The 72,089-nt window shown below is 34.4% G+C and overlaps 1 long non-coding RNA gene and 1 other non-coding gene across 2 annotated transcripts; both read left to right on the forward strand.

The window, feature by feature from the left end:
* The first annotated feature begins 18,749 nt into the window (after positions 1–18,749).
* LOC131833110 (uncharacterized) lies at positions 18,750–49,828 on the forward strand. The gene is made up of 4 exons (XR_009354323.1): positions 18,750–18,871; positions 41,133–41,273; positions 46,923–47,058; positions 49,726–49,828. It is a non-coding gene; the product is annotated as an uncharacterized LOC131833110 (long non-coding RNA).
* A 15,132-nt stretch (positions 49,829–64,960) lies between these two features.
* On the forward strand, positions 64,961–65,067 carry LOC131834898 (U6 spliceosomal RNA). The gene has a single exon (XR_009354992.1). It is a non-coding gene; the product is annotated as a U6 spliceosomal RNA (small nuclear RNA).
* The last annotated feature ends 7,022 nt before the right edge of the window (positions 65,068–72,089 follow it).

Genomic DNA, 72,089 nt, shown 5'->3' on the forward strand with positions numbered 1-72,089 from the left:
GTCTGTGTTATACTGTGTTTGTGAGTGTGTGTGTGTGTGTACATATACACACACTAAAATATGACATTGCACATACTATATATAATATATAAATATATATTTATATATATAATTTCTTAATTTTGATAAATGAGGTGTTTATGTAAGATGTTAATATTTGGAGAAGCTGATTGAGGAGTGTATAGATCAGTCCTTACTATCTTTGCAATTCTTCTGCATATCTAAAATTATTTCAAAATGTTCAAACACAAGAACAATATCAAAAATAACTAGAAATGCAATAAAGCAAAACTATCTGACAAAAGAATATGAAAAACAACAGTCAATAAGAACAGATTTATAAGTAATCCAGATAATGTAATCATCATGTGCAGACTTTAGAGTAAGTATGGTTAAGATAACCAAGGAAATAAAGGACAATATAAAAATGTCACCAAAAGCTGGAACTAATATCTTAAAAAAAAAAAAAAAAAAAAATGTCACCAAAGGAGGGGCGCCTGGCTGGCTCAGTTGGTTAAGTGTCTGCTTTCAGCTCAGGTCATGATCCTAGTATCCTGGGATGGAGCCCCACATCTATCTCCCTGTTCGGCGGGGAGTCTGCTTCTCCCTCTGCCCCTCCTCCCATTCTCTCTCTCTCTCTCTCTCTCTCTCTCTCTCTGTCAAATAAAAAAATTAAAAAAAATTAAAAATCTTTTAAAAAAATATTTCACCAAAGGACTGGAAAGTATAAAAGAAGAACCAAATGTATATTTTGGAACTTGAAGCTACACTAACTGAAATTAAAATCATCAAAGACCACAATATCACTTTGTTGAAAAGACACTTCTCCGTTTCTATTTTATTTGAGTTTCCTGAGTATTTAAAAGTGTTGGCTAAATGTCTCTTTTAGTTCTTACTGCTTCTTGCTAATTTTTCTCTAAGCGTTCTTTGATCAGTCTCTAGTCTTTCTTCCTAAGATTTCCAGATTTGTGTTTTATGTCATCCTATACAATTTCTTATCAATTGTCTTTGAAAGTGACAAATACTTACTTATTAGCATTTTTCTTTACTTTCTAAAAAATTATTTGTTTTCTCGAAAAGAAATTAAGCTCTTTGTATCTGTTTCTTTGAAACCCTAAAGTGTTTAATGTTGTGATTTGCACATAGTAGACACTAAAAATATATTAACAAATACAACTTTTACGAGGATCCTTATTATAGTTTAGTGTCACATTATTACAGTTCCAGAACAAATGCAAATATTCTTAGTATTTATGGCAGTATCAGGCTTTCAAAATTAATCTTTAATAATCTTTTTCTTTATGATGACATCATTTAACTTGTTAATGTTTTAGAAATGACTTACTTGGAAAACCAAAATGTCAGTTTTAAAAATCCTCTATGCAAAGCAGAATTTCTTTATTTATGGTTCTTAATTTTGAAGCTAAATAGATTATTTTTCTCATGTTATTACACTTCACCATTTTAATTATTAAATGTGCTCAAAGATGAAAATGACTATGAAATGAAATGCCTTTTTTTTCCACAAGCAGCATTTACTGATTATTTTGCTCTAACAGGTACTTTGGGAATGAAACACCATTATTCTGTGCTTACAGCCTATTTGTCTTCTGAATTACCATAGTCACTAGGCATCCACTTACGCAGCAGAGTAACTAATATTCCTGATGAGGGCAATATATAGACAATCTGTGTTTCTAGTACAGAATGTGTATAAGCAAAATGCAAAAACTAATCAAGCTAACTAGACTGTGCATTGATGAAATGAGTGAGGTGTATGAGTTCACTTTTTAACTGGGAAAGGAAGACACAAATGTAAAATAATAGAAGCATAATTATTCTCATAACTTCTGTTTAATGGCTTGTTGAATTTAAAAATATATACAAATTTCTGATTAGATGTTATACATTGATAATAACTTTAAAAATATTTCACATGAGAAGAATTGAAGAAAAATATGGCAGTTTAGAACATTTAGTGTCTCAAAGCCAAAAAAAAAAAAAAAAAAAAGTGGAGGAAGAGAGAATAAAGAAGGAGGGAAGGGGTAATTCTGAAGATGGAGAGGTAGGATAGTATAGCTGAAGATGGAGAGCAAACTAGCAAAAAAAATATTTCATTTATTATTATTTTTATTTTTAGATACAGCAGTCAGTTGAGCTCTGATGAGCTTAATATGAATACATGTATTCTGTACAAGTCCAGTGTACCACCGCACTCTAATCAACCACATCACATTTCTTCACTGAAGGATGAACAGCATTTTCAGAGCTGTTTAAATTCTGGAAAAGAGGATGCAATGTTATAGATTGGTAATTCTTTATTCAGGATCATTAATTCAGAAGAAATCTTTTGGATATACCTTGAGATCTGTGTTTGAGATTAGGTTTTGATGTGGTTGAGGGTCAACTAGTATGTTTTGGAGAAATTGATCCAAAATGCAGGTGCTTTACTGTTATTTTCTCCATGTAAATTTCCCTGCATTAACTTCCATCAGATTGTTGATCTCTGTGTAGGCAGCTACTCATCAATAGTTCTTTAAACGATATGATTATAGGAAGTATATCAGTTTAAAACATGTCAATACAACTTTAATTTCCTCCACACTTTACTCCTCCATTCATGTTGTTACACAGTATTTAAGAATCCCAAAACCTTGTTTTATAATATGACCCAACTCAAAAGTACACAATGGATAAATGCATTCCCTACTCTTACATCAAGATTTTGCATGTTAGTCCTGATACTTGTTCATTACTTTATAATAGAGATCATGACAACAACAATTTTACTTTTATTTCCTGGTGGTCTTCAAAGTTTGAAGCATTACAAAAGCATATGAAACATTACTATTTCAACAGTCTATTTTCTCCCTTCACCCAGATATTCTAAGATTTGTACATCCAAACTATTTTTTATGTTAATGTAGTGAATATATTTCAGCCATTTTAATAATATTTATTTGGGACTGGTCTCTAAAGTAAATACATCCAGCCGAAACAGCCCAAATATTGTGTGTTTACCATCGTCCTCAAACTTGTTCTTTTTTCATGTTTTAATTTTGAAGAATCATTTCTCTTTGCACTTACTGGAACTTTAGCTTTTTTAATTTTTAAGCTTTTATTTATTTATTTGACAGGAAAGAAAGAGAATACAAACAAGGGGAGCTGCTGGGCAGAACGAGAGGGAGAAGCGGGCTGACCACTGAGCAGGGAGCCCTCCTCAGAAACCAATCTCAGGACCCTGGGATCATGACCTGAGCCCAAGGCAGATGCATAGGCAACTGAGCCATTGAGATGCCCCTAGCTTTTTTTTTTTTTTTTTTTTTTAAATATTATTGATCTGTATGAGTGCTAAGGGGTGGAACAGAGACACAATGCCATATAGGAAAAGAGCCATACACTTGGAGTGAAACATGTTTGCCTTTTAACTGTGAAATTTAACCACATTAACTTATTTAATATACTTAAATTCTAAAAAAATCAACTTCCTTAGATAAGATATAATATAGTTTACATGTAAAAAATGTAATTATGACTTCCGTATAATCACTACTGTAATAAGCACATAAGGTTTACACATGAAGGCATTTTCAATTATAAAAGCCTAAAAGTACATAAAGTAATATTTTAATTGACTAGGTTGTGGGGAATACATTTATATGTCCACAGTTTGTGCGTTAAAATTAAAGTGGATAAAATTGGGCATTAAATGTTGAAATGATAAAATAGTTAAGACTCATATAACTGAATTCACTGATAGACAATAAGCATATTAACCAAATTCCGTTGTTTTAACAGTACTAACCACCTTGCCAAGAGCTTTATTTTTAATTTGTAGTTAAAATAATGCAACTTTGCAGAATTTTATTTGAAATGTGAAGCAAGATACAATTAACAAGGGAAATGCAAATGCAAATTAATGGTTGTTTTCATAAGGGATTTAATCTTCTTGCTCATTTAACAGTAGGTGATTATTGTGGGTTTAAAATTTTACTGTGATAAAATATTCATCCTAGGTGTAAAATAAAGAATTCATACTGTTTAAACTAAAATATTATGATTTGTTTTTACATTGACACTCTTCCATATTATATTCTCTGACTTTTGTGTGAAAAAGTGAAAATTCATTTCAGGCTTAAAAAAATTCATGTGGCATTAAATAGAATTTTAATATGTTCTAATATATGTTCTAGGTAGATTTGATTTAAAAAGAAACAAATATTTAGAGGATTAAGGAAATACATTGAGTTGATACACAGACACTGCATCAAAATTAATTTCATATAGTTACTGAATATTAAATATACATATTTACTGAACATAATATACTGAATATTAAAAATACATAGAGAAAAAGAGGAATAAATTGAGATATGTGTAAATATCCCAGGTTAACTTACATTAGATGTTGACTCTAATAATGTCTCTAAATAACTTTCTCTGGCTGTACCATTTGCTTTCAGTCTACAAAAATTAAAGACAATAACATGATTAATTTAGAGGAGATAGCGTAGTCTATCAAAATACATTAGAAGATAAAAGCACCTACAATTGTGAAGCAAACTTCTTTCTCAACAACAACAAACAAGTTAGTAACATCAATATTTTAAATGGTAGTTTTTAAATATTTGCTTTCGCTAAAACAGTACAAAGATACACATATGATGTTGCTTCACTTGGAATGATTCCAATAAATTAAATTAGTCTCTGACCTCTTTCTCATAACATTTCTAAGGTTATTAATAACTCTTGTTAATACGGTAAAAGTTTAGAAACTATTACGTATTGATAAATTCATCACTTAAACGTAATGGATGACATTTAAAATTATATGACATAATAAATTACCTGAATATTCTTTTTCACTGTAAACTAACTTTAAGCACACATTTTAAAGCATAAATATTTTATCACATTGCCATCAATGGAAGAGCCTCTTGGTGTTGAAACAACTATTCGATGGCTATGGAAGATAGGAATACCACAGCATTCCCCACGGAGTAGGACATCAACTTTTTTTTTTTTTTTTAAGAATCAAATTATTTTCAATTTCTTGTATTCATATACATAGAATAATGATGACTGCTAAGTCAGGAGAGCAAAATCAGTTTTCCTAATTCAGAGCACATTCTATAGATGCATACAACATCTCTATTTAGAAGGAGAAGGTACTTAAACAGTAAGACAAAAATATTCCCGTGTAACCTCCTGTTACAGTATCATAAGTAAAACCTTGATGAGAAAGTTTGGTAGAGTAAATGATAAGTGGATTGATAGGTAGATGCCATAGAGATTTATCTTCCATATTTTAGGTTACTTAAGGAGTATTTTCTATGTATAGAAATACTGGATAAATATATATGAATTATCTTAAATCTCTTCATAAAAATAATTTTAGAAGAGACGTTTGAAGATTATCTCATGAAGAACACAACTAAAAAATAAAAACACTCAGACAATCAGAGAGAAATAATGAAATCCAGGGTGACACAGTGTACATATTCCTAAAACAATAAAGAATTTCCATAGGGCATGAGATAAGAAAACAAGTCAGCTTAGGATACCATTTTTAAAGAACACAGAATTGGAATATAATAAGTAAGAACAACCCTCATACATTTCAAGGATGAACATCCTTCAGCATTGAGGTAGAGAGTCAATACTTGGAATATAAATTTATCTTCAAATGTCTTCTTGGAAGATCTGGTGGCCGGTCAGGTAGACAGAGTCGACAGGGAAGTCGGTCAGGAAGTCGACAAGATGGTAGACGACGAAGTGGGAATAGAAATCGATCAAGAAGCGGGGGCCACAAACGCAGTTTTGACTGAGTATTTGATAGTTAATCTACCAGTGTGAGCTTGCCTATTTCTGCCTAATCATGTACATTATTCACCAAAATTAGGTCATCATAGTTGAGGTATGTGTCTGCTCTTTGCAAAGAAGCTGGTCATATTTTTTTTAAAAGTATTTCACAAGAATGGTTGTAAACAAATCTACTTATCCAGTTATACCTTTGAATAAAAAAACTCCTTTTATTGTCTCTTTTCAAAAAAAAAAAAATGCTCTTCAGCATTGCATCTTGTCCTATTTCTTCTCATTTTGATGTAGTCCACTGTTGACGTTGTTGCTGATCACTGCCTAGAATGACAGACTTCACCCCTCATAGGATTTTACTCCTCTCCACAAGTGTCTGAAAGACTACTGTGAAAGGTAGTTTTCTATTTTTTGTTCTTTTCCAAACTTTCTCAACCTTCTGTTTACTTTTCCAGATAATTTTATTTTTTATTCAAGATTCCATATGCATATTCATCATTTTTCCCCTGACATTCCTTGTTTTCTCCCACAGAAGTATTACTAATCTATAAACAAAAAAATAATTATTATCCAAAACTTTATTTCCTCTCACCAGTGTAGGTAATGGCACCAAATTTATCTGTGTATACTGACTTGCTAAGATTTCCTTCTAATTTTATTTTTGTTGTTGTTGTTGTTGTTGTTGTTTATAAAGATTTTATTTATTTCTTTGACAGAGAGAGATATAGCTGGAGAGGGAAAACAAGCAGAGGGAGTGAGAAAAGGAGAAGCAGGCTTCCTGCAGAGCAGGGACCCCAATGCCGGGCTCCATCCCTGGACCCTGGGATCATGTCCTGAACCAAAAGCAGATGCGTAAGGACTGAGCCACTTAGGTGTCCTCTAATTTTAAAATAATAACAAAACATTATCTCACTTTAACTAGGAAAGTGAACTTGACTTATAATCACAAATTTAAATATGAGATCCTTATTTCTGATGAAAGCAATATTGAAAGATTCAAAAAATTTTCTAAGAAAACTAGTAAGTTTATATGCAGTTCCACATAAAGAGAACATGTTCTCTAAAAAGAAAAGAAATGTTTAAGTACAATCAGTAAGAACCACTAATTTCTCAGGAAAAACGAAGCATTTAATTTTTTTTCCTCTACACACTTATGAAAGAAGAAGAATTTGGAATCTGGATGTTGTCCATTAATAAAATAAAAATGTAGAACACTGATATACAATTTTGGATATTTAAATAAAATAAAATTATAAAATTTCTAAATATTTCATAAAGCATTATATTATATAATTTTGAAAGTATAATGTATAAAAAACATATATATCTGTATGAGAAACTAAAGTGGTTGAAATTTCTGAAAAGCAAATTAACATGGAAATACCATCTGGCTGAGTGATGATGTACTTCCTGTAATATGAATTCTAGAAAAATTAGAAAAGCTGACACTAAAATATGCATAATGAAATATTGTTTTGAATAATGACATTAGAAATGATAGTTAACACATTTTGACTGCTTTTTATATAGTGGGAACTGGGTAAGTGTTTTTATATGTAAGTATTAGAAATCAGAAGATTTTAGATATCACTTTAATACTGCATCCAGACAAGAAAAATACAAGGAAGCAGTTCTAATGGCAGTAACAGATATTATTTATTTCAGTTTCTGGCTTTAAAATCACCCCAAAATTAGTGGCATAAAACAACCATCATTTTATTGTGTGGGGCAGGAATTGTGATAGTGCACATTTGGGAAGACATCTCTACTTCATACCTGGGACCTCAGGTGGAGAGACCCGAAAGGCTGTGGATGACTTCTACAACATAGGGCAAGAGTTACCGTAATGCTTCATTCACATTTCTGTCATTTAGGCTGAGATGATCTACAGATCACAGTCAACTATAAATGGTGACGCACATGTGGCCTCTCCATGTGACTTGAGTTTCTTCACAGCATGGTGACTGAGGCTCCAAGAGTGGATATTCATGCAAGCAAGGCAAAGACTAAAGTTTCAGGTAAAAGGGATATAGAACGTACCCCTTCTTAGAAGGAGAATAAAAGATGTAGTCATATGTTGGGCGCCTGGGTGGCTCAGTCGGTAAGGTATCTATCTTCGGCTCAGGTCATGATCCTGGGGTCCTGGGATAAAACCCCTTGCCAGGCTCCCTGCTCAGTGGGGAGCCTGATTCTCCTTCTCTTTCTGCCCCTATCCCCTGTTTGTGCTCTCTCTGTCTCTCTCACATAAATATGTTAAAAAGTAAAAAATAAAATATTGTTAAACATTTCAACATTTTATTTTTAAGCATTTTTTAATCAAACAAAAAATAATAACTTAATTAAAAGTCACTATTAGCTATTGGTCAAATATGAAACATAAGTTTCATAATATATATTGAAAATTTTAAAAATCCTAAGAGTGTAATATATTATTTTAAATATTAGAAAGATCTACATCAAAATTACTATCAACATGATACAGCCTAATATATACATTTTGACATAAGCTAAGGAAACTGACACTAAGAGAAGTTTAAGCTTTTTTATTTCCAAATGCCTTGGTAATAATATAGAAATTTTATGCTAAAACCATAAGTATTTTGAAAGACTTTCAGTCAGTGTTTTCCTCCCAAGTTGCTTTTTAAAATAATGTATAATAGAGGTGAGATAATATCCCTCAATAACAAAAGAAATTTTGGACACCTAAGCTACTCCAATATTATTTCTGCATCTGGATCATTGATTCCATTTCTGTTGGCTTCTTAGGTTGTTACTATTACTGACATTTTAATACCATCCTTTGTTGAGAGAAAATTTAGGTAATGAGAGTTTTGCATTTAATTAGCTCTCATGGATTTTATAGTCTGGATGACAAATCAATTCCCTTAATACACAAAACTAAATGAAAAACAAACACTACCTCATTTAGTCTATTGATTTCCCCCATGTTTTTGCTGTCTCGCTTTTATTTATCTATTTTTTATATTTTTCTTGTCATGCTTGAATTGAAACCTAAGCTTCCAGGCACAGCTGCTACCGTTCAAGCTCTTCCTAAAAGTGAAATGAAGTCCGCTCTTCTTGCTGACCTTCCTGGCCTTAGCTTAGAATGAGATCACATATTCCCTCTCTCAGTCCCTTCCTGAAAAGCTGCTCCGTCCTTAATCATTAGATAAGGCATAAAGTACTGGGTGCTAAGGAATGCTTTTTTAGCACAGAGAGCTTGCTCACTGCTTATGTCTCAGCTCAGGGGACAAAAAAAAGGCTTAAGAAGTCTTCTATTTGTTCTGAGGTCTTAGTTTATTCTGCCAAGAACTACAAACAGTTTTATACTCCTCTATAGTTTTTGATGGTGAGTCTACAAAGGAAATAATTGATATGGCTTCCTTCTTGATACAGTTCCTCTTACCAAAAAGAAATACACTTTAAAATAATTGACAAAATTAAAGTAAACACTCAAATGCACTCACAGATTCTAGCCTCTGCTTTGTAGATGGGCTCTATCAGGATTCTATGGTGGGACAAGAGAAATAAATATTATTTTCTAAATTGATACTGAAACAAATGAGACGGCCGTTGTCATTTTTCTTTTGTCATATTGTATTAGTCCACACTGAGGAATAGCGGCACAGCTATTCGAAAACATTCCCATGTTGTCAACCCACGTAATGATTGTAAAATGAAAACCTTTCCTGTAATCATGAACATTTACCGACATATGCTTTGGATTCTGTGATATGTATATGCATTTAATTTTACATTTATATTTGAAAGACCTTTTGGGTCAAGCATGTCTTCATTTATTTAGGTCTGAATTGACAGGCCACTCTTTTATATTCTGGATGCCATTTTCTAGAGGCAATGTATCCGAGTGTTAAGGATTTGGATGTTGTTGTGGCCATTTCTTTTGGAAAATACAATTTGTGACAACATAGAATATTCTCTTAATCTTGACACATTTTAGTAGTCTTAAATTCTGTTGTTTCCCAAAAAGATATTGTTAATTCTTCCTTAGTTATTAATACATTTAGAATGTATAAGACAAAGGTGATTTTTAACATAGATTGAACATTTTTTGATTATAAAAGGTAATTATGTTGACAAACGATTTGAAAATGAGAGAAACTCATGAACGTTCAATGTTATCAAGGAACATGATGACTCTTAAAAATGTGATAATAAAATAAATAAAATATAGAAGTCACTTTGCCATTAACTTCTTTGGCATAATTTGTTAAGCTTTATAATTTTTCTTATAACCAAATAATAAAGGAGTCTTTCTTGAAATCTTTAATCGTCCATATTGAAGTTAATTACTTCAAACTAAGGATTAGCCGTGAGCTGGGTAAATGGTTTCAGAAGATAATAATATTATGAAACCACACAGTCACGGCAAGAGATACTTAAGATATTAAAGAAATTAATATGGTCTGTTCTTAGTGAATTAATAGAGGTTCAAAGGATTTGAGTAATAAACACTTACATACTTGGAAACTTTACAACTTTACAAGATGGTAAAAGGAGCTGTGGCGTACAAAATTAGACTTCTGGGTCAAAATGTTACTACATGATGTAGTCCTTTTGAAATTGATAATTAAACAACCATATTTTCCCAGATGACGCAGGTACATTTTCTATATGATGGAAGTTTATCTAGCTGTGAATTTTAACTGGAAATAATGAAAAAATAATATGCTTTAATTGTTTAGAATGGTGTTTTATTTTAAATGGCTTAATGATTTGCCTCTCTAAACTAAAAACAGAAAGTTCTGGGTGTACAGGCTGGCACGCTGTGGAAAAGTTGTAACTTTGTCTTACATAGTATGGAAAAACACAACAGCAACAAAAAAGGAGATGTTTGCCTTTTATGATAGTTGAAACCCACAAGTGGGAAGAAACTGACTATAGATACCAAAGTTTAGAGCTGGGTAATGTGAGAAGCTGAGCAGATGCCAGAGGTTTAAAAAATAAATTAAAAAGGCTGGAGAGATCATTTATTCTGAGAAAATTTAATAGTCGTTTGAGAGCCTTTAAAGCTCAGAATCAGCAGCAAAGGTGTACTAATAAGTTACTTAATACCTTTATTCCAACTGTTAGCTGAGCATAAGCAAAAACAATGGCTAGAAAAGGAGAATGGGCTGACATTTATCACGGGTAATAGAAAAGATTTTTTAAAAACCCACAAAAATAAGCAATAAAAGAGATTAAACGGGAGTGAGAACTCTGGCTAATACAGTTCTTCAATTTCAAATTAGATTTGTGTTTCTTTTCATACTTAATTCTAACATCATTCATCAGTTGTTTAAAAACAGAATTAAACAAGTAAGGAGACATTACCTAAAGAAAGGTTGGTATTTTTATGTATTAAAAAGCACGATTAGGGGCACCTGGGTGGCTCAGTGGGTTAAGCCTCTGCCTTCAGCTCGGATCATGATCCCAGGGTCCTGGGATGGAGCCCCGCATCGGGCTTTCTGCTCTGCAGGTAGCCCGCTTCCTCCTCTCTCTTTGCCTGCCTCTTTGCCTACTTGTGATCTCTGTCAGATAAATAAAGAAAAAATCTTTAAAAAAAAAAAAAAAAAGCACGATTAAATAAGCAAACTCATATTTAATTAAGTTAGGTATCTCTCATTTCCACTTCTACCCGAGTTGGTATACCTTCTTCTACTCGTCCCAATTATTTACCTCTGACAGGACTGTTCAACTACTGGCAAATTACAGAACCAAGCAGAGAAATTAAAAGAATTTGTCATTTGTGCCAGTAGCCAATGTTAGGTGTTTGGGAAACCTTCCTTATCCTACTTCCACATGCATAGCTGGTTCTGTGAATTTGATAATTCCTTGATAGGAATTTATCACACAATAACATATAAATAAATATGTAAGTGTTTGTAACTTTCATATCACAGATTATTTTTAAATATAGCAACCTCAAGAGCTAGAAAGGAAACCAGCACAAGGCAACAGTTTCAGGAACTAGGTTCAAAAAATCCATAATCTCTTACATTATTACGGGCTTGTAACAACACACAGGTAAGGTTCTTAGGCTCTGCTGAATGCCATTACAAGTTTTTTGAGTAGGTATATCATATGTCCCCTATAGCTGATCAGTTTGTGGTTCCAGTAAGAGTCGCCTTAATTGTCCATCCCTAAACCTCCCAGCTATCTTAAGGCCTTTGGCCTCTCCTTTCCTCACACTGTGGCTTGTTAGAAATGAGGATGAGGATGAGGTCGAAAACCGGATCACAGTAATTGCATATGCCTCGAGCAGTTCCGTAGACCTTCTCACACACCTCGGTGCTGCTCGCTCTAATTTCCCCACAGATTTTCCTGTCTAGTAAAGAAGTGGAATGTCCCACTCCTGAGTTTTTAGACCTGTGATTTAACAATGCTGTCCTCTGTAGACAACTGAAAAAGCAAACAATCCAAAAAACACCCTACCTTTGTAAAATCCACTAATTTTAGGTGGTTACCTCTGCAGATAACTCAAAAAATTAGCAATCCTTTGCTTCCTCCTTTCCTTCCTCTTTCTTTCTACCTTTCTTTCTCTCTCTCTCTCTCTCTCTTTCTTTCTTTCTTTCTCTCTTTTACTACCACACTCCTCTTTCTTAGGACATATAAGTTAGTAGAACTCCATTTTTTTCCCTACAACTTTGCATCTGACGAACATGGCATATTCCTCTTTTTATCGATGACTCGCCATTTAATAATTTAATGACAAGTGTCTGAGGTTCCGTGTGTGTGGAGTGGGCTGGTGAGAGTCTGAGAAATAGATGTGTAGAAGGAAAACAACTTTCCAAAGACCGTTTTCATATCTCCAGGGAATGTGGAATGGTTGAAAAATTCACCTCATCACCACCACCACCATCACGATGATTCTGATAAAGGTCCTTGGCTTACACTCACGGATGAAAGGCAATGGCAGAAGCATGAGGAGGGAGTTTTGAACCATCAGGAGGCTTCATGCTCACCTTATGCAATATCTACAGCTGCATCTGGCCTGATTCCTGCATGACACACAAATCATCTTCTGTCCTGTGTCCTGCTGCCTTTCACTGAAATTTGACTTCTATTGCCCTTCTCCAGTCTGTCTGTTTGTATGTCAAACCGACTGTTCAATGAGAACATTTGACCAGATGCCCATTGAAATGTTTCAAGTACCCTGACAGTTAAGAAGGCTTTGTCTGTTCAGAACAGATGGAAACTCTGGGCAGGGCGAGATGGGATGTTACCTGATCCACATATTGGCACAGCTTTGAAGTCTAAACTTCAGCCAAAAAACCCTAAGAAACATTGTTACAAATATACCAGACGCTTCAAACCTTTTTAACCCCCCTTCAAAAAAAAAAAAAAAAAAAAATCAGGTAAGTCCTGGCTGAAGATCTAAAAAAGTTCTTGTATAGATGAAATCTATTTATAATTGCTGCACAGAGACTAATAAGTTGAAAAGCAACTGAAGCATCTGCTTACACTAGCTGGCCAGCTCTTTAGGGACAAGAAACAAGGTTCTATCCATTTTTATACATCCAAAATTTATCTATCCAAAAGTTTATGTCAAATATTTAAAGAGTATTGCATTAGGCACCTTCCTGGGAGCTATTCCCTTCCATCTGGATGTAACGGTCTCCCTTCTCAAAGAAAGACAATTAAGCAACCAGTTTAATATCTTTTCATAACTACAGAGCTGGAGGTACAGACAATGTTCTGTGGCAGCACAAGAAATGTTGGGTGGCAAAGTCAACGTTTCCTGGAGAAAGCCACACTTGAGGTGAGCTGTGAAGGATGCCAGAACACAGACAAAGTTTACAGAAAGGAGAGATGAAGTGCCACCAGAGAAACATAACAACAGTGTGACAAACTGGTATGTTTGGGGAAGTAAAGGTAGAAGCCAGGTTGAGCTTGAGAGAGAACACAGAAGGAAGGATTGTGTTCTTCATTCTGAAACATATGGGACCGCAGAAGGATTTTATTACAGGGACTGGTATGATCATATTTGGATTTTATAAATATCCCTTTTGCAGCAGCAAAATTTATAGGAGTGGAACAGGACTGAAAGCAGAGGTACAAGTTATATTTTACTAAATATAGGATTCTTATATGGTTCAGATATTGCATCCAATACAGTTTTAAATTGGCTAAGTTTTTAAAATTTTCTTATCAAAGCCATATGATGAGTAGCTTTATTAAACTAAGCCTAGGATGGGTTTGGTACAGTTCCAGCTCTAACAGGGTATTGTCCAGTAATATATGGGACTCATATGCAATGAAGAGGCCTTGCATTTACACATGGTAAAATCAGAAAAACAGCCCTTCTCTCTTACCCCTACACTTGTGACTCAGCATAAATCTACCTTTTTCAAGAGCAGCTAGCAGGGCACACACTAATAAGCACAAAAGGAATTCAAATCTGAGCAGGTAGCAACGACTTAGTGGTTGAATGAGATGGTAGTGGGAGATGGTGGTAGGAGAGGCACCTTCACCCTTTGGTGGGACAGTAAGTTGTATGAGAGTGTCCAGTGACTTAAACTGCATGTGGTTCGCCACTCGCCAGGCCTGGCTTCGAGGGAGTCACTAGGGAATGTGGAAAGTTATCCTAGAAGTACATGAAATACGTGCAGGAAATATAGACTGATGTTCCCTATCTGTACTACCAAGTATTTAAGCATATGGGGAGAACTACAGTATGGCATTCTTATATTTAATTGGGTAAGTAAGGTACATTAGACTATGAGTTTTCAACACTTGAATTTGGCAAACTCTTTAAGAGAAGCATATAGTTAACAATTTGATTGTTTTGTTTCACAAAAAATATTTGTTGAAGAAAGCACTCTGGTTCTATCTATTTGTGTCTTTTATGACAAAAATATCCTGGTTGTGCAAACATAGGATCTGAAATATTTATACACGTTAAAGAAACATCTTAAACTGAGACTATCTTCCATTCTGCAGCACTGGCTCTGAGCTTATCAGGTGAACTTCCAACAAAAAAAAAAAACAAAAGGAAGAAGCATGCCAATGCCTTAAATCCACTTTCCTAAAAACAGGGGCTGTTCTTGAGAAAGGGATTGATTGAGGGAGGGCTCTCAGGAGAGGAGAGTAGAAGGCAGGGAAAGATCACAGGAAAAAAGGGAAACAAAGACTTTGTCTTGGCAGGGGATTAACTTCGGTTTGGCCCTAGGGGAAACTCAAATCACAGGGAAGAATCTGTCCCATGTAATGCCCGGGAAGCTAGATATTTTGATTCCTTTGGTGGAGAGGATGATGTTCTCCAGCAAGACAGGCAGAGCTATTCTCTGCCTGTTGAGAGCTATTCTCTAGAAGGATGGAGCCGTTAACAGTCTGAGCAGCAAGAAGCACCAGAACCCCCAGGACCCCTTAGATAATCATCCCGCTGGGAGGATGGGGAGGAGGGCATAAAGAGATCCCTTAAACTGCAAGCAGATTTGTGCGTTTATAAGTTAATTTTCTGTTCATTACATATGAATCTTCCAGAATGTTACTTATACTGTACATGTGCTGCTGCATTTAAAAGTATATCAGATCTTCAAATGGTAGCTTAAAAATTACGAAAATACCTTCTTATTCCTAACTGGCTCATCGGTCTAAATTACTCCGTAATTTTTCTAATTTAATTGGAAAAAATACACAGCTACCCTTTAAACATTAAATGCCAATTTTCAAATTTTCATAGTACGATTTAAAATCCTTGAAAAATAGGGGTTACAGTGGAAGTGCCAAGACAGCCTTAATTACAGCACTGGGAAAAGTAATGCTCTAATAGCTAAATAGTGGATTGTATTTCAAGTGAAGAAACAATAAAATTGTAAACCGTGAAGCGCAAGTGGGAGGATGAGACATATGTCTCATGGATTCAGCCTCAACTAAAGTGACAATTTTGAGACCCAGTTGGATTCTTAATCAGATAACTTTATCAGGTGCAAAGAGCTGTCATTCTCACTGGTCATTAAAAAATAGCTTTTAAAATGGTGTTAAAAGTGGATCCCTGTTTCTTTCCTTCAGTCACAGGCACTAGGGTCTGCCAGCAGCATATACATGCTCACTTCTAAGAGCCTAACTCATCTCATTTAGGTCTTTTACATTTTTTTCTTGGAAATAATAAAATGCTAAACACTACAGAGTATCACCAGACAGCATCCACACCAAAAGAAATAACTAAAACATTTTCACATTAGCCGTGATTCTTCTTTGAGGACTAAGTCACAAGTTCTTCCTGAAAGGGATAATCTTGAAATTTCGATGAGGGTGGAAAGGCTTCTGAACAAAAGGTGAGGAAACCTATTTGTCCAGCATGGCCAAAACACTTAAGCTAAAACAACTATAGAAAACTATTTCAATCTAGTATATTCAGTGAAAAGTTTCCTCTAAAAATGAAATAAAATGCAAACATAAGAACAATAACAAAAAAATTACTCCTAAGTAGATTACCCTTCCCTTTGGAAATAACACTTTTAGGAGAACTATCATATTTATTATTCTTGTATTACATCCTGTGGGCTTGTGGGAAATATTGAATGATGAGTAAAGAGTGACATGTGTGAGATTTAGTCTCTTAACTCCCCTGCTTTTGTTCAAGTTGAGCTTTTAATTCCCATTACATGCTTTCCTATTTCCAAAATAAGATTGAAAGGAGGAAGCTTAAGAAAGAATGAATGACAGAATGAAGGAATATATATTTGTGTAGGTAACATCCATGTATATACATCCATATGTACATAGATACCACATATTCACACACACACCATTTTATACAAAACTTATTACCAACCACAGAAATCTGTTAACAGTGTGTCCTCACTCTTCACAAACAATGAAATCCAAATTTATTTTCATAATCACGTTCTATTCCCCCAATATTTACTAGTTTTTTTCAATGTAATAAAGTATGATAGGAAATAGTACATTAATTAAAGTTAGACAAAGAGTGTTTCATGTCTGAGGCTTCCAGGGGCGAGATGAATTGCTTACATCACATAGCTTGAAGTAGAAGAACTGGGTTTGCATTGCAGAGATCCTAACCTTTCTATCACACAGAACTATTACACACTCAAGGGCAGGAAAAGAACCTGAGACTTTTGGTAGGAGTTGAGATATGGTGCCTGGGTGTGGGGGGTTAGGGAACATCCCAAACCCTCCACTGCACTGATCAACTATGAGGAAGAAGGGGTGTAGCAAATAGAGGTGGGCAAAATAAGGCTCTGGAAAACAATGACAAAAGCGAATATAAATATGAAAGTGAATATAAACACAATAAAGATAAATATAACAAATTGCATTTATTAGAATTGTTTCACAATTTAATATACATGAAGGCCGATAAGGAGAATAAAAAATAAAGCCAAGCCTAATTGATATAGAGCATCTGTGTTTGGATTATTGGTCCTCAGTCACATCAATATGTGTATAGACTGACTATGCACATTCTTAGAAGCATGCTGATAAGAATTGCTATGGTCATTAAGAAGCTTGTAGTTCCTTTGACGCTTGAATTCATACTAAAAAAAATAATAATAATTCTTTCCAGGAAAAAGCAATTGGCTACTAAGAGACAGCCATACCTAGCTGCCAACTCCAAAGGACCAGTTCCTGTTTTTCTTGAAGAATGGGTTTCTGTTAATTCAACTGTTTCTGACTGCATATATGATTTTATATCCAAAATCTGTACAGATAAACATTTTCATTCTTAAAAAAGAATACCAGTGATTTTCTAATTTATGATGTGAAAAAATAAAATACATTTATGAAGATTACAGATTATCATAAAAATCTGCAATGCAAGGTCTTTCTTTTAGGTTTTTTTTTTTTAAAGATCAAAGGAGATTAAAGCTACAAAACAGGGAAAACAATGAGTTAGCAACCCACAGAATACTACCACAATTTGCATTATTCTTAAAACATTTAGAATTTAGTGAAGTAGAAAATGAGAAAAAAATAGTAAAGCAACCCACACAAAAACCAAATAACGTAGGAAATTAAACTATTCATAAATGTGGCAAAGCTTGATATAAGCCAAGTGGGAATTGACTTTTAAAGCTCAATCTTCTGAAAAATTAAATATGGCTTAAAAAATGGGTATCAATATGCACCATACACCAGTAGCTTTTCTTATTTACACTGTTGCATTTGTCAATAGTCCCTTCATATTCAATAAATATTAACATATAGGAAAGAACTCTAAACACCTTATTTTTCCTAAGTAATTGTATAGTAAACCTAAATGTGAATACTTACATGTGTAATTCTTTCAATAAAAGGACAAACTTTTTAAAATATTTTTTTAAAAGTTCACTCATAGGGATGCCTGGGTGGCTCAGCCGGTTAAAGCCTCTGCCTTTGGCTCAGGTCATGATCCCAGGGTCCTGCGATCGAGCCCCGCATCGGGCTCTCTGCTTTGCAGGGAGTCTGCCTCTTCTTCTCTCTCTCTCTCTGTCTGCTTCTCTGGCTACTTGTGATCTCTGTCTGTCAAATAAATAAATAAAATCTTAAAAAAAAAAATTCACTCATAGAAACAAGATGGGATCAGTAGGGAGACAAACCTAAGAGACCCTTAATCTCGCAAAACAGAGGGTTGCAGGGTGGGGAGGGTGGTGTTATGGACATTGGGGAGGGTGTGTGCTGTGGTTGGACTGTGAAGTGTGTGAACCTCGCGATTCACAGACTTGTACCCCTGCGGCTAATAATACATTGTATGTTTATAAAAAAAATAAAAAATATATTAATAAAAAGTTCACTCATAGAATCTGAGTGAAAAACTTTTTGAAAGAAAATAAGGGGATGAAGTTATGGTTCAGTTTTGTGATTCACGGATTATAAAAATTGCCTGTTAGGAAATATCCCACAGTATTATGCACAGGCACTTATTTGGAACTAATTACATTATGTTGTTATTAATTCTTTATGTTTGTTTTATATAGGAGTCTGCATTAATATGCGGAGGAACATTTGGTACAAGGAGATGGCCAATTTCTTAGACCAGATGAAGGAAGTACTTTCAGAAGAACCAAAATATATATAAAACATACAGAATTCTGAGAAGAGTAGATTGGTGAGTTTATAATTATAACAACGAAAATGCTATTTCTCTCTCCCTCTCCTTTTCTTTCCTCATTCTATTTATGGAAACTGAATAGCTTATTTAAGTAGTTATGTAGTACTACCAAAGTTACATAGTAGTTACATAGTCCTCTAAATACTTATACGTTAAATACTTACCTAAACATAAACATTTAATTTCAAAATGTAACTGGTTAATTTCAAATTTTTGCATGCTTCCAAAAGTTAATTATTTTGATGTTTAATACATTTTAAAGGAAAGTGCAAATCATAACCTATTTGAAAATATTATAGATATAATCTTATTTAGATCATTTGAAATTTAAGTCTATGTTAAATATCAAATGACAGCACAATAGAATTAATTTTAAAAAGAAAGAGTATTTCAATATTCCTTCCTTTGGCATTCTATTTTGCTCAGTTGAGGTCAAATTAAAAACATGAATACTAGCAAATCAGACTTTTATACTAAGCAATATAAATAGGTCAGTTCTTCTTTACAGTGTCTATATGGTGAATCTCTGGTTCTGCAATTTGTATTTTAATTATTTTTTTCTTTCTGAATATAATTTTTTCCACTTGACTTTATACTTAGTTATTGCATGATGACTGTAACTGAGAAAATAATCATATCAATATCTCTAGAAAATTCATTCATTTTCCCAAATTGAAACTCTGATTATAATTTAATCAGCCAATGACAATAATAAGTCTATTGAAAAGAATATATCATTTGCCATTGATTCTGAGACTATGCTTCTTATATGTTACAGTACTGTTAGAAATACTGGAATACTGAGCTAAAAGAATACTTCTTCAATTCAAGTAAAGTACTCAGAATACTAATCAGTATTATTAGATGATCAGTATTACAGTTTTGAACTTAGAACATCATTCATTAACTCATTTTGTTTTTAAGGCTTCTTTCAGGTTATTAAGCAGTGACTGAATTCCAGAAAGTCACTAATATTTTAGTTAAAAATTATTGAAAAAAAAAGGAAGATTCCACTTAATTTTAGCAAAAATAAAATCTTTCCAAGGATAAACAATTATATCAACATAAAAATATTAGAAAATTCTAATTCATAATTGAAGATAAAAAATAATACAATTAATTAAAATAGCTTAATGAATTAAAAAAAAATCCCTAACAATTTATTTTTAAATCAATTTGAGGATATCCATTGCCAGCAGGAAATGGTACTTCAACGACCACGTTCAGTAAAAGGTGCCACTAATTCTACAACCTTTTCAAGCTATAAGTCAGCCCCCAACTAGTGTTTCAGATTTGGACTGAATAATGCATGACTGCACATGTAGTACTGCTCCATTCAGTCTTAGTAGGAATATTTCTAATTAATTAGAAGAAATTTTTCCACTCCTAGCTGCCTTCATTTAGCCATATCAATTCCAGGTGAATTCTTAAGTTCAAGTTTGCTCAAGAATCGCACAGTGAAAAGGAAAAAGTATAATGCTAATTATCTCAGATCAACTTTTTTATATCTTATCATATATATAATGATATAATATGTAATATATAATACATGATTTATGATCTTACTATATGTAACTATATATATAATACATATTTATATATATAATATATATATCTATATGATCCAAAAATATACAACACAATCTTTCTTCTTGGTTTTCTGTTCTGTCTGTTCTGTCAAGAGAAAAAGCATTTTCCCTTACACATGCACACAAAATATATTAGAGTAGGTAGATAAAATACTCTTTTCAGAATAATAGGGAAGTGTTAAGGTGACATTTAATATCTTTGCTCCAATAATCACCTAACAATACTTACACATAACTCAAGATTTTAGAAGTCAAAGGTTTTAAAAATTAGACAGAAGCCTCAAGCAGATGTGTGAATAGCCTTTATTAAAGTCTCAGAGTTTGAAAAATCTTTCAAAGGTTTTTAGTAAAAGTACTTACATGGTGTTTGAATTTCTTCTAATAGATTCCCACCATGTGGTTGCACAGACAGTCTGAAAATCTGTGACAGAGAAGCCATCATCCCTGAGGCAGCCTAGTCCATCAAGACTACTATAAAGTTCATCTTTAGAAGCCAACATTTGTCTTCTTATAGTTTTCAGTAATTATACCTCATTGCACCATATAAACCAACATTTCACTTGAATATGTTATATAATTGTAAGCATTATAGGTCCACATGTTTCTTTACTTCTTTGCCTCACCATTATTTTATGAACTTCTTGAATTAGTTGATGCCTTAGTTGTAATTTGATAGTCTTTGTATTCCTAGCCATTAATATGGACTTATGCATGTAGAGAATATGTAGAATAAATGATTGTTAAATGAATGAATTATATCTGAAATATAAGCTCATCTCAAGAACAAGACACATGATTTTGTCATAAAACTGATGGGCATTCTGAGAAATATAAGGAAGAAGTGAATTAAAGGATAGCTACCAAGAATCACGGTCAATATTTCCAAACATTTCCCAGGTACTTGAATCCAAAGCAAAGTCTGGGATCCATACTATTTGATTTGGACACAAGAAGCACTGATGATATCCAAGCAGGAAAGAATGTTTTTAACATGTGTTAGCGTGTGTTTCAAGAAAAGTAATAATCAGAAATATGACATTTTAATATTATTTGTTTATATCACTGGAAAACTATAATCCTTTCAAAATCTAGTAATATTCAACACTATCTGTCTTTGGGAACACAGAATAAAATTTTAAATGTCAAAAATTTCTTAAAATACATTCAAAAATGTTTTTTTAAAAATGGTCTATAAAGAATACCAATGGAAAGATATCTTGTGTTCATGGACTGGAAGGATTAATAGTGTTAGAATATCTAAAGTGATCTACAGACTCAGTGCAATTCCTACCAAAATTCCAATGGCATTTTTCAAAGAAATAGAAAATAAAATCTTAAAATTTGAATGGAACCAAAAAAGACTTCAAATAGTCAATGCAATCATAATAAAGGAATTAAGTTCTTGATATTAAAATATGTTACAAATCTCTGGTCATCAAAAAAATATGTACTGGCATAAAAACAGACACACAAGGCAAAGAAACAGAAATAAACCCACCCACCCATATACAGATGTTTGACAAGGGAATCAAGAGCATACAATGGAGATGGCAAAGTCTTTTCAATAAGGGTATCTGGTAAACTGGATATCCACATGCAGAAAAATGAAACGGAACCCCTATCTTATACCAATTCCAAATATGAACTTGAAATGGATTAAAAACTTAAATGTAAGCCATGACACAATAAACCTCTTAAAAAAGAACGTAAGGAGATAATGATCTTGGCAACGATTTCTGGATATGACACTAAAAGTACAGGCAACAAAAAGCAAAAGTAAATAACTGGGATTGCATCAAACTAAAAAGCTCTGCATAGCAAAAGAATCCATCAACAAATTGGGAAAAAAAAAAAAAAAACAACACCTACGGATAAGGTGAAAATATTTGCAAACCCATGTATCTGATAAGGGGTTAATAGCTAAAATACTTAAGGAACACATATAAAAATTAGGTTAAAAATAGGTAGAAGAGGTTCCTGAGTGGCTCAGTTGGTTGATTGACTGCCTTCAGCTCAGGTCATGATCCTGGAGTCCCGGAATCAAGTCCTGCATCTGGCTTCCTGCTCAGCAGGGAGTCTGTTCCTCTCTCTGACCTTCCCCCTCTCATGCTCACTCTCTCTCATTCTCTCTCTCTCTTAAATAAAAAAAAATAAAATAAAATCTTAAAAAAAAGAAAAAATGGGCAAAGGACCTGAATAGACATTTTTCTAAAGGAAACACCTAAATGGCCAACAAGGTGCATGGAAAGATAATCAACATCACTAATTATCAGGGAAATGCAAATCAAAACCACAAATGAGATATCACCTTACATGTATTAGGATGATTGTTATCAAAAAGAAGTGTTGGTGAGGTTGTGGAGAAAAAGGAACCCTTGAACAAGGCCAATGGAAACACGAATTGGTATAGTCATCATGGAAAACAGCATGGAATTTTCTCAAGAAATTAAAAACAAAATTACCACATGATCCAGTAATCCCACTTCTGAGTATATACCTGAAGAAAACTCTATATCTAATGAAAACTCTGAGTGTATACCTAATGAAAACTCTAAATTGAAAAGCTACAGGCACCCATATGTTCCTTGCAGCATTATTTACAATAACCAAGATATGGAAACAACTTAAGTGTCCACCAATGGATGAATAGACACAGAAAATGCGCCTTTATTCAGCCATAAGAAAAAAAGAAAATCCTGTGACAATGTGGCTAAACCGGGTGTTATTCATTATACTAAATGAATAAGCCAGAAATAAAAAGACAAATACCGGGGGTGCCTGGGTGGCTCAGAGGGTTAAGCCTCTGCCTTCAGCGCAGGTCATGATCTCAGGGTCCTGGGATCGAGCCCCACATCGGGCTCTCTGCTCAGTGAGAGCCTGCTTCTTCCTCTCTCTCTCTACCTGCCTCTCTGCCTACTTGTGATCTCTGTCTAACAAACAAATAAATAAAATCTTAAAAAAAAAAGACAAATACTGTATAACCCTACTCATATGTGGAATCTTAAAAAAAATAGGATTAAAAGAAACAGAGTAGAATGGAAATTGCCATGGGCTGAAGGGTGGGGGAAATGGGAAGATGTTGGTTAAAGAGAAAAAACTTTCAATTATAGCATGAATATATTCTTGGGATCTAATGGATCTATTGTTAACTATTGATTATAGTTAACAATACTGCATTGTATACTTGAAATTGGCTATGAGAATGGATCTTAATTGTTCCCACCACACTTGCCAAAAAAACATGGTAACTCTTTGAGGAGATGAATGGGTAAAATAAATTTAATTATAATAATCATTTCACAATGTATACAAAAGCAAATACATTGTACACTTAAAATGTATACAACATTGTCAGTTATTACTCAATAAAGCTGGAAAAAAATATATGCAAAATATAAAAAAGACCCACAAAATAAAGTCACTACATGACATATAACTAAAATTAAAAAAATCTTTTTAGACACGATCCTTGAAAAATGGACCAGAATTCTTTATCACACATGCTTGCAAACACATTTTTAAATTTTTATTTAAAAAATATTTTACTGGGGCACTTGGGTGGCTTGGTGGGTTAAAGCCTCTGCCTTTGGCTCAGGTCATGATTCCAGGGTCCTCCAATGGAGTCCCCTATGGGGCTCTCTGCTCAGCAGGGAGCCTGCTTCCTCCCCTTTCTCTCTGCCTGTCTCTCTGCCTACTTGTGATCTCTCTCTGTCAAATAAATAAATAAAATCTTTAAAAAATTGTTTACTGTTTTAATTTTTAATTGAAATATAGTTAACATATAGTATTAGTATCACAGGTACACGATAGTGATTGATGATTCTATACATTACACTCGCTCACATTCGTTTTTCTTTTGATGCTGCCACAATTCTTTAAATACCTCCTGTCATACCCCTGGCAGAAAGGGACATGCCTCTGTGATAGCCAGTGCTCCAAACCAGTGGTTGTCAACTGCCATGACACCATGCACAGGTGTGCAGTGGAGGCTAAAAAGCAGAGGAGAGTGAGAACTGGCACAGCACTGCGTGTGTCCGTCCTGTTCTCCCTGCTCCATCTGCTATCTCAGCAGTGCGCAACAGCCTCTGAGAGTAAGCTGTGCGTTCCACACCACCCTGTAGGTATCAACATTCGCATGGCTGATTCAGACATACCTTCCCTTCACCGCCATGAAAATGGATTTAACAATTTGAGCAAAGGTGCTAATGTCTTTGTTACTTCTCAGTTCTCGTGCTCTCAGATACATTTGCCATTAAATAAAATTGTGTGGTCTTCTTACTCAGTGCTTGTTTTAAAAAGATTGAAGGAATTTTAATAAACTAAACTAAACTAAACTAAAATAAAATAAAAATAATCTGCTTCAAAACAAGAGTAAGGAAACATGTCCACCTTTCTCCAGGTGAATAAATAAACCAACCAACAAACTAATAACTTCTTGTAACAACAAGAAATGTTACGAACAGGGAAGAGTCCTGCAACACAACACATGTTGGGGGAAAAGGCCATCAGTAGACTTCTCCACATAGATGACATATCAGATCATCACACTGATGGGTAAATTAATATTTGAAATTAGGTGGGAGAAAAGGGGGAAAGCAGTTTTTTTCATAAGGGAAACGCAAACGTGCTGTGTTCACAATATGCGGTCTTTCTAAAATTGGCATTCAGAATAAGTAGGTTCTCTAACCTGCTTGCCTTTTCCCCCACCAAAGCATTTCAAAATGAGGATTATAAGGCACTATTCCTTTTCTTACAGTAAGCCTTCTATTTGTAGAGAGACAGATTGGAGATTCACAGTTACAAAGAAAACACTTACTAGCTGTATATTAATGACATATCCCTTACTTAAATTTGGAGAAGCAAGACGAATGAAAAAATAAGCATATCTAGGCATATTTTGGTGAGATTTTGGGTAATTAAAATGAAGATTAGAGTCTAATAGATTCCAGAGAGGAAAATACAGAACCATGTGCATCAACAACATTGTGCAAAAGAGAGGGAAAGCACACATGCAAATGTCACTTACATTTATGGGGAAAAATATCTCCAAGCTTGAATTCTATACCATGCAAAATTAAAGGGCATTTTTAGATGTAAAATATCCCAGAAATTTTCAAAAATATGTTAGAAAATGTGCACTAGGGTCTTGCACAAAATATATCATGGATTTTCTGAAACCCTTATTAAATAAAATACTCCAGCAGTATAATACGGAATACACAAAAAGGTGTTTTGAAAATCCTAAAAACCAGGGCACCTGGGTGGCTCAGTGGGTTAGGCCTCTGCCTTCAGCTCAGGTCATGGTCTCAGGGTCCTGGGATCGAGCCCCACATTGGGTCCGCTGCCCAGCAGGGAGCCTGCTTTCCCCTTCTCTCTGCTTGCCTCTCTGCCTAATTGTGATCCCTCTCTCTGTCAAATAAATAAATATATTTATTAAAAAAAAGAAAATCCTAAAAACCATGGTAGTAATATATATATAATATATATGGTATACATATATATTATATACTCGATATGTTATATAATAAATATATTTAATCAGTATATATGTCATATAGATGTTACTAATATGATAGAGAAAGATAAAGATAAAAATCCAGCCTAGGAAAAAATAGAGATTATTTAAAAACAAAAGAGAACTTTGAACAAATTCTAATTAATATACTCAGTGTCACATAAAAGCTTGCTTTAGGCCCCTGAGTTTTTCAATAATTAAATTTGTATAAATAGTATTGGAACATTCATTGTAAGGTAATAAACCACAGGTTTCCCCCACTATCCAAAAGTAGGATGTTTCTACAGAAACTTTCATAAGTAAATCATATAAAGCAAACAGGGAATTACCATTAATTTATTTGGAAAATTTTTCAGCGCTGCCAGACATAAAAAAAATAACCTCTCTTAGGTTTTTTTGATACCCTAGGATACATCTTGCTAATGGATGAACAAAGCAAATCAAGATAAAGCACATACATAGTGACATATATAGTGATTTATATGGGTAATACATCAGCTGATCCTGGTAATATCATCAAGGTTATGAAATAAAGATAGTGGGAAAGAGAGTGGAATTGGACTTCCTTCCTCTGCTGTTGGATGACTGAACAGTGCTTTTTTTTTTTTTAATTATGTTCAATTAGCCAGCATATATTTGTTCTATCTCCCAGCTGGTACCTCTCCTTAGGGCAAAGTCTGATTGATAAACACAGGAGCAGATTTTGTGTAACTGCTGTGTTCACGTGACAGTAGGTCATCTTGGGATATGTTGTAAGATCTTCAAATGCTGGGAAAGATGAACCTTGTTCTGAGGACTTCATAGTCACAATAGAGCCACTTCTATAGAAAATTGTCTGTTTTTCTTTTACATAAAGGACATAGAGATTTGGTCAGATGGTAAGTCTTGTATTAGCTCTCCTATGGGGAGGAGATTTACGATGGCCAAGAAGCACAGTTATAGCATAAATAGAACTTGAAGCAACTTTCCTGAGCCAGTCCTATTTCTCATCCTCACTTTCAGTTGTTTCTACTGATGTTGGAAAAAATCACTGGGATTATGACTACCAGAATTCTTTTTGATACTGCAAAATAATTTACCTCTTATTTTATTTAATAACATAGATTCTTACCATGAAAATGTAAATATACACTCTCTTGTCTAGACCGTATAACTCTGACCACATTTGGATGAATTTCTAATTAACTACTCCTATACCTATGGAAGTTAAAAAAAGAAAAAAAAATTAATTCTTGATGAGAAATATTTTACCCATTCAAATTCTGAGGCTAAGGATTACATTTTTAATAATACCTTTGATCATTTTAATAAAAATATGCTATAGTGTAATGGATATTTTCAGTATATTAAGCTAATATAATTCCTTTACCTTCAGGATAAATATTTTAGATTGGAGCTTCAAAATATATGTCTAATCATTTGAGTAGTGAAGTACTATTTTTATCTACATCAGAGCATAGATGAATTTTAGTTTGCTATAAATGTTTAACATCCTGGTTATTTTATAATCACTTCACCTCCAGATCAATATGGTTTTTAAAACTTAACAATATCATTTGAAAATTAATTTAAAATAAGAACTACTTTGTCCAAGTAATTTGAAACTCTAAGACAATCAAACTTAATAATGACCTCTGAAGTAATCTCAAAAATGCCCTGACTTCTCATTTTCTGATGATTAAAAACTGTGGTGATACTATATTTCTTAAAACTACATACTAACTATTCATTTGATTTGATTTGAATGTGCTTTTTTGTGTTTTTTGTTGTTTTTTTTTTTTGTTTTTCTTTCTTTTTTTTTGTACAAAATGTAGTTTGTCAATCTGAATCCCAAACAACTAAAGTTTTTGGTATAGCAGAGGGGATATTTCACCAAGCAAGATTTTGTTTCAAGCATAAAATAACACAGACGTGTTTGTGCAAACATTACACAAAATCAAACAAAATAAAACAAAATACAACACGTGTGCACAAATCCACACACACACATGAAACATTATCATTTTAAAATATCAAATTCTTTTATGTTACTTGTAGGTATTTAATTGCTAAGTTCCACTAAGTCTTTTGAAAATTGAAAAATGTAAGTTAAATCCACATCTAGCCAAGACGAAGCCCATAGTGAAAGATATAAACTTTCTAAACAGCTTTGCTTTTAAAAGGGGACACCTGAATGGCTCAGTCAGTTGAACGTCCCACTCTTGGTTTCAGCTCAGGTCATGATCTCAGGGTCCTGAGAGCAAGCCCCATGTCCAGCTCCCCTCTTAATGGGGAATCTGCTAGATGGCCTCTCCATCTGCCCCTTAACTAACATGTGCACACACATGTGCACACATTATCTCTCTCAAATAAATAAACAAATCTTTAAAGAAATAGGAGTAGCATACTTAGTAAACTTGGGCAAAAATTATTGTCATCTAATGTTAGTTTTCAGTCTATATACACTTCTATGCTTTTGCAAAGTAATAAAATGTCTCATGTTTATTAGGCTAGCACTCATGATGCCAAAAAAAGGTGATAATTTACAAAGAAAAAGCCATAAGATATAATTAGCAGAAGTGTTAAAAATAAATAACTTATATGTTTGAATGAAATTTCATCTTAAACTAGGCATCTATGTTCTAATCTACATAGTTTAAGTGTATCTTATTTTTTAAACTCTTTTTCATTGGTCCACATATAAATTAAATATTCCTTATGAATACTCACCAAATTACAAGAGATTCAAATATAAATTTGATATTTAAGTGATTTGTTTGCATAGAAAAGACATTTGAAAGTAAGACTAGTTAACTGCTAAGTTCATCTCTAGTAGAAGACAATTCAAATAGAGGGATTTTGAGCTTAGTGCATTTGGCCCAGAATTAATTCAGAATTTAAAAAAAGGAAGAACCTAAAATAAAAGTTCAAATTGTTGAAAAATAAAATTAAAATATTTAGTTAATCAAAAATTTAGAAATAGGATTTTCAGAATTAGATGTTCATTTCACAGAATTCAATTTTCTAAATTTCTCAAATTACTTCAAAAGCTTAAAGTTATGTATTTAGGAACAGATGTTGTATTAAATTATATGCTCTTGTGCCTGTATGAAACAAGAATTATAAGATATATAATAGGATTTTCATTTTCCAGATAATTAAGTCTGCCATGGGCCACAAGACAAAGCATTTTAGATTGCTGAATTCATTCATATGGAGTTTCAAAAGATGAAAATGGAAGTATTTCATTTATAAGGAGGAAAATTCACTTATTTTGAGGATTATGATATTATCAGAAACATAGGTTTTATAATGCCACAACAGTTGTTTTGCAAAGTTTAGGAACCCCAGGAAACATTCCTTAGACTATAAATAAAGAACAATTTTAGGTTTAACCAATATCTGAAATCACCCTCAGATAAAATAGTAACTATATTTCTTCTATGCTCACTTTAAATTAGGAACATTTGAAGGAATTTAAATATTCTGTATTTCTTGGTGTCTTATTAACATTAAGTCATTCTGACTTTTTAGCAATGAAGTACTAAAGCAGACTCCTATTATATCTGAGAGCTGATTGGTTTTTTTGTTTTGTTGTTTTGCTTCATTTTGAGAACTGATTGTTAGTGTTCAGGAATCTTGTAAGCATGTGAGTAGTTTAGAATCAGCCGTGGTACGAGTATTTACACCACAGACTGGGCAAATGCAACAAATCAAGTTTTCTTTCTTTCTTTCTTTCTCTTTCTTTCTTTCTTTCTTTCTTTCTTTCTTTCTTTCTTTCTTTCTTTCTTTCTTTCTTTCTTTTTCTTTTTCCTGTTTTTTTTTTTCCCCTGGAGAAGAGTTGTTGAACTTTTACTAGCAGAGTAGTGGTTTTATCATTCCCAATGCTCATACATGTGAGAAAATTTTTAAATAGTCCTAGCTAGAAATACCATGAGTGGTGGATTTCTTTGTGAATGAACCATTGGTTTCTCAGAAAATTCTACTCTTGCCTCTCTACTCCTGTCACTCTGTAGAAGGCCAATTTCCACATCCCAAAATATTATTCTTCACAGAGCCATCAAATACGTATTCCCGGATTTTCAGTACATTATTATACAAATTTTGGTCTTATATTATAAATTATATAATTTCAGTATATAATTTTTCTGTTCCTTTAACTGATACTTCTGTTTATCTTAACCCCTTCCTGAAACTCTATTCAATGTTCTGTTTCTTTGCAGTCCACTCTGTACTCAATCAAATGGGTCAGCTTGCCAGTGTTATCCTTTTTGTTTTCTCTTTTCTTTGAAAGTTCTTCATGTTGCTTGAATTTTTGAAATTCCACTCATTCTTCAAAACCCACGTCTAGTGTTCTTCAATTTGAAGGAAGGAATATCAATATGATAGAAGTGTAATACTGCAAATCTAACTTCTTGCATAGTGGTTAACCAAGGTGTTATGGAATAAGCCATATATGATGCAGGAGGTACTTGTTAAGAATGCAAATTTTAAATATTAATATGAGGTTATGGTGAACATGAAAACACACTGCTCAGCTATTTTGTTGCAGGAAGCACAGATGATCTCAAAGGGCAGCAAAGAAATTGTGTACCAAAAGACCAGCAAGAATTAACTGTATTTAATGACAGAAGCTAGGGAAAGATCCTGGGATTAAATTATGTGGGTGTTAGTTTTAAAGTGGTTTTTTAAATTTAAGAGTGGATAAGGAAGGCATTGTTTTAAGGATACTTTTTTATGGCATGAGGTTAAATATTCTGTCAAGAATCCCAAGAAATGAGGCAAACTCACCACCAGGGTGATTCTTAGAAACCACCCAGGGTGAGAAAGTAATGGTGAATGCTGAGCAAAATAGAATGCCCAAGTTGCCCTGGAAGATGACATGGGAATGAATAAGGGGACATGCACATGCTATAATGGGCATATGATGTCATGCCAGAGGACCCAAGAGGGAATTACATTCCATGAAAGGGACCGTGGACATGACACAAAGGCCATTAGGAATGAGTTGGTGGAAGTTTTATTAAACCATAAAAAGTTCCATCATGTCTCTTCTCTGCAGTAGGCTGATGACTAAAGGACAAGCAGTCACAGTGCTGGGCTTTTTAGTATCTCAGGGGATGACAGAATCCTGAAGTAATAGAGACCATAAGCATCACTGAACCACCAGAAGCTAGGAGACCATAATTGCAATAATATGGCAAATTCAAAGGGGAAGAGAAGGGAGCTGGGTCTAGAGGAGTTTTCAGATACAGTTAACAGAGTCTGGTACCCTTAAAACAAATTAGATGAACAGAGAATAAGGATGCTACTTAAGATTCATAACCAGGAAATAAGAACAAAGGAGCAAAAGGCTGAGAGCAATCATCCCAATAAAATTTCATGAATCCCTTGTTCACGTCCTAGATTTGAAACAGTTTTTAGATTTGAAAAATGTTGATTGAAGAAAATGCCCAGGAAAAAAGGAGTCTTGCAACAGCAGAGTAACAATATAAAGTATTGTCCCCCCCACCGCAAAAGGGGTCTATGACTACTGGGTGACTCTATACTCAAAGGAAAGGCAAATACTCAGATGGGTATATAACAGACTATAGGACACAGCAACTGAGCTGACACCAAAAACTCAACTACTCTCATGGCCTACCTGGCAGAGTGGAGACTTACAGGCACCAAACAATACGTGCATTTTCTGTCAAAGTCCATCTCATTCGGCCCACTTGTTCCATGAACTTGCTCTATGATCATTTTCACAGTCCCTGAGTATAAAACTGGAACGGATGTACTTGGCAATTTGAGTGGACACTACATTGTTCCATTACCTTTGGGTATAAGCTTGATAGTAGGAAAGGTCAAGTGAAAAACCTCTGAGACAAAATTAAAACTAAAATTACATTCTAGGAGGATGGATCAAATCAGCACCACCATTAAAGACTTAAAGCATTCGGGATCAATGGCTCCTATTATGTGGCTGTTTAACTTGCCATTCTGGTCCCTGCAGAAATAGAATGAACTTTGGAGAATCACTGTAGCCTATGGTAGGCTCAACCAAGTGGAAACATGGACTGCAACCACTGTGCCAGTTGTAGCATCATAGTTAGAAAGATTACTAAGGTACATGGTATACATAGGTGCAGGGCATACAGCCATTGATTTGGTCACTGCATTGTCTGCTATTCCATGTACCAAAGAGAATCATAAATGCCTTTCATTCATAAGGAGTGAAAAATAATAGCCATTTACTGATTTTCTTGAGGATTATATCACCTATTTTGCCTTCTATGATAATATAGTCTGGAAAAATCTGTACAAACTGGGTATCACATAAAGCATCACACTAATCCATTATATTTATTAATACCATGTTGATATGATATGTAATACATGAGGTACACTGGAGAATTTGGTGAGATATTACCATCCAGAAGACACATGATAAGTCTACAAAGTTTAGGAAGCATTCCAATTCTGCCAGTTTTTAGGAGTACAATATTCAAGGGCATGCCAGATGGATATCTTTTTAATATAAAAACCAAATTAATAAGTGCTGCATTCTCTATTACAAATAAGAAAACACTTCAGAAATAGCATGATAATTACATGAAAGAGTGACCACACTCACAGAGATAAAGATTATGTATAGACCCAACCAAATTGGGAGCAACAGAGATGAATGCTGAGCCCCCAATACAAAATTATTCAACCTGTAACTGTCTAAATTGAGTTTCTTCCAACTTGGAAGGCCAAAAGTTTGTCTTCATAAGGATAAATATCTATTCGAAGTATAGGTTTTCATTCTGGTCTCCAGAGACTTACCAGGCAACCATTCGGGGTGCTTACAGATCACCTAATTCACAGGTGCAGGCGTAGCATCTAAGTAGGCTTCTGACTTCACAGTGAAGGATGTGTGGGAGTCAGCCACGACCCATGAGCTCTTCCCTCCAGAAGCAGCCAGCCACATAGAACCTTAGGATGACCTACTCAAGGCATAACTGAAGTGACAGTTTGAAGACAATACTCTGAAAGGAAAAAGTGTCCCTTTTCAAGATGTTGTGCATTCATTAAATCAGAGATCTTTATATGGTGTTTTGTCCTTAGTAGGAATAAGACACTGGCCCAAGAACAAAGGGCTGAATGCCTGAGTATCTTCTCTTACCATCCCTTCCTTTGAACCCATAGGAGAAATTTTGAGAAAATTCCAATCCTCATAACTCTGAACTCTGCAGGGTTGTAGTTTTGCCTCCAAAAAGGGAAAACTTCCTCCACGGAATATAGCAAGGAGCTTACATTAAACTAGAAGCTACGTCCACTACCAGGATACTTTGGATTTCTGAAATCCAGACCAGCAGATAGATTACAAAGTTGCCATCTTTGCAGGAGCAATTTATCTTGAACATCAAGAGGTAATAGAGCTGCTTTTATATAATGGGTACACAGAAGAATATGTGAGGAGCTCATGTGATTGATTTAAGTACCTCCTGGTTCTTAATTTTCCCATGTATCTGTAAGTAGACAAGTCCAGAGTCTCCAGCCTGATAGGGTACAATTTGCCTCAGGCTTCCCAGCAATGTTGGTTTGGATCACATTACCAGTGACAGCGAAAGTTTGGAGTAATTTTGAATGCATAGTCATGGAGGAAGAGGATGAGTACCAGTTGTACCCCAATGTCAACTACAGTATTAAGATCTACAATTCTTCCTATTAAACTCCCTCTTTTAAATTTCCACTGAGTAAGAGAGGCTCATGAGAAAATGCAGGAGCTATTCTTCAAACTCACATTGAACAGGAAATTCTGCCATGTATGCTGTAGATGATAGTGTCCATAGAGTTGTGCCAATCAGACCTACTACTTTGGAGAGTATAGTTGGCTAATAGCTCCAATTCCCATCCCTCTAATTTACAACTTCATTTATGCTGAGGACACACTTTCCCTCGGATGGTCCTAGTCAGTGACAGACCTTGGCAGAGGTCTGACCCTTTCCAAAAGGACACCTCTGATGGGCAATTTCAGCATATATAATTTTTATTAGAATTTTTATACTAATTTTAGAAAATCTTTATCAAGTTTCTTTCATTCACAAACTGTTACATAGAGAATAAACTTCTATCATAAGCTGCTACTGTTTGGTGCTCTATAAACACAAGAATTATTTTCAATTTTGTATTTACCTACCAAGAAATAGAAAAGTATATGAAAATGCAACATATTTATAGGTTTTATGCTACATTATCGAGTGTATTCTTGACATGAAAAGTGATACATTTTAATTAGGCATCAGTAAGAACAGAATTTTCAAATCACTGTGTTGTATACCTGAAACTAATATATGTCAACTGTACTTTAACTAAAAATTTTTAAAATCCCTGAATTCCCCATTTATAATTTTATATATACCATGACTGGACAAACTTTCCATAGATTATCCTCTGACTCAGTACATCTCAAATCCTGTTTCTTCTTCATGACTATTTATTGTTGGTGCCAAACAACATAAACTATGTTAGTATAAGAGAGTCTTAATTCTATGATTTTAGGTTACATTGTGCATGACTTGGCACACAGTGTACAGTCGAAATATTTCTGGAAGTTGTTTCTGCAAGAGGATGGTTAATGGCAAGTTTACCTGAACATGGAAGGTTATTCAAATACAGAAGTGTCACAAATCCCACTAAAAACAAAGAGTATCTCCAACTCGAATTCTCCTTGGCCAAATCTCAATAATCTTCCAGGCTGTTCAATATGTGAGCACAAAAAGAAGCCAAGAAGAAGTATGATTGAGGGGAAGTTTGAGTTCAAAGAGATACCAATTGCAACTAAATTGGACCTAAGTAAACAAGCAAATCTTACAAAAATAAGAAATTAAAAAAAAAAAAAAACACCTTATATTCCTGTGAATACGTTATTGCTAAGACCATTACCTAGTGTCTTGGGGAGGGTCTGGGAAAATATGTGGTGTTGAAGTTTATAGCTCATTAATTTCATTTACCTTATTCTTTTGCTTCCAACAAATCATTTAATGTACTTCTACTTTTGTATTGTTTATCTTAGTTAATACAATTATCAAGGTAGACCCTCAAACCCATCTTTGATTTCTACCTGTCATTTTTGTCTTTCACCCAAGCTGTCACAGAAGGATCCCAAATCTCCCACAAATATTTTATAAACTTTCTTCTTATCCATTCTTTTTGTACAGCTGTATTCTAGGTCTTTCTCTTGTTTGGGCTGTTACAAAATTGCTCCACCTTCACAATCTCTCATGTTAATGCTAGTGTCATCTGTCATAAAGGTAGAGGTGTGCACATCACTCCCTTACGGAGACTGGAAAGAGAGTGAAGATCAAACTATTCTGCAAGGAGTACAAAAAGCATCTCGTGTCTCCACTTAGATCTCCAGCTGCTTTGCCAAATGTGGCAGAGTAGCGTCTTTCAAATACCTGGGTCCTTTGTTCACTTATCCATCCACATAAAGTATTCTTTGACTTTCCCTTCATTTGACAAATGCCCAGACGTCTATCAAGAGCTAGATATTAATGTCAACATCTGCTTTGTGATCACCAATCATTCCTCCTCTTCTTAGTAACAGAACTTAATCATTTTCCTAGGATGTGAATCCTCTGAATTCAGGTACTGCCTGGTTCACTTTTATGTTTGAAGTAGCAAGTGAAAACTGAATTAAATATGTATTAATTTGCCACTTTGAATGCCATTCAATTTGTCTATTGCTTGAATCATCTTGCCAATCAGATCCCAATTTTGTGTCTATGTCTGTTAAAATGTTCTGACCAAGCAAGTTTTTGCTTGTTTTGGACTTGTTGCCATTTCTGCCTTTCTATTTCATCACTAAAGAAACAAGCACACAAACAACTATAATAGGAATTAATAGAAGTTGGACACTCAAAAGGATGAATAAAGTGTACTAAATAACATTTGATATTACCTTATAGATCTACATGTAAGAAATTATTATTCCTCAACTTATTGTATAGTAAAAGTCTAAAATTAGTCTATCACCTTTGATATGAAAAACAGGTCAAGTCTCATTATTAATTGGCACCTGTACTGCTCTATGTTGACTTGCCACCCAAAGTAACCATCCTGAGAGAATGACTCAGTGACACCAGAGAATTATTTCAGGCACTGGAACAAAAGATGTGGTCCATATACACTATGGAGTATTATGCCTCCATCAGAAAGGATGAATACCCAACTTTTGTAGCAACATGGACGGGACTGGAAGAGATTATGCTGAGTAAAATAAGTCAAACAGAGAGAGTCAATTATCATATGGTTTCACTTATTTGTGGAGCATAACAAATATCATGGAGGACAAGGGGTGTTAGAGAGGAGAAGGGAGTTGGGGTAAATTGGAAGGGGAGGTGAACCATGAGAGACTATGGACTCTGAAAAACAATCTGAGGGTTTTGCAGGGGTGGGGGGTGGGAGGTCGGGGTACCAGGTGGTGGGTATTGTAGAGGGCACGGATTGCGTGGAGCACTGGGTGTGGTGCAAAAATAATGAATACTGTTATGCTGAAAATAAAAAATAAATTTAAAAAATTAAAAAAATACATAAACATTTTGGGAAATTTTCTGTAACCTCAGAAAAACTCTAAATCTGAGGATATGGACCGAAATATATAGCAAAGCACACATGTAATGTGGGAGGACTAAATAGAGAGCAAAACATAAAGCAGAGACACATTATATGTTCCTTAACTAAGAAAGTCAAGGAGACAACAAATATAAACAAATCCCATCATATTTTACATATCCTATATAAGGAAAGGTTATGTTATGCACATTTATTGCATATTTTTATACACTGAAACCTGAGATAAATCTCCAATGTAGAGATTTACCATCTACTTAAGAAACAATATGATTGTGATAACTCTTTAAGTGTCGACTTGACTGCATCAAACGCTTCCCAGACACTTGGTTGCACATTATTCTGGGTGTGTCTGTGTGTTTCCAGATATAATTAACACCTGAATCAGGAGGCTTAGTAAAACAGCTTGCTTAGCTTCACGGGGATGGGCCTCATCCAATCTATTAAAGACTTAAGTACAATAAATAGGCTGAAAAGTGAACTTCTCCTGCCTGACTGACTGACGCTGGAACATTTTTCTTTTATTGCCTTGGGTCTTAAGCCCTCTGATTTTTAGACTGGAGTTCATATCAACAGCTCTCCTGGTTCTCAGGCCTTCAGACAGACTGGAAACCACTATCAGCTCTCCTGGGTCTCTAGCCCACCAACTGCAGGTCTTGGGGCTTCTTAATCTCCATATTGCATGAGCCAGTGATTTATAATAAACCTCTTTTGATATATCTAATATCTATATATCTATATCTATGTGTGTGTGTCCTATTGGTTCTCTTTCTCTAGAGAATTCTGACTAATACAATGATACTGCATGGTTCTAAATGCTAAATGTTCTGTAATTTTCCCTAAATTTTTCTTTTTGGCATATAGCTAGACAGATACCAAAAAAATACTAAAAAAGTATGTGAATCCCTTTGGTACACACAATAACAAGTTGGGAGAAATGTTGTATCTTTTTCTAAATTTGTTTTTAAATATTCATTTATTTGAGAGAGTGAGCATGGGGAGGGGCAGAAGAAGGAGAGAGAGAATCTTAAGCAGGCTTTACGCTCAGGCAGAGCCACATGAGGCGCTCAATCTCAACTACACTGAGATCGTGATCTGAGTGGAAATCAAGAGCTGGACACTTAACTGACTGTGTCACCCAGATAACCCTTATTCTTTACTTTTTAATTGCCCAAGCTCCTCTTCGCTTATACTCATTGTTTTACAAAGAAAACTTATTCTTTGTAAATAAGAATAAATTTTCTGCTTCTTTTCTTGCATATATTAATTTTTATTTAAAACCACACCTATTTCACAATTCTTTATTTCATATCTCTCACAGTGAATTACTGCAAGACTTATTGCTTGTGATTTTTGTATAATGCTTAGCATTCGGAGTCATACAATGTCACATTTCTTAAGTAGATGGAAGTCTCTGTTGTGTATCTATCAACAACCATCTCTATCTCAATATATTGCAAATACAATAAATTAAAACAGTGTAACATTTTCCTCATTAAGGGATATTAAAAATAGTAAACCTCAATAATATTTTTTGTTATTTGCTCATTGTGTTTTTAATCAGAAAGCAAATAGAATATTATCCTTATTAGTTCCTCACCCAATGCCACATATTACATCTAATAACTATATATACATATTTGTACACACATACCCTTCATGACCACACATATTGTTGCATGTCATATTATAATAGTTACTTCAGTTAAGTGTTACAAATATGGATCACTAGCTATGGAAAATAATGCTGATTGGCTAATACAATTGCTATAATAACCAGCAATTTTTGCCTTGCCATTTTTTCTACTATACAGGCTATAAAAGGCCAGATAATTGCTTTCCTAGCTTCTCTTATAGCTTTGGGTGCCAGTGTGATACACAATATGTAAAAAAAATTTATAATTCAATAATAAGGCAAACATTCCAAGAAGGTGGTCAAAATATTTTAACACTTCATAAAAGAAGACATACAAATGGCCAATAAACACATATATTTAGCCATCTGAGAAAGGCATATTAACACCGGGGGTGCCTGGGTGACTCAGGGAGTTAAGCCTCCACTTTCGGCTCAGGTCATGATCTCAGGATCCTAGGATTGAGCCCAGCACTGGGCTCTCTGCTCAGCAAGGAGACTGCTTCCCCCTCTCTCTCTGCTCGCCTCTCTGCCTACTTGCTATCTCTCTTACTGTCAAATAAATAAATAAAATCTTTAAAAAAATAAATAAATAAACACATTAACACCAGATCAAAATATCACTACACACCCACTAGAACTGAATCTACTGTGTATTGGTGAGATTGTGAGGCAGCTGGAATTTCAATTAGTGATGGGACTAAAATTTTACAACTACTTTGGTTGGCAGTTTCTTATAATGTTAAACATAGATTTAATCGTATGAACCAGCAATTTTATTCATAGGTATTTCCCAAAAGAAATGAAAACACAGCCTCAATAGAAGACTTGACTGTGAATGTTTAAGACACTTTTATTATTAATAGTTCCAAACTGGAAACAATTGAAATCCTCATCAACAAATAAATGGATAAACAAATATTGGTAGAGTCATACAATTTAAATGAAAATGGAAAGGAAATACCTACTGACAAATACAATATGAATAAAGCCAAAAGCATTGTGTTGAGAAACAAACTGAGGGTTTTGGAGGGGAGAAGGGACAGGGGTTGGGAGAGCCTGGTCAATGTTATATAGATAAATAGGCTTACAGTGGATATAGTCAAAATGTAACTTAGTTTTGATGCAGTAATCAGAGATATCAGATTATAGCTTGGTCTTCATACTTGGAGCAGTGATTCTGATAGAAAGGGTCATGATGTGCATACTTGTAACATACAATGTGGATGTCTAGTGGAGTATCCAGAAAAGCTTCCTTGAGATGGTGGTGGGTATTAAGGAGGGCACATATTGCATGGAGCACTGTGTGTGGTGCATAAACAACTAATCTTGGAACACAGAAAAAAATAAAAGAAAGAAAGAAAGAAAGAAAGAAAGAAAGAAAGAAAGAAAGAAAGAAAGGAAAGAAAGAATCCAACCCCAAAATAGCGTCTACTGTATGATTCCATCTCTCTTTTTTTTTAAGTTTTTTTTTTTCTTTTTAAGATTTTATTTATTTATTTATTTGACAGACAGAGATCACAAGTAGGCAGAGAGGCAGGTAGAAAGAGAAAGAGGAGGAAGCAGGCTATCCGCGGAGCGGACAGCCCGATGCGGGGCTCTATTCCAGGACCCTGGGATCATGACCTGAGCCGAAGGCAGAGGCTTTAACCCACTGAGCCACCCAGGCGCCCCTTTAAGGTTTTTTGTTTTGTTTTGTTTTGTTTTGTTTTGTTTTTTATTTTAAAGATTCTATTTCTTTATTTGTCAGAGAGAGAGAGAGCACAAGCAGGGGGAGTGGCAGGCAGAGGGAGAAGCAGGTTCCCTGCTGAGAAAGGAACTGGACGTTGGACTCAGTCCCAGGACCCTGGCATTATGACCTAAGCTAAAGGCAGATGCTTAACCAACTGAACCACCCAGGATCCCCATGTATGATTCCATTTCTATAAAGTTCCAAAATCCACATAACTAAAGCATGGCGATAGGAAATAGAGTAGTGGTGACTAAGACCCTGAGGTGGAAGTGGGATTGACTGCAAAGGGTCAAAAGGAATTTGCTTGGGTGATGGAAATACTCTATATTTTCATTGCATTGCTGGTTATAAAATTGTATTCATTTACCAAAATGAATTAAACTATACATTTAAAATTGATGCATTTTGTTGCAAATAAATTATAGTTCAATGAAGTCAATTTAAAAGTTTAAAAATAATAAACAAAACACTGTTAGTCAGATTCTCTGTATTTTTCACTGAGTACGTCATAAACAAGTCATTAGGTACTAAGATATCCTCCTTTAACCATAGTTCTAAACAAATATAGATTTTAATATCTCTAGTTAAATAGCTGTAGTCTTTATGGTTAAATGGTACCATGGAATGTGTGTGTGTGTGTGTGTTGATTTTCACTATTTCCACTCAGAATTCAGTCAAAGATTTTGAGGATGAATATAAATTAATTTGACTATAGATTCTCATATTTTAAATTGTGTCAAATAAGACCATTACAATCCAATATGAACTTCAAGGATATTCATTCCCCCAGAAACTTTTTAGTCTACTTCAGGAGGTGAATACCAATGCAGCAGTAATGTGATAATAATTGTGATCGAGGAGGTATGCACACTTCTGGAGCTGGGAGAAGAGTAAAATGCTTTACACTGATGCAACTACAGTAATTGGTTTGTTCTGCTCTGAGCTCAATTTAAAATGGCAATTATTTTTTGAATATGTGATTTAAATCTTTCAAGATATATTACAGTAAAAAAGAAAAAAAAGCTTTAGAATTGAAATGTAGACTCACACAACTAGTTATGGCAGAGGAAATTAGTGTCCATGAGATAACATTTAAATTTTATGTTGTGACTTCAATCAAGAATGAATTTGAATTTTTAGGATGTATTATAAGAGCATATGAATATATAAGACTAACCATTTAAAAATGACTTTTAAACTTACAGTTAAACCCTAATTAAAGATATTAAATGAGGCCTCATTCAAGTTGACCAGCTGCACCGCCATCTGAGTATAAGAAAATCCATCTAAGGTTGTTCCACATCATCACTTTCATGTTTCCACAATTACGTGATATTATATTGCAGGTAAGTCTATCTAGGTTAAATGATCTCAGCTCACTAACTTTAAATTTTAGAACTGTTCAGGTCAAAGAATAATGGTTTATTCCTTTTCATCACAAATGTTCATCTGCAAATAAATGGTGTGGAAGTGAACATGGAGGAGTCCAGTATTTGTGATTTTACAAAACAATGAAGCCTCCTTCCAATAATTCACAATGCAGTGTAAAGCAGAAACATTATCATTATGATCAGAATTCAGAAGCCTAAGAATCTTAGGAGATAATGAATTACAGTGAAACTCGTGATAGTAAAATTACTATCACAAGAGTTACATCATTTCCATGCAAATTTTGGATGACATTATTTAATTTCTCAAAAACATATTGAGGAGTGTTCTTTCCTATGTATGAAAATAGGAGACTGGCCCAAGGAATTTCTTTACATTTATTACTGAAGAGATATCTATATTATTATTATTATTATTATTATTCCATATCATTATTTTTTCTTGTTGTGATGCACTAGAATTTTTAATGTTTCTCACTTTCATTTTATAGTGATGCACCCATTTTTCTATCTAGTTTACTAATAGGTGGACAAATTAATCTATGGCTTCCTTATTACTATCAATATTACTTCATATTTATTGTATGAAAGGGGCAATGAAAATTAAAATGCAAACTTAAAAAGTAACAAGTAAACTCTTATTGGTCCCCTTTCATACAATACAAATACAAACCCCTAGGATGATTTAACTAGCATAATTATTAATGCCACATTGCCAAATAGATGAGGGAATGGAAGTATAGCATGTTTACAGGAGACAGTGGCAAAGAAATTGGCGTGGTGTCATTAAAGGGGCTCTAGCAAGGGAACATCTTCAAAACAAATGGGTCTTTTTTTTCCAGTTAGAATTTAATTAGGAACAAAAACAGGGTAGTCTGGGTGGGGAGGGGCAATAATAATTCCATTTAATTAGTTTTTCTACACACTGTACTATGTATTTTATATTTATTCTATATCTCCCCCAAAATCTATTAGCTTGATTATTATTACCATCAGTTTGCAGATAAAAAAATTGAACAGGATGTTCAAATCATGTGCCAACTTGAGGATGGAAGTGTGAAGTGTGATATTTTACACATGTATACACATTTTCCAAAAAGCTTAACCAGTTTTTCAAACACATTTGATACTTTTAAAGATTTTTCACTTATTTATTTGAAGAAGAGAGAGTGAGAGAGCAGAGTAAGCAAGGGCAAGAGAATTGGGAAAAGGGCAGAAGGAAAGGGAGAAGCAGGCTCCCCACTGGGCAAGGAGCCAGATGTGGGGCCATTCCAGGACCTTGGGATCATGATCTGAGCTGAAGGCAGATGCTTAACTGACTGAGTCACCCAGGAGCCCCAACACATCTGGTTTTTATTTTTATATTTGGAACTTCTCTATGCCACATTCTATATAATGAAACACACATTATATCTGTCAGGTACAATCTTGCAGACCCTTTGACAGAATTAGCTAAACCTTAAAAAAAATATACTCAGCAATTCTAGATGAACTTCAATTGTATTAGTTTCTTGGGGCTGCCATAACCAAATATCACAGACTGAGTGCTTTAAACAACAGAAACTTATTTTCTTACAGTCCTCAAGGCTAGAAGTCCAAGATCAAAGTTTCAGCAGGTTTGATTTCTTCTGAAGCCTCTCTCCCTGACTGGAAGGTGGCCACCTCACATGGTCATCTTCCCGTGCACGTGAACACCTGTGTCTATCTCTTCTTCTAAGGATACCAGCCATATTGGATTAGGACCCACAGGAATGACCTCATTAACCTTAATTACTTCTTTAAAGGACAAACTGGGGGTTTCAGAGGGGAGGGAGGGTTTGTGTTAGCCTGGTGATGGGTATTAAGGAGGGCAGGAATTGCATAGAGCACTGGGTGTTATATGCAAACAATGAATCATTGAACACAACATCAAAAACTAATGGTGTGGCGTGCCTGGGTAGCTCAGATAGTTAAGTGTCTGCCTTTGGCTCAGATCATGAGCCCCGGGTCCTAGAATCAAACCCCACCTCTGACTCCCTGCCCAGTGGGGAGCCTGCTTCTCCCTTTCCCTTGCCTGTCACTCCCCTTGCTTGTGCTCTCGCACACTCTCTCTCTCTCTGTCAAATAAATAAATAAAATCTTTAAAACAAACAAACAAAACTAATGATGTATGGTGACTAACACAACATAATAAAATTAAAAAATAAAATGAAGGCCTTTTCTCCAATATTATTTAAATCCAAGTTATTCAGGTTTAGGACTTCAACATGTGAATTTATTGGGGGTGGGGAGCAAGGTTCAACATATACACCAGCTCACCAAATTCTTTCAAGTTTTCTTATCTGATTCTCTCTCTTTAATATAGCTCAAAATTATTATTTTACTCAAACATAAAGGCAATGCAATTAGTATCAAAGCAGGAAAATATTTCCAATTAGAAGATCTCTTTTTAAAAATACAAATATTCAGAGAGAGAAAAAAATAATTAGTATATATTTTCACTAGATTATGAAATATATCAGATTTTTAAAATTTTATTTATTTATTTATTTATTCATTTAGAGAACAGGTATATCAGGGGCACCTGGGTGGCTCAGAAGTTAAGCTTCTGCCTTCAGCTCAGATCATGATCCCAGGGTCCTGACATTGAGTCCCATGTGTCAGGCTCCCTGCTCAGCTTCTCCTTCTGTCTGTCACTCCCCCTGCTTGTGTGTGCTCTCTTTCTCTCTCTCTTTCTCTCTCTGACAAATTAAAAAAAAAAAAAATCTTTAAGAGAAGAGCTATATCAGATCAGTCTGTTAGAGACAGAGCTTAATTACTCTGAAAATCATTTCAAAATATATTTGGAGACATTAAGAGAAGAAAGATATTGCCTTAACTTCTTGCTACGAAATGTCTGGGTCAAGCAGGAGAAAACATCACTGGGGTGCTTACTAGAAATGCAGTCTTGTGCTCTACCCCAAATCTGCATTTTAGCTATTCCTTGAGGTGATGATTATGAATAGTAAAATTTGAAAAGCTTTGATCTAGAATGTACCAGGTTTTCCCAAATAGCAGCATATATAAGGAATCAAAAGAGGTATAAGTGGAAATAAGGTCAAGAACAAGAGAAAATGATGCAGAAGTTTGATCTTCCTTTTGTTGTATTTTTGCTCTTAGAACTACTATACAAGATGTATATGCATAGACAGTGTATCCAATAGTATTATTTAAAAATGTTCTGTAATTGTTCCATTTGTTGCTTTGGAATAAATGTACTCCAATTATCATGATTTCATAAGTGTTGTTATGGTAGCAACTTGAGATTAATTCCTTGAAATACTAGTACTGAAAATATTATGGAGAAGGAAAAGGCTGTGGTCAGTAACTTTGAGCAGGTCCGAAAATTATAAGCTTATATAATATGCATTAATTCAGTGTGTAGTAGCATATCAGAGACTTTGAACATTTCAGCAATAAGGCAACATGTCTAATTCTGCCCATGTGCCTAACTAATTTTACCATGGACACTTTTTATCTCAACCTCTACCAAAAGGTGAGAGGATGAGTATACTTGATAAGTGTGTATAGACTCTGCTGTGCCCACTTCCAAATTTAAAGTCCAGCTCCATTACTTTTTGAATATAATTTTAGGCAATATTAAACACAACCAGGTCCCTTATAAGTAAACTTAGGTGTGATGATGTTCACCTATATCACAGTGTCTCAGGGCAACAGAAAGTTTAGTGTTAGCCTAAAAACAGATTAAGATACTTTCAAAGTCTCCTCTTTGAAGTCATCACTACTAGTGACCTGAAAACAAAAATAAAAATTTTCCTGGGTGCCTGGCTGGTTCATTCAGTACAGCATGCAATTTTTGATCTTGGGGTGGTAAATTTGAACCCCATATTGGGCTTAGAGTTTACTTTTTAAAAAGTTGCAAAAGGGGCACCTGGGTGGCTCAGTGGGTTAAAAGCATCTGCCTTCAGCTCAGGTCATGATCCCAGGTTCCTAGGATGGAGCCCCGCATCAGGCTCTCTGCTCAGCAGGGAGCCTGCTTCCCCTTCTTTCTACCTTTGTCTACCTCTCTGCCTACTTGTGATGTCTTTCAAATTAAAAAAAAGGGACAAAAACAAAAAAAACAAAACCAAAAAGTCACAAAAGAAAGTAGTTACACACACACGCAAAACAGTCACACAAAAAAGTCCCAAAAAAAAGTCACACACACACACAAATTTTCTTTAAGAAATACCAAAGACTATACAAAGATAATTTCTAATTAATAAGGTTTAAAAATGGAGATTTTCTCTCTGAATTCTACATGTTCCAGGCAAATATTTCATCTAACAGACCAACTTCATAAACATTTTATGTATGTTATTTGCTTTTTTTTTTTTGAAAGTGGAGTTACCTCTCTGTAACATTTTAAGTTACCTTTATTTATTTTGTATTAAAATGTTTTAATTAAATTTAGACTTATAGTAAATTGTGAATTTTGGGGGCATATGTTCATTATAAAATAAATATAGACTTCCTTTAGTTCAGAGTTTTTATCATAAAAGATTGTTGACTTTGGTCAAATGTTTTTTCTGCATCCACTGAAAGGATTATATAATTTCTATCCTTCATTATATAAATTATACAATTCTATCCTACCCTTTTTAACAATTCTAATTAGCTTCAACAATTGATTACAGGAATTCTCGGGAATAAACCTACTAAGTTCAATAGTATGAAAACATATGTCCAACTAAACAGAATAAATTAATTAATTTTAGTAGATCTGAAATTTCTGAGAGGACCTTACCAATATCATGACTACCAAAATTGCTAAAGACTCTTTTTTTAAAACAATCTTAACTAGATTGAATATTGAAATATTAAAATGTTTTCAAAAATTGTTAATTTGTTAGACAAATAAAGGGATTTTTGGTTGTTATGTATTTATATGTTTATTTGTTTACACTAATTAAACATTAAAAAATATTTGGAAGGCCTTGTGTTTTTTTAAATCTAAGTGTTCTTTTGCTTTTTGCCATTTTTTTCATTTGAGCCTATATGAGTATTTCTATTGATTGATATTACATTTACTTAAGCATATTGATCTGTTTTCATAGTTATAGCAAATGTTTTTCATCTAAATTAGTTTAGCCTTTTTATTTTAAGTTTGTTGTGGTTCTATGGTTTTTGTTTTGCAGAAACTTTATGGTTTTATAGAGACAAATTTGTCAATACCTTATTTTGAGATTGATTTTGCTTTTAAACAAAACATTTCTAAATTCATATATAGTATATATTCTAAGCTTAAATTTCCCAACCTGTATTTTGTCTGCACTTGTTTTTATGTATATGTTTTGGCCTAATTACCTGGATATCTATTTCGTTCTGAAATTACTGACTTACTTGTTCAATAATTATTCTCTTATCACCGTGTTAAAATTTTATATGAATTAAGATTTATTTCTGGAATACTAAGCCAATCTATGCTGTCTATTACTGGACTATGACAATATATCATACTATGGGTACTTTTCTGAGAAGCTGTTTCTTTACTTCCTGTTACATAACATTGATTAGCACAGTTAGAAAGTAAAGAGGAAATGTCTTTCTTACTCAAGTGTGTTTATCAATCTCTTTTTCAATATACAGAAGTCATTTCTCTTCAGTTCCATTCATGTGGAAACCAAATTAGAGCAAAATGACTCCTGAAAAACCATTCGGCAGTGGATCAGTTGACTTTCCTTTACCTTCACACCATCAATCCACAGCAGAAACGTAGTCACAGGTATTTTGTTTATTTCATTTTTGTTGTTCTATAACCCCACACTGAGCCAGATGAATATAGGGAAAGAGAGGTCAAGAGACATAGTTGAAGAAGAATGACTATATATATTATTTATATTATATATGTATGTACACAATATATTTATATGCTGATATAAATATATAATTTATATTTTGAAATTCATACACTCATCTATTTGTATGTCATAAACAACTATATATACTAAGTTACACAATTGTAAAAGTTATATTACACTATATTTTACTCTCTTATACCCACAATATTATTGCCTCTAGAGAATCCTCTTTTTCTCCTTTCTCTCATTTTGACTCAAATACTGTATTATATAACTGTATTTAGGGAAGAAATTCATAAAAAAAGTAATCAAATTTCACAGCAAAAGTAGGTGATTACTTCAAAGAGAAAACATAGGAAAAATGTACAGAAAAACATTTTTGCTCCTTCTGTTTCCATTAGATGTAATGAATGTTGTAACCTACAAATCCAGAAAGAGAAACCTGGGGCGAAAGACAAATGTTTTTCTCTCTTAGCAACAGCAGCTTTGTGGCAAAATGGATCATTTTAGAGCCACTACATAGAATTGTATATTTTCCCCAGAATTGTGAGATTTTTGGTATGTTCTTTTATATCTTAAATCAATCTTTTGTTATCTTACCTTTCTGTAGTATTTTGGTCATATGATCACATTTTGTCTTTTGCTATTTCCCTGGTTATAAGAGTTTGGCATCTTTCAGATTCTTTAACTAACTCATAGATGGTGTTTTACGTATGGTCTCAGTTGTGCCATAGATAGAAGGGTCAACACCCACGAGCTTCATAATTTAATGTCTCTGTGTACTCTAGGGTGTATTTCTTTCCTCAAATATTGTTTCTTTGATTGTTTTAACAGAATCCATATCTCTTCCTAGGGCTCATCTATCACAAAACAATTTACAGTGCCTCACAAAACCCCACTACCTTGAAAAGAATGTATTTGTGTTTTTTTGGCTCAGAGTGAATGACTCAGGTAGTACTATATCCCTGAGGCCTTGTTCTTTAGGTTCTTTCTGTTTAAAGAAAATGCATTTAGGTCAGATACTGAAAAAGGAACTATGTTTAGATAGCTGTGAGAACTGGTGAAAAATTGCTTGACAAGCAAACTTAGCAAAAGTTTGCTGAACTTAAGGTTTGAAGAGCCTACAGTCTTAGAGTCTTTGCAATTGCAGGAAATTTTAAATTAGTGTTAACGATAATAACTGCAACCTTTAGTTAATAAAATAATAAGATATTGCTATGGTTTCTCTATCCATGTCAATGATCATTCTCCTCCTTGATTCTAAGGCAAAATGAAATATATTGTTTTTGTTCCTTAGACAATTTTCACTGGGCTTAGCATATAGTTATATACTTGACATACACTACTCAGTCCATAGTATGAGAATTCATTCATACACTGAACTTCAAGGAATACTTCTTTTATTTTTTACCAATATAATTTTGCCAGCCCACAGTCAGAATAATATAGTTATACAGTGCAGTGGTGTCTTTCAAGGAACTATAAATTGTTTTATGATAAGTTGAAGCTAAGTTGGAAATATATTGCCTAGTTTTCCCTTCCTTGACCATTTCTGGATTCAGCTTGGCCCTAAGAGAAATCTATGAGAGATTGGAAAGGGAGAAGGAAAGCTGTAGCCCGTTCCCCCGGTGATCAACACAGAGCTACAGGCATCTTGTTGCTAATCTCCTTGCTCACAGCGCAGATGCCTTGATTACGGGTCCTTCTCCTAGGCAAGATGACCTCCTTTAGTCTGGGTCCTAGCCGACACACGTGTGTGGGTTTGTGAAATGGACACATTTTTCTTGCAGATTGTGTCACCAGGGTTAAATGTGAGAGTGAAGTCCAGTCCATTCTCACAGGTCCCACTATGACTTTGTGGATTCCAGTTGGTTCTTCTGGGTTCCTGTCTGTTCCATGTTTTCTCTGTTTGGGTGGAGCGTTTATTCATGTTTCCCTGTTCTGCTGATCTACAACATCAGGCCAACAACCTTCTACAGACTTCTTCTCAGTGGCTCTCTGTAGTCCTTAATTAGTGTCTTTTCCCATATCTGTTAAGTGTTTCTTTCCAAGAGATTACTTTCTAACTATTCCAAAGATTGTGTAAGATTTAAATTCAATAATATACTCCTAATTCCATTTCACTCTCAGTGTTCTTTTTTTCTGAACTAACCATACTGACACATCTGGTTTCAAAAAAGGGGAACTGAGACAGAGGCAATCCTAGTTGTTTGCTAAACGTCTTTTCTCATGTTTCCAGGGCCCAAAATTAGATTATATTCCCCAGACTTCTCTGCAGCTTGGTGGGGACATGTTCGTCTAATCCTTTAAAAAATCCTGTATTTTTCTCAAGGCACCTGGGTGGCTAAGTCAGTTAAACGTCTGCCTTCAGCTCCAGTTATGATCCCAAGACCCTGGGATGGAGCCCTGCGTTAGGCTCGCTGTTCAGCGAGGAGCCTGCTTCTCTCTCTCCCTCTGCCTCTCCACCGGTTTGTGCTCTCTCACTTGCTCACTTGCTCTCTCAAGTAAATAAATACAATCTTTTTTTTTTAAATCTGTATTATTATTCTCTAATACTCTCTCTTTAACTCTTCTCCCTGCTGAATGCAAAGTGTCCCAGGAAGGCTTCTGAAGACCATAGAGAAGCCTGAATCAGTAGAAGAAAGGAGACCAGGTCCCTGAGTGATGACAAAAAGCAGAGTACTGGAGCGCCTGAATGACAAAAAGCAGAGTACTGGAGCGCCTGGGTGGCTCAGTGGGTTAAGCCTCTGCCTTCGGCTCGGGTGATGATGATCTCACGGTCCTGGAGTCCTGGAGTCCTGGAGTCCTGGAGAGCTCCACATGGGGCTCTCTGCTCCGCGGGGTCCCCATCCCTCTCTGCCTGTCTCTCTGCCTACTTGTGATCTCTGTCTGTCAAATAAACAAATAAATCTTAAAAAAAAAAAAAAAGCAGAGTACTCCCGCTCTTCAGGGCTGCTGCCCTATGACATAGTGTGAAATAAACCTTATCTGAGTAAAGCTTTGCGATTTCAGCATTGTTCATTTTTCATAAAAACTGTTAGCCCACCCTGACTAAAAGGTTTGGAATAAAAGAAGAACAGAGCTTACAGATAGACATTTTTAAGGTACTTCTGAAGTTAAAAAAGTAGATCAGTTTCCATAATGGAGCAGAAAGAAATAGAGAATCACACAACAGAAAGAATTTCCCAATTAGCTTGCTAAAACTGAGTGACAAGTGTTTGAATATATATCCCCTCAGTGACCTGGCGACATCTGACATGACTGGAAGTCTCAGGGAAGTCTTATTAGTGTATATACCATAGTTCACAATGCATATCACTCTTAGCACTTATTATTATTGTGCTTTTTATTAGTTTTCTCAGTATTATGATTTAAATTTTTATTAATCATAGCATTTGCAATTAAAACTGATAAATCAAAAAAATTAACCACATACTTTTTGATAACTGTATTTACCATATACCAACTTTATGCCATTATGGTACCTAGATTTTATCCTTAAAATAACAAATAAGCTAACATCCATGTAAATTTAAATTCTCAACTTCCAAAATATTTTCTAATAGTAAATTATTTAGAATTCTTCAATCTTTTAAAATATTAAAAAAAAATGTCTAGACTTTCTGAAGGTATGGCATTTTATAAATTTTAACTCTGTTTTAAAAGAAAAAGGTTTATTCAAAGCCACTGTTTCTGGAACTTGAGTACCCTATGTTGTTCTTAAAATGTTTAAAGAATGCAAGTTGGTATAGCTACTTTGGAAAACAGTGTGGAGATTCCTTAAGATATTAAAAATAGAGTTTCCCTATGACCCTGAAATTGCAGTACTGGGTATTTACCCCAAAGATACAGATGTAGTGAAAAGAAGGGCCATCTGTACCCCAATGTTCATAAGCAGCAATGGCCACAGTTGCCAAACTGTGGAAAGAACCAAGATGCCCTTCAACGGATGAATGGATAAGGAAGATGTGGTCTGTATATACAATGGAGTATTATGCCTCCATCAGAAAGGATGAATACCAAACTTTTGTGTCAATATGGACAGGACTGGAAGAGATTATGCTGAGTGAAATAAGTCAAGCAGAGAGAGTCAATTATCATATGGTTTCACTTATTTGTGGAGCATAAGGAATAACACGGAGGACATGGGGAGATGGAGAAGAGAAGGGAGTTGGGGGAAATTGGAAGGGGAGGTGAACCATGAGAGACTATGGACTCTGAAAAACAATCCGAGGGTTTTGGAGGGGAGGGGGATGGGAGGTTGGGTGAGCCTGGTGGTGGGTATTATGGAGGCATATATTGCATGGAATACTGGGTGTGATACATAAACAATGAATTCTGGTACACTGAAAAGAAATTTAAAAAATAATTTTTTAAAATGTTTAAGATGTCTCTTCCTGTTTTGGATTATCAAGTTAAATAAGATTCTAAAAACACTGGCAGTGTCTTATAGTCAGTACTCAATTTACCAGTTGTTTACATTAAAACTGCCTTTAGTGAAATTCATGCAAATGAAAGTTTTCAAATCAGATGTGCAGTGGGTGCTTAGCCTGACACCAAAAATGCCTACTGGTTGCCTGATTTGCTCTAAGAGTAGAATATTGAATAAAAACACATGTTTTGAATTTGTCATCTCTAGAATCTGTACATGAACAGATAATTTCTCAATTTTAATCAATGAAGAGGAAAGCAAACAAACAAAAGAACAAAAAGAAATATAAGCAAAAGAAAAAGACCTAGAAGAATAGATTTGTGGAAAATTAAGAACAAAAAACCTTTTGAACAAGATAATTTAATGTTAAGCATATCTGTATTCCTATCTTTTGTATCTTATTGTATTTTGTCTGTATCTTATCTTTTGAAAAACATAATAATTTTTAGTAAATGTGAAATTTTTATTTTATAATTTTTAATATTTTTAATATCTCACAAATGCTCCCCTTTAGATGATGTAGCAGCTTATTAAACTCTTAGAAAAAGTAAAGTAATACCATGAAAAGAACAATTTGAATATTATGTATTCTTTAAAGGAAATTTCAACATTCTGACCATTGAAGAATTATACAATTTGAATTTAAATACTTAGGCTTCTCCATAAAAATGATTTCACATCTTTTGTATTCCAGAAAGGCTATTAACTCATTTTGCCTCATTTGAACCTAAAAACAAGCCAGAGAAGTATGCCAAATGAATGGTTTATTATTTGTTTTCCCTCAAATTCAACAAACAAAATTACAAATATTTCATTTAAAAGAGTAGAGATGTACATACCGGAATAAAACTAAATAAAAAAACAGTTACACAAATGTTCTGAAGGAGAAAGAATAAAGAGTTAATAATGAAATATTGACCAAAATTTAAATCAAAAATTATTTTTTGTGTATATAAAGAGAGAGACAAAATTTAGCAAAATCTCCACCTTTGCATTAATTTTAAGTTTTTGACATTTTAAAAACTTACTCAGATTTTCATATCTATACTATCTTTTTTTGCAATTTTCCAAGCAATTTCCTTTTCATCATTTTCTTGACATTTGAGTTACTTTCACAAAAAAAGTTTTTGCCAAATAAAAGCTGTTTTTCCTGCCAAATGAAAAAAAAATCTTTAAGACAATTTGAAAATCTGAACTGAAATAGAGTCTACCTTTTTCTACTCTTTACTATGTAACTCCAATACGAGTCTCTCTCAGATACTTTACTTTGCTCACACAACGACCTTAGAGGGAATCCCTACTCCTTATTGCGTTCATCTCAGTTAAGGGGGAAAAACATTATTATATCTTCAGTGTCTACCTGAAAAACAATGACTACAATGTTTATATCTGTATTTCATCAAGATTACTGTGATATCTACAGCATTTGTTAGAGAAGAGTAAGAGACAAAGATGCAACAAGACAGGCAGAAATAGTGATTTAGACTTGGGGGGGTGTTGCTGTGAAATATGGGACATATGGACTGATATGAGGTATATTTAGAATGGACTATTTAGGGGTGCCTGGGTGGCTCAGTGGGTTAAAGCCCCTGCCTTTGGCTCAGATCATGATGCCAGGGTCCTGGGATCGAGCCCCACATTGGGCTCTCTGCTCAGCAGGGAGCCTGCTTTCTCCTCTCTCTCTCTCCACCTCTCTGCCTACTTGTGATTTCTGTCTGTCAAATAAATAAATAAAACCTTTAAAAAAAAAAAAAAGAATGGACTATTTATTGGGAAATCTAAGAGGTCAGTGACTGTGATGATCTGGATTTTCCACTTAACTAGACAAGGGGTGGAATCTGGAAATATTCTATTTGAATAGAAGGAAGACAACTTCAGTCTTGCTTCTTTAGTCATAAGTTGTTTTCAGGGATTCTAAGATGTAAGGCCAGGGAGGTTGCTGGGAGGTCTAGACCTGCACAGCCCAATCAGTGGCCACTAACGACGTGTGGCTATTTAGACAAAATAAAAAATTTAATCTCACTAGCCACATTTCCCTTGATAGTTACATGTCACTAGTGGCTACTGTTTTGGTCAGTCAGATATAGAACAATTCCATGAATAGTGGACTATTCTGCGGAGCTGGACTGATCTAGATAAAAATTCACTTTGTGATTTGTCTGTAAAGAAGTGTAAATACAGACATTATGAAGATTAATAGGCTGAGTGGTTACTTGCAGAATTCCACCCTCTAATCAGAGGAAAACAATGCACAGAGCTAATTACAAAGGCCAGGAAATGTTGGCTCTAAGGGAGAGAAAGCTTCAAAATACAGAAAACTGTGGACTAGTTTGAGCGATGTTAAAAAGCTAAGCCAGGTGAGAGAATATTTTGATTCTGGATTTAGTTACAGAGGGTTTAATAACAGAGGCCTTTGAAACAATTACTGAGACTTCCCACTTTCAGGAGAGTGTTAATGGTGAAGGCTAGAAAGGAATGGTTTGCAGAGCTAATAATGCAAGCTAGGGGGATGGGCACAGTATTATGGGTAATTCCGTAAATGCTTGGTTGTGAAACAAGGAAGGCAGAATGTAGTCACTTCAAGACCATGAGAGGTCAAGAGGGAGATTGGTCCGTTTTTTGTTTTTGTTTTGGGGGTTTTTTGTTTGTTTGTTTGTTTTTTGTTTTTAATTTTTAGAAAGAATAAAATGAATTTAACTTCAAAAAAAATGACCTTATTGAGAAGAAAGATAACTATAGAAGAGTGACAAAGAATAATTTATACTGTAGAGTCCTGAGAAAAGAAAGAGAAATAAAGCAGAAAATGGAAAGATTAACCTGGGATAGAGTCATATGATTTACCAGAGTTCCTGTGATTTAAAAGCCTCCTGTGTCATCTTTGCATTCACTGGTTTTGTTTTGTTTTTCCTATGATGAAACAATCAGAACATCTGGTTTCTAAACACAAAATTTGTACTTACAGGTGTTTCTGGCACCATGCTGGCCTATTATTTTATTTGTTTTTCCCATAACAAGTTCACCTAAATGAGTCAATGAAGTTTAATCCATTCAAGACTCCTCTGTGTTTTTCTCCCATGGCAGTTACTTACCAAATGTTTCCCTCAGACAGGGAAAGGAACACCGTTAAGGAGTTAAATTTAACAACTCCATGGTCAGGTTTACATTTTAGGTAATTTCTTCCTCAGGTAGAGGAAGTTTCTAAGCCAAGGGAAGACTGCGGTAGGGAGAATACAATAGTAGGTGACTGCAGGAAGTAAGAGAAATGACAAGAGCCAGTGCTATCAAGGATGGGAATGAGGAACAGCAAGACAACAAGCAGTAATGGACAGACACAGAACGACCTAGAGCAGAAAGCATTCCATTGGCTCCTGTGTCATTTCTTCAATAACTTAGTCTATGATTTAATATTAATTATAGGAGATTTTTGTTAAATAACTACTTTTGTTAAATAACTACAATTTCTGAGATTTTTGTTAAATAACTACTTCATGCCCACTACATTTTTTTTTAGCCTTCATTTTTTTCTTTAAAATTTAGCCCTATACCAGTTCTGTCTCAAGTTTGTATGCATTAATATATTAAAGAGATACATAGTATATATCTAAATATTGAATATAGATTACCTGTATATTTATAGCTATATTCATAAATATATATTAACTAAATTTGTGTCAACTTTATATTCTAAATTCTCATTTCATGAATGTTCAGTCTTTTTATTTTCTTTTAAGATTTTATTTATTTATTTGACAGAGATCACAATTAGGCAGAGAGGCAGGCAGAGAGAGAGGAAGGGAAGCAGGCTCCCCGCCGAGCAGAAAGCCCAATGTGGGGCTCAATCCCAGGACTCTGGGATCGTGACCTGAGCCAAAGGCAGAGGTTTAAGCCACTGAGCCACCCAGGCGCCCCTGTCCAGTCTTTTTTAATTAACTTTTTGCCTTTATATAGTTTCAATTTTTCAGATATATTTAAAAATTGATACATGCATAAGGTATATAAATTTTACCTAATAAGTAGAAAATATTTCAGGAACTTGGAGTTGCTGGTCTAGCAAAGTAGTGGTTATTACAGATAAACTTAGGTTGTTACGTTTTAAAGCATATTGAGATTTAAATTATAGATAGGAGTAGGAAATTAAGAATATTTTGAAATAATGAGATTTAATCATCTAAAATGTATAATAGATCTCATGTATTTTCAAGAATATTTTGAAATAATGAGATTTAATCATCTAAAATGTATACATAGATCTCATGTATTTTCCTGAAGTGGAAACTCATGTCTTCCTTGGATATTCATGTACCTCTAGGATTTGGCTAGGGCTTAAACTATTTCTCTTCTCTATATGTTCTCCTAATCATTAAGCTTAGTCTTGATTCTTGTCTAGCTTTAGGTTTACACATGCAATTGAATATCTCCATTTGACTGCCTCAAATTACTACTAATATCAGAAAATATCACAAATGGAATCGATCATTTTTACAACAAAATATCTTGTTTCTGTCCATTTCTTGTCTTGGCTAATGTCTTCAGAACATACCCAGTCACTGTGTCCAGAAACTTGGATACCTTTTCTTTTCTCTGCTCTTTTAGTCGGAGGTTCTGATTCACCTATTATTTCTTTTCTATGATAATCTTGTTCTGTTCCACTTTACTTGACAATATTCCCTTTAAGAACAATGACGACAACAACAAAAGAGAATTGTAAGCTCAGTTCAAAGCTTGTGTAATATGTATTTCCACTATTTTCGCACCCACAGTCTTCGTCATGCTCTGAAGACAATGTGCTCAGAAATGGAGTCTATCCTATACTCCTACTCAGTTTTTTGGTTCATTCTCATCTCCTCCATCACCATAATAAAATAGTTATGCTTTTGGAATTTTCATGGAGGAGTAATTTCCAGGTTAGTTCTAAACTAAAAATGCCTCTCAATATCATGAACTCTGTCAAATAATCTCCTGAGCTACAATTTCTGAGATTTTTGTTAAATAACTACTTCATGCCCACTACATTTTTTTTTAGCCTTCATTTTTTTCTTTAAAATTTAGCCCAGAAATTACAAAAATACATTTGTATCAGTCAAGAATAGAGCTACAAGCAGAACAACAACAACAACAAAACTCAACTAAATTATTGGAATCATAGACTATCATAACTCAAAAGAGCATGTAGGAAACTGGCCCAACATACTCCCCAAATCAAGGTTTCTCTATTTTGTTTCCATTTCCATTTGAATTTTTATTTCCTGTCATTTGATCATTCTCCAGCCATGATAAAGATATTCTACATGGCTCTGGAACAGTTTTTAGAATCCTGAGTTTACATTCTAAGAGCATTACAAAAAAGATTGCTTCTTACCATCCATGCTTAGAAATATGCTAGAAGATCTTTGGTTCACTGACTTAAGTTGTACAACCACATTGATAGGCTAATTAATAGGGCTATATGTATAAGTTTTTTTATATGAAGAAAGAATCAAAAAGGCAAACAGTTACCAGCAACTCTGGTAGTTACATTAAATATGTTCTAGAACGAAAGCCTGCTCAACGTGTTTTGTGGTCTTTGATTTTAAGTATTACGTTCAGTTGACACATTCAGAAAATGTGTTATTTGAGTCTTTCATTTATGTATTATAAACAGAAAGGAAAAATAATTCCTTTCTTCTATGTCTTGGTCCTCATTTAGTCCTCATAGCAGAGGAGAGAAAAGATCACCTTATTCTTCCTTATCCTTCCATAGTGACTGGAGACCATGTTGAACATGAATGGATATACACAGAAGGATGCTAGAGTCACCACGGCACAGAATTTAAGGATGTGAGATAAAAAGTCAAACAGGCCTGATTTTAAATGCTAGCTCCACCACAAACTGAGTGTAATTAGGAAATAATAATGAAAGTATTCAGAGGTTATTTTATGGCAGGATTTGTTCTAAATGCTTTGGATATATGAGACCTAAGGGTTAACTTGTCTAAGATGGATCTTCCATAGGTAGGTTGGTCTCCTACAAATTTCCATGGAAACTAACTACTGCAGAGCTCGTAGGGAGCCAGCGCTGGATGAGGTTGAAATGCGGGAGCATGATGCTGGCCTGGCATGTGATACAGATGCAAACAGAAGGCTTGGAATTTAGCCCACTGACACACCATGATGGTCTCCACACTGGTATTCCTCCAACCACAGATGCTGAGCTGGGACATCGGAACTGGAGCCAAGGTTCTGCCCTTCGGAGTGTTGTTCAATCTCAGCTCCTCCTCAGGCCAGAGAGGGGAGGTCAATTTCTTATCCTTGCAGTTTAAATATCCTCACAGCACAATGTGTAAGTCCTCCCAGAGACTGGCAACTGGTCCTGTTCTATTCTTGGGCTCCACCCCAAAATATAATGGGAGACAGGGGATCCACATTCTTGCCACTGATCCAGCTTCATTGTTTTTCCCAATAATTTTTGTTCCACTAGCCCTAATGTATGTGTTCTCTGATCATTTATTCGACCTCGTAGCTTGATATCATATTAACATTTGTTATGCCCATTTTTTTTAATGGAAAAACAAAAATTGATTTATTTTACTTTTAAATTCCACACCATAACATTTTACTGAAAATGAAGTGATTTTTAATCTATAAGTAAAGGACTCTTTAAATGATACTCAGGATATTTTACAAGTTTGGTTTCAGGACAGACTTGAATTCACAACAGGTCTTACACACAACAATTTCAATTGGTCAGACACTCCAGAACACAATGTGGAGGCAAAAGAGGTGTGTGATGACTTCTTAATAGTCCAAGGGCATAAAGACCTTTTTCAAATATGGAAAGTAATTAGTCTTTCCACAATATTAACCCCTAAAAGCTGTTTTCCTTTAAAGACAATCATATTATTGTCAGTTTCATATACTTTTACTTTACAAAGAACTCCTAGAAGAAGAAATTTCTGGATGTTTTCCCAGATACATACAGCTACATTTTTCTGTTGTGCTTAAAACTGCAAAGTATGGCATGACCAGATCCAGATTCTTGTGATCAAAAGGCTTCATAATTGCCTCCTCCATATATACTCTCTGAGGTTGGTCAAATTCATAATCATTCCTGTAACAGGATCCATCTCTCCATGCATCGTCACCACAACTTTATTATTGTGTTCATGGCCATTTGGATTGTTGCATTTCCCAAACAGTTTTAAGTTTTATTCATTATTCAGAGATTTGCTGTCGAGTAGGTGGGTTGCGCAGAAGGAGACGAGGCAGGACACTCAGGCCGGGAGTCCACCAAGCTCATTGTGGCTCTTGTTATTTTCATAAAACATTTCTGCATGTTAAATCAACTCAGCATATAGCTTCCTTCTGGGACTTTACACAAACATTCACCTCTATCCAAAATATCCTTTCCCTTTGCTTAGTAAACACCTATTCCTTAGAACCCAAGTTAGATGTCATTTTCTCTTTATGCTTTACCCTCTTTCCATGACAGAAACAGATGGTGATAATCCCTATACATTGTAACAATTTTATGGCTTCTACATATTTCTAGAAAAGCATAATAAAAGTCATTTGAATTATTTGTCTAAAAGTTTTGACTCCCCCAGCAAGATATGTTTTTTGAGGATAGGCAGCATTCATCTTTTTATCTGTATCTCTTAGCAACATGCCTGGACTGGAGTAGATGTATGATAAATTTGTTTAAACTGAAATCTACATTAAAAAAAAAAAACCCTCAGAATCCAATGTTATGGAAATAACCAAAATATTTAGATAATAAAGTTCAAAGCTACATTCTGAATGAAAATAATGCCACCATCTGGCTCATCTCAAAGGAAAAGAACCACAAAAGTAATCTCTCAGAGTACTGATTACAAAGTCAAAATATATTTAATAACTGTTTGAGGAAATAAAACTTAACCAGTAACATTCTCTTAAAATATCACTCATCATTTTGAAATTGAACAGGGAAACTTGAACAACTCTGGTTAAATTTCCATGACAGTTGATGGAACATCTGTGCATATGGTCTCATCTGGTCGCAATACCTGACCCACTGGTCAAAAAGAGAACCTGCTTTTCCTGTCACTTGTATCATTTATTTAGTGACACAGTTGTATTTTATGCTGTTTGGGGATTTTTTCGGAAATTGGTAGCTTAGTGACAATGATAGACTTAAAAATCTAATTTTTATCCAACAAAACATCTCCTGTTAATGTACATTACAATCATTTCTTAAGTTAGTGGCTAACTTATACTGTATACCATACATTTGATTTTTCATGAAGATTTATCTTTCTTCTATACCATACCACATTCTCTTACATCTTGATAACAATTTACAAAGATATTTAGACATTTCGTTTTCTTATTTTGGAATGTAGATATGGATGGGTTCAGGCAAACACATGGAAGTTGTCTTTTATCACACGGGGATAATTATATAAGTAGATATTCAGTGAAAATGCTTCCAGTGGGAAGAAAGCCCAGAGCAGTTGCAGAAACAATAAAAGGAAGGCAGCTGCCCAGTATTCCTGAGGGGCACTTAAACCCAGGTAATACATTCACCAAGCATTTTAAGTGTTCATATTTTCAACAATGGAGAAGTTGTTCTTATACTGAAATTGAAATGGCACAGGAAAACAAGTAAGAGAAACCTTCAGAGGGAAAACTCATTTCTGCCTGATTAATTTTGCGATGAGCATACAAATTCTCAAATGAACTTTTAAACTAAATGTCACGTGGTAGACTTTAGTTAAACTGAAAAAGTGATCAGCCTTATTACTTAAATTATAGACATCTGTATTCTTCCAAAATATTATCTAAATTGAAATTTTTCTAAAGGAATCTAAAGAGAAAGCTAAACTATAGAAATTCAAAAATGTTCCATAGATTTTCTTAAAAACAAGAAATGTGGACAAGGAAACTAGTCTCCTTTTGTGTGTACTTTTCTTTATTAGAAAACAAACATGCCAATCCCACTAAACATTCGTTAAGCATGAGTTAACATAGAGGATCCGATTGAAATCCAACTCACACAAATCAAATATTTTATTCCATTTCAAAATTTATTAATAATTTCAAGTAAATAAGCTTTAAAGAGGCACAGGTGATACAGGAAGAGTTTCAGTATTTGCAGTGTGTTTTTCTACCCACATTGGATGTACCCTCCTGCCCACCTTAAAAGCCAAAGTCTCAAATTAGGGAAGTGTGTAATCTCCTAGAAAATAGGATCAAGTTCAGTTATAAAGATGCCCGTTTTTTATTCAGGTAGATATATAGCGTGTGTGACATTTTTCGGGGAGCTATGCTGTATTCATCTACAGATTCCAGGATTGCTTATCATAAGCAATATTAGATCATAGACATCCAGCATTCAATATACTTGAGGGAGCACATATTTTATGGTCATAGAGACCTTTTTGCTGGCATATATCCTTGCTTTGTTTGCCAGAAGTCCAGTTTTTACTATGTTCATAAAGAAATTGCTCCAAGATAACTGCTCTCTTTCTATTTGAGTGAGCCCCCCAGCCTCAGGAATGGGAGCAAAATGGATTGCAAGTTGCTCCTCCTTAACCTCTTTCTTCCCAGCCTACATTTAACAAATGCAGTTTGAAGTAAGAGCAAACCATTAACTTTCTCTGATCCCTCCCCTGAACTTTATTGCTTTAGCCAATACAATGTGGGTGGAAGAGCCAAAATATCATTGGATGAGCCCAGAGAAAGAGACTTATCAGTAGGAATTTCCAGGTACAAAAAAAAGCAGCAGGGAATCACTAGAGAGTGATGTTAAACTACCAACTTTAAGGAACCAATATTGCAAATATGGTAAGGTACAAAGTATCTTTCCTTTCACTGTGAACGCCTCAAAGATTTAGCACAAAAGAGGAGCATAGTAAATATTTATTGAATTGGATTTTTTAAACAGAGACATCTGTAAATTTTGAAACAAGAAAAACTTCAGTTTAGATATTCAACTTAGCTTTTATGTATTCTAATTTAAACCTCTAAAAAGTTTTTAATCGCTTTCACATAGATAAGCTAAATTGACACATTTCAGAATGATCAAATTTTGTATTTTAGCTTTAATAAAAATATATAAATTCTCCTTAGGTAGCAGATAAAAATAAATGAAGCTGGCAGAAAAAGAATGCTGTTTTCAAGCTTTCAGGTGTATATTACAAAAATTAATAGTGATAGTAAAATGTATACACTTTGATAAAAAATAAATACCCTTAACAGAAGTGTTTAGCTGATTCCTACTATCTTTTATTAAACAACATTCAAGTTTAGCCATAATCAGTCATACTTTATACTGTTGGTTTAATTTATTAAAAAAAGTTACTGTGGTCATATTTGTTGATAGTTTAAACAAATACATACAACTTTCCTAAAAATATGCATTGTGTCTTTCAGAATTTGGCTGTTGCTTTTTAGAAACAATAACAACACTCATCAACCCTAGTAGCTATTTTAAAAAGTGAATTTCTAAAAGTTCATTGTCTTCTAAAACTAACTATTGTAAGGTGAAACTATAAAAAATAAAATGAATATTATGAATTATGAGAATTAGATGTTTCAAATTAAATTTGAGGTAGTTTGATAGAAAATATTCCCACCACTTATGAGCTAAATAAGTAAACAAAAATAAATAAATATGTAAATATAAATAAAAATAAGTAAATAAAATAAGTAAATACATGCATAATGATGACTAATATAAATTTCTACTTTACTTTTGTCTATACTAAATTTATTTAAATATCTGTACCCTCTTTGTAACCAAACTTGTCACAATATTTGATAACTTAAGAATGAGCAAATCTTTTTGGAAATAATTTGCCATGCAAATTTGTGTAAGAAAATGTCTTAAATGATGAAATTTTCACCATTATTTCATATTTGTTCACCTTTCGATTTGAGGCTATTTCCAGGCAAACCCAGATGAGACTATAAGACAGTAGACTGTAGGCTGCTTCTATGATTTTTTTGGCACCAATTTGAGAATTTGTATTTTTCTTCGAGCTAATATATTGTGAAAATGTATCTTTTTTAAAAGATTTTATTTATTTGAGGGGCACCTGAGTGGCTCAGCGAGTTAAAGCCTCTGCCTTCGGCTCAGGTTATGATCCCAGGGTCCTGGGATTGAGCCCCACATCGGGCTCTCTGCTCGGCAGGGAGCCTGCTTCCTCCTCTCACTCTGCCTGCCTCTCTGCCTACTTGTGATCTCTGTCTGTCAAATAAATAAAATCTTAAAAAAAAATATTTATTTGAGAGAGAGTGGGTCTTCTCTTTTTTAATTGAGGTAAAATTAACACTGAACTCTTATAAACATTCAGAGTTGAATTTGTTTTCACCAATTTGGGAGTTATAGATAGTTATAGATTATAAACATTCAGAGTTGAATTTGTTTTCACCAATTTGGGAGTTATAGATTGTTATAGATTATATAGGTTTATCTGCAACAAGAAATTGTGACCTTTTTCATCTTAATGTTGATTATTTTATATTTTACTTGCATTTAGATCTTTGTAGATATGCTAATCTCAAATAATATATTTGTCTCTTTAATAATTGCTCTCTTTCATCTTAGTTGATAGGGACTAGGGAAGAAGAGTATTTATTCATATACACTAATTACTACTTACGTTAAAATATAGTATAAAAAGTTATGACAGGAATTATCAGATCATTGTTCAAAATAATTATAAAAATTACTCTAATGATGAACATGTTAACTTATCCTGTATATATGTATTGTACATTTATTTTAATGTGTTTAATATTAGAAGACCAAAGAAACCTTTAATTTGGAATTGACTCAGAGAAATTTTTTGTTCTATTCTTTTTTTTTTTAAAGATTTTATTTATTTATTTGACAGAGAGAGATCACAAGTAGACAGAGAGGCAGGCAGAGAGAGAGAGAGGGAAGCAGGCTCCCTGCTGAGCAGAGAGCCCGATGCGGGACTCGATCCCAGGGCCCTGAGATCATGACCTGAGCCGAAGGCAGCGGCTTAACCCACTAAGCCACCCAGGCGCCCCATGTTCTATTCTTTAATATCAGAATAATTTTGTGATAGAAGGGCTTGATGATCCATAAATCCAAGTGCACCCTAATTTACATTTGGAAAGTTCCAGCAGTCTTCTTTTGTTTTTTTATTTGCTTAGCTTTGAAACTATACTATTAAAAGTTCAGATAAGAAGTAATCTAAAAGGGAAAAAATTACATTCATTTTTAATATGTATATATTGAAAAAGACAATATATTTTGGCATAGCCACAATATATGCTAAGTTGTTTATTAAGACTAGTTCTAATATATACTGAAGTATAAAAACAGGTCAAGAACAATGGCTCTTGTATTTTTGAGGAAGTGTTTTTCTAGAATTTCCAATTGTTTGATGTTTTAATAAATATACTTGAAAATGAGGTGATGAATTATATACATATTGATGGCCATAATGACCATTTAAAACATTTGTCAAACTATCCAAAGAAATCCTTCCTATTTACTTACCACTGTTTAGAAACCATTGCCATAAAGAATACCAGAGAGGCTGGCATGGAGGCATGTGCAGTAGATGACCACCTACATTATCTGTTTTTCAGATGTTCTTGTGAATTACAAAGTAATAATAATTCCAGAAACTTAGTGACTAGAGATTTGTTTCTTGACCATAAGGTTTTTAACCAGATTAAAAAGAAATATATCTTAGTCAAATCACACTAAAAAAAAAAAAAAAATGTTTTTTCATTGTTAAGAGTATGATTAAGTTTCTGTGGAAGAAACTAGAAAGATAGAAAGTGAAGTTTGCTGGGTGGGTGGGGTCTAATAATTGCACTTAGGCTTTGGCTTTTGTACCAATGTTAACTTGTAAATTTGAAAATGCAGAATATTGTTTTATCATGAAGGAACTGGCCCTCAAACAGACTGTGAAAGATTATATAATTTGCTTATTATTCCTCCTCCCTTTTTTACCCTTGATTAGTATGATTCGCTGGGATTATAACAAAATCCCACCTCATGGCTATGGGTGAGTCCGTATGATTTGCTTTAGCCAATACAATACGAGTGGAAGAGAGAAAACATTAGTAACAAACTGGGCATTTAATAAGCATCACCTGTTCCCATTTGCCCATATAATGGTCCGCCATCACTCTAAGAACACTCGTGCTGGGAAGTCTTGGATCCAAGGACAACAAAGACATGCTTTAGCATACACCTGAACCTAGAGACCACCCCTGCTGCTTACCAGCTCCAGAGTAAGAAAATGTTAATTTTTTTCATCAGAAGCCAATCGACTTTGGGGTTGTTATTTAGCTGACCTCCAATCAGTTTCTCTTTTAAAGCAATTTGCTAGCCATGATAATATTCTCTAGCTATACTTGAACATAAATATATTTTAAAACTTCGTGAGGTGCTCACTTCGGCAGCACATATACTAAAATTGGAACGATACAGAGAAGATTAGCATGGCCCCTGTGCAAGGATGACATGCAAATTCATGAAGCATTCCATATTAAAAAAACAAAAACAAAAACAAAAAACAAAACAAAAAAAACTTAGTAAGTTGATTTTTTTTTTTCTCTGTAAGGGAGAGCAGAGTGTTGGTCCATACGTAGCTCTGCTGTTCTTGCCTTCAGACACTCAGAATTCCCACATCTATGATTGCAGTGTCCCAGTTACATCCTTTAAACTATTTTATAATTTATGCATACTTTTTCCCAACTTTGCACCTGGAAAACATTTTATTTAGTTGTTTGCTATAAACTCTAACCTGACGTTCAGGACTCTTCACAGAATGGTTCCAACCTATGATTCTGTGCTCATTTTTGTTCTTTCCAATACATGTAATGTAGGTCAGTCAGTTAAGAATGCCCTGATGTGTCCAAATTTCAGGCAATTGTGCCTTTATTTATATAATTTTCTCTACCTGGGAAACATTCCATGTTCTAGTTTTTGTATTCCCCACGCTAGATTCTTGCCCCAGCACCAAGATGAAGATCTGAAAATGAACTAGTTGTAACAGTTTCTAACTGAAAAATAAAATAAAATATAAAATAAAATAAATTAAAAAATAAAACCAGCTCAGAAAATAGTATATATAAGTAAGAGTATAGAAATTATCTTCCTCTTGTTATCTTTCGTAAAGAAAATATCAAAGAAAATAAAAGGTGATTATAAGAAAGTTACGATAAGTATGAAAAGATACTCAGAAATCCTGGCTTATTAGAAAAAAAGGTGTAAAGGAAAAGATATCAAAGCAGATATCTTCAAAACTCTACCAATGGATCAGAAAATAGAGTAAAAGGGAAGGTCACTTCTGTGTGTAGTCTTGCCCAAAGCCAAGGAAGAAAACGATAACCCATCTTTGAGATTTTATTTTAAAGACCAAAATTCAAGCTATTATATTCTAGAACAAATGCTTCTTTGAATTTTCTTTTAGAAAATTTATCATGGTACATTTTTTTACCTTTCTATGTATTAATGGTTATTATTTAGAACAAACCAAATTTAACATCTGTTAAAGACTGAGAATATAGAAAAATTAGTTCAACAAGACCTATTAAGAGTTATATGTTTTATAAATCTTGCAGATTTGTTCTGGTTATGACAATAATAACAGGCTAGTATAATTTTCCATATAAAAAGAACTTGGGATTTGTTATAAAATATCCTTTATGAAAATATGTGAACATAAATACAAGAATGACTTTTTTCTGGGGTGGTGTAAGATATATTTGCCTCTGCAAAATTTAAATAATACTAATTATGCAATCATTGCTTATACTGGAAAAAAATTCCTGTAAGTTTCCCTTTCTTAACTCTTATATCTATCCATAGCACTTGTTAAATTTATAAATTAAATATGTGCCAAGAAATTATAACCTCTTTTTCAAGTAAAATGCATTTTTTTTTAGTAAAATGCATTTTAATCTTATGTTAAATTGCAATGAAGTGAACAATTTTAAAAATTCTGTTATTTTTATTTCTGGTAAACTAAAGAAACATAATATTCTGTACAAAAGAGCAAGGCAGTTGTATGCCTTGGCTAAAGTTGTTAGTGTGCTCCATGACAGGGGAACTCAAAGAAAGGAGAAGGTTGACCCTAAGAAAATTTGACAGGATTATATAGAGGAATAGATATCTTTCTGATATTTTATAGGCTAAAAGCTTAAAAATAGATATTTCTATTTAAAAATATTATCCATAAGAGAACCTCAGATATGTCAGAATTTGAGGGAAATAGTTTGGTATTTTACAATTTTCAAAAGCTGATGCATTTTAGAAAATGATCACATTTCTTAATTAAGTAACCTTAAAAAAATACATAATGACACAGGTAAAAATCAGTCTAAGCGTGTTTTTATTAAGTATGTGAGATAAATTAAAATTGCCAATAATTTTGAGATCTTATAGGATAGCATCATTTGATCAATGTAATGATCCCATGAAAGGTACTATAATTATTTTCCAGAAGAAACTGAAGTTTAGGTCGTCATTTACCTAAAATTGCAAAGTGATGGACCTGGAACTTAAACCTACAATTTTTCAGGTTGAAATACTTAGCTATTATACTTTACCGCTTATTTATTTACACTGTATCATTCACTTATTCATTCTATTAAGGTGAACTCAAAAAATAGTTATGGAACCACTTCTATGGTCTAGGCACAATTCTAGTTAACAGGACAGTAACAAGCAGAAAACAAACAAACAAACAAACAAACAAAAAAACAACAACCCTGCCTTCCCCCTTGAAACAGGTCAGAAAAACCTAAGGAGAAGGGGTATGAGAAGAGGGCTAACGGGGTTGAGATATTTGTAGTTTTAGAGAGTTGGCTAAAAAGGAGATAGCTAAATAAAGCCTAAATATGGTGTGGAAAGAGGTCTTGTTAATATTTTGAGGGAGAGAATTCTACGCAGGGGTTAAGGGTGTATAAAAAAATCTTTGAGGCAGGAGCATGCCTGCTGTGTTCAAGGAATCGCAGAGTGTAGTATGGTTGGAACAAAGAAAATAAGAGAGGAGCAACAGGAGGTGTGTTCAGAGAGATAATGAAGGGCTGAACATGTTTATCCCTATAGTTTGCGGTGGTCCATCTAACATTTCTCCTCAGAACGATTTGTGGAATATTGAGAGCTTTATGCAGAAGATACCATGAACTGGCTTATGTTTACTAGGATCACTGTGACTGCAGTGTTGAGAATAAAATGAAGGAGAGCATATACAAACACAGTTTACTATTTCAATTTAAAATAGTATTAATTTTTAATGAAATGCACAGTAAAAATGAAAGTGGAATGTGGACTGTGTGTTAGGACAAAAATAGAGTAAAAGTTGTAGAGTCCAGAATCTGGGTAGACATTTTACCAAAGAAGACATAAAGATGATCACCAGGTACATGAAAAGATGTTCAACATCATGAATTATCAGGGAACTACAAATCAAAACCACAATGTGTTATCTATCACCTCATACCTGTTAGTATGGCTGTTATCAGAAAAACAACAAATAACAACCGTTGGCAGGGATGTGGAGAAAGAGAACCCTTGTGCCCTGTTAGTGGGAATGTAAATTGGCACAGCCATTATGGGAGAGAATATGGAGATACCTTAAAAAAATTATACATGGAAGTACCATATGATGCAGTATTTCCACTTCTGGGTATTTTTCTGAAGAAAACAAAAACAGTCATTTGAAAAGATATATACAGCTTCATGTTCATTGCAGCATTATTGACAATAACCAAGATTTCGAAGCAACCTAAGTGTCTTCTGATGGATCAGTGGATAAAGATATGGCGTGCACACACACACACACACACACACACACACACAGTGGAATACTATTCAGCCATAAAAAATGAAATATTGCCATTTGCAACACCATAGATAGATTTTGAAGGCATTATGCTAATGAAATAAATTAGACAAAGACAAATATTCTAAAAGCTCATTTATAAGTGGAATTTTAAAAAAACAGCAACAACAATAAAAACAAGCTCATAGATACAAAGAATGGTAGCTGCCAGAGCTGGTGGATGGGGGAGAATGGGCAAAATGGTGAAGGTGGTCAAAAGGTACAAACATCCAATTATAAAATAAATAGGTCATGGATGCATTGTATAGCATGGTGACTATAATTAGTAATACTGGATTGCATATTTGAAAGTGGTTAAAAGAGTAAATTTTTCAAGACTTCATGACTAGGAAAAATTTTTGTAACTATGTATGATGATCAATGTTAACTAGATTTATTCTGGTGATCATTTTTCAATATATACAAATGTCAAATCATAAAAAAGAAGCGGTAGAGTCCAGGAAACTGTGATCCTTAGAAAAATATATCATATGCTTTATTAAAAATTAGAGACACTAAAGCAAAAGTTATTGAAACCTCTTGCCAATTCTTATTAAAATGATTAAAAAAGTATAAGATCCATAAGAAATTAAGTTCAAGTAAAGCACTGAGGAAATTACTGAAATAATGAGGGGTCTAAAGGTCAGGTATTTGCATTAGGGTGGTGGACATGAAGAAAACTGAAAAGATTTTAGAAATACTTGGAGCATAAGGATTAACAGAATATAGTGATGGACTACATATGAAACATCAAAGTGGAGAGGCAAGTGTCAAGAATGTATTGTCCTCTAAGTTTCTGCTTGTGAAATAAAAATGAAATTCAAAAAAGAGAAAGCAGGTGACTTGCACTATCCATTCCTTATTACATGGACATGGGGGAAAGGAAAATTAATAGGAGGGGACAGAACAAATATGGTTCTAAACATTTACAGGTGTGTTGGTTTTAAAATGTGCAAAAATGGGGTATGAGGGTCGTTCAGTGGGTTAAGCGCCTGGCTCTTCATTTCAACTAAGGTGATGATCAATTAAGGTCATGATCTTATGGGTCATGACATTGGGCCTCATGTCTGCCTCCACACTCAGTAGGGAATCTGCTTGAAGATTCTCTCTACCTCTCTCCCCACCCACTTGCTCTCTCTCTCTCCCCCAAATAAATAAATAAATAAACAAATCTTTAATAAAATAAAATGTGCCAAAGAAATGCCATGTTGTCAAGTCTTCTTTCATAAGAAAGGTATTGACCGAATATAGTAATTTATGGCTTGATTTGACTATGGGGGATAAAGCCACTGATGTGGATAAAATCACCTGAAGAGGAACTAGAGAACAGAACCTGATGCAAGGAGGTCTATTCCAGTATTTGCTGAAACAGTAGAGGTAAGCCTAGAGTGGAGACGTACAGAGAGAAGCAACTTGCAATGTATTTTTTTTAATTTATTTATTTGACAGACAGATCACAAGTAGGCAGAGAGGCAGAGACAGAAAGAGGGGGAAGCAAGCTCCCTGCTGAGCAGAGAGCCCGATGCGGGGCTCGATCCCAGAACCCCGGACCATGACCTGAGCTGAAGGCAGAGGCTTTAACCCACTGAGCCACCCAGGTGCCCCAACTTGTAATTTATTTTTTTATGGAAGCAGCGTGTCATTAGGAGGAGCGTAGGATATGCTTTGGGGAAGAATCACAATCACCTTCTCTAATTTTGAACACATACGCCTGGAGGCATGAGTAGACCACAGGCCAGACAGGCAGCACAACTGGCATTTATTTCTCCTGCAGAACATCAAAAGCATTCGAGAGCCACTGAATAGGGAAGAACCAGGATTATGCAATGACTGACAGAGTGGTCAGGGTTTTCCCTGATACACCACAGAGGAGGCTGGACTTAGAAACAGATACGGGGAGTTGGCAAGAAAGCCAGGTCAATCATAAAGCCAAATACAGAAGCTTTGCTCCCAGGGCAACCACCTCATTCACACAGCAAATAACAATCCAGAAATGAAGTTCCTCTGTTGGAACTGCCCAGAGCCATGGTTCCCTTGCTATTAGAGTCATTCTGCTAAACTGCTGTACAGGAAATGTAAATTTATATCTACAAGCCCTCCAGCTTAAGATCTGAAGAGGGGACTAAAATAACAACTAGGTAAACAGTGAGGAAATTTCAATAAGAACACACCATCACAAAGTACTGATATAGGCAAGATGGGGTATAAACACAAATTCAAGCGAAAATGAACAGAAATTGAAGAAGGGAAAAGAGAAGGAAGACTAAAATAAACCTGTGAGCTTTTGTGCAGTATAGTTACAGAAATTCCAGTAATTTTTCCTATCCCTATTTCCTATCCCTGTGTCCCTACCTACCCTTGTTATAAAACTTTGAGAGTCCTCTCCATCTGACTCTGCTCAGTCTTGGGTTTTGCTCTACACTGGGACCCCAGCAAATAACTAAGCATTTGAGAAGTGATTGTGCTTTGAGGCTTATCATCTCTTGGAGCACTGCTGCCCTATAAGAAGTATAGGCTAGCCTGCTGGGTAAAAGAGACAAGTGATCCCAGACATACATCCTAGAGCCAAGCAATTGCAAGGGTAAGGCCATCTAGGACCAGCCATGTGAACAGCACAAGCCTAGAGGAACTAAGCATGGCTTAGAGCAAAAGAAATGCCAGCACAACCATGAGCTTAATAACTCATTGTTGTTTTAAGCCGCTAAGTTATGAAGTGATTTATGTGACATAAAAACTAATTGATGCAGATATTTACAATCCAACAAAAATTCTCTAATAAATTTTCAAAAATAATATAATCTGACTTTGATTATGTGTCTATCTATGATCATGTGCCAGTTGATACAGATTTGAGCCAAATGAGATAAAATTAGGGAGTCAAGTCTTATCAAGAAGGACAGTCATTTTCTAAACCACTGACAGTAAACTATACTTTTTAAGCAAGATGAAAGTTAAAATAAATAACTCTTACAAACAAACTATCTGGCAATGAGAACATGAAAATAGTTATAGTAGTAAGGATCTGAAATCCCATATTATGTCAATGAAAAACAGAATGTGGGCTGTGATCAAGGAAAAAGAATAAGTAGTATGATTAATATTTTGACTCATGCAGTAGAGACTTGGGATATATTTTTGTTTTAATAATATTAACTAAAAAATAGGATCAGCTATGTATATATTAAGTGACATTACTAGTAGACTTAAAAACAGGATGAAAAGGTACACCTGGGTGGCCCAGTCAGGTAAGTATCTGCCTTTATCTCAGGTCATGATCCCAGAGTTCCTGGGATCTGTCCTGCCCCAGGCTTCCTGCTCAATGGGACGTCTGTTTCCCTCCCTCCCTCTGCTCCATCCCCTGTTCATGCTCTCTCTTTCTCTTGCTCAGTCTGTCTCTAATAAATAAATAAAATCTTAAACAAAATAAGATGAAAACTTAAAGCATGCAGAATATATGTAAACTATATTATTAAAACCAGGCATATAAATTATATGATAATAAATATAAGATAAAACACAACAGTTTTTACAAAATACATAAAAGGAATAAAATAAACAGTGTAAGATAAAGCCTCACAAATTAGTTTTTAAAATCCACATATTGGAGCACCTGGGTGGCTCAGTCAGTTAGGTGTCTGACTCTTGATCTCGTCTCAGGTCCTCATCTCGGGTTCATAAGATCGAG

The sequence above is a fragment of the Mustela lutreola genome, chromosome 6 (assembly GCF_030435805.1).
Source record: "Mustela lutreola isolate mMusLut2 chromosome 6, mMusLut2.pri, whole genome shotgun sequence".
NCBI classification, from domain to species: domain Eukaryota; kingdom Metazoa; phylum Chordata; class Mammalia; order Carnivora; family Mustelidae; genus Mustela; species Mustela lutreola.